This window comes from Temnothorax americanus, unplaced genomic scaffold, assembly GCF_048541705.1.
Source record: "Temnothorax americanus isolate GAGA-0224 unplaced genomic scaffold, ASM4854170v1 Scaffold83, whole genome shotgun sequence".
Lineage (NCBI taxonomy): Eukaryota > Metazoa > Arthropoda > Insecta > Hymenoptera > Formicidae > Temnothorax > Temnothorax americanus.
In genome coordinates this window covers 299,512-363,132 of record NW_027509806.1, presented here as the reverse complement: position 1 = coordinate 363,132, position 63,621 = coordinate 299,512, and the positions used below count along the sequence as shown (strand labels likewise).

The following is a 63,621-nucleotide window of genomic DNA, read 5'->3' as shown; positions in this document are numbered from 1 at the left end:
GAGGCAAAAGGAAGAGGGAGGATAGCGAGGAGAGTGGGGCGGGAAAGAAAAAATGATGGACAGGGGAGGGCGAAAGGAACGAGGACGAATAAGAAAAAAAACGTGATTATAAGGGTTGAGAAGGAGAAAGGGGGAGGTAAGGAGTCAAATTGGGAGAAAGTGAAGGAGCTTTTCACGGAAGGGTTGAAGGTGAAGGTGATGGTAAGAGAGGTGATAGTTGTGGGGCAGAGAAGAGGGTGGCTGACAATACTGATGAAGCTGGAAGATGAGAAGGAGAAGTGACGGGTGTTGGAGGCGAAAAGAAAGGCAGGGAGCAGTATAGGGGTAAAGCGGGGAGCACACATTTCTGCATAACGCATAATGCGTAAGCATAAGAAAATTGATTGGCCCATACACATGTGCATAAGGAAATAGACCAATCAATAAAATCATTATTCTATTTAATATAATTCTATTTAAAAGAAAAGTTTATAATTTAAATAATTACAAATAAAGATTACAATCAAGGTAATCAAATTTTTTTTCAAAAGCTACATAATATTTTTATAGAAAATTTTTAAAAATAAAAATTTAATAAAAAGCTAATTTTATAGCTAAATACATTTTTAACACACAAAGAAGTGGTGCAACATTTTAAGAAAAATGAAAATTGTGTACGTGATACTACCTTGTGTTATGGACCCCTATCGAACTAGCCCCCCGCCACTCTCAAAAATAAAAAAACAAATAGCATAAAATTACGAGCTATTTACGAGCTTTCCAAACAGCCCCAAAACTGATGCAGTTCAAAAAAGAAATGTTAAAAAAAATAAAAATACACTATATTACGAATATATTGTCAAAAATTCCTAAACTAAGTTCTTAAAATATGCCTATTCCAATTATTAAAGTGCAATCCCTTTCCAATAAAACCACCACGTATTTCCACGGTACAAGAGATAACTACACTTAAAATTAAAAAAAAAAAACTAATTTTTTGCAACAAAATATTTATCGATTTATGAGCTCGCAAAATACGCATCATTTTTAAATTATTGAGCTGCAACCCTTTTTCAATAAAACCACCCTAAGTTTCCCTGGTACAAAAGAGAACTACGCCTAAAATAAGGAAAAGTAATTAGTTTGCAACAAAATATTATTTAATGATTTATGAGCTCGTAAAATACGTTTTTTTTAATTATTGAGCTGCAACTCTTCTCAATAAAACCACCCCAAGTTTTCCTGGTACAAGAGAGAACTACGCTTAAAATAAAGAAATCTAATTATTTAGTAATAAAACATTATTTATCGATTTATGAGCTCACAAAATACCTATTTCTTAATTATTTTAATTTATTAAAATATAAAAAATTACTGTAAATATTTTCTTATTGTTAATTTTATATTTATAGATGTATATATAGGTAATTATAAAATTATTCTTTTATATTTTTTTCAATAAGAAAATTGTTAAATGTTGTATTTAGAATTACACACGCGCACACAAAAAAATATATATATATATGTAATTTTATAATTATCTATGTTTGATATAAAAGTAACCACCCGAATAGGGGGGGGGGGTAGATTAGATCAAACTGAAAAGAAAAGTCTCGTACCATTTTGCAAAATTCGCAATGGTTAACGAGTTATTAAATAAAACGTCTGAGCGAATGAGCGCACAAGCAAAGGAGCGATAGAGGCGGGCCTCGGCGGCTGGCTGGGCTGGCAGGGTGCCCGGCGCGCGGCGAGCGGTGGGGGTCGAGAGACGAGCAACGAGCGGGGCGCGGCACGGCGCGGCGAACGTCGAGCGACAGATGTTATACACTGCGGCGAAAAAGTATTAGAGCCAGCCCATACTAAACTTACGATAATTCCTTCGCGTAAACGGGATTTTGTAGTAACTTACAATAATTTACTCCGCGTAAACGAGTGAATTATCGTAAGTTACTACAGAAGAAACGCGCTCGCGTAAACGTAGTAACGCAGTAGGTAGTACACGTATTGCATAGGCATTGCCGTAGCGTCTTACGCCTTAGATAATATTAATTAGTTTAGCTTGAATTATGTGTAATAAAAACATTTAATTTTAGTAAATTTAATTATTTTGCATGTCAAAGTTTACGAGGTTTACCACAAGCTTTACTTTAACTTTTGTTTATGTTAGAATAACTTCAATCGTGCGTGTCCACCTGCGAGTAAAATTCTCGAGAGTAGCTCTCGAGATTGATTCTCGCAAATGGACATATTCCTAGAGTACCTATAACGGAGAATGAATCGCAGCTCTCGGCGAGCGAACTTTTCAAGATCTACTCGCAAATCGACACGACGTTATTTTACTCTCGGAGGTCAGCTCGCCAAGCTCGAACGCTGTTCGTATTTTGAGAGCTACATGATGACACAAAGGAACTTATTGAATAATGCGGAAATTATAAACCATTGTAGAATACTACTGTGACAAAAATAAAAATTTTTTTAATTTTTATGTTTTGCGAATAAAGTGCGAAAAATTCATAATTTAATAAATTAGATAAGAATATTTTTAATACATTCTCTTATTACTTGGTCAATAATTAGTTACACTTTAGTTTTACATACTTTGCACGTTTTAGTTACAGTGCTGAAATTAAATACATTTTTACATCGCGAATTAAGTACATTTAAAAAAAAAAATGAGACTTTTCTTTTCAGTTTGACCTAATCTACCCCCCCCCCTATTCGGGTGGTTACTTTTATATCGAACACCCTGTATATACATGCTTATCCCGCGCTAGGCCCTTTTTCACATATAAAATAAAAATATATTATATAATACTAACCTGTAAACTTCCTGATTACCAAAACACCATAAAGTAATTGCTATTTGCTTTTCAGGAGAAATTTTTTCAGTACCTTGCTCATGATACAAACGTTGTCTAAGATCTTGTATTAATGTTGCATATGTATGCTTTTCTACACGAAAATGTGATTTGAAATCTGTTCAAATATTAATGCTATTTTAATGCAACTATTACAATCCATCTGTGTGTAATCAAAAATTTAATACAGAAAAATTTTTTCCCTTTTTTCCCTCCTTTTTTCTTTAGTCTTACCTGTTAAACTATAAGTTAAAACGATATTTTCAAAAAAATATGGAATTCTCGTATGACGTTCCCTTTCCTGAGGTTGAAAGTTATCATACTCATCAATCTCATCATCCGATGGATTATTAAAAAATACTTCTAAAATGTCTTGCAAATCCATTTCTTATCTGAAAATGATTAAAATGCAGTAGAATAATAAGATATTAATGAGTAATATACATATCAATCTGTTAATTACATGACAATAATGCTCGTAAATTTGTAGATTAAAATTAAGTTCTTAATTTTTTAAATTTATATTATTATACATATTTCAAGCTGCCTAGTAATTTTGTACAATTATAACTTTCAGTAAATATAATATTAGTATGAATTAATAAAAGCATAATATGTGTCAAAATTTAGATTTTATTGTAAAATTTTATGAAATTATTTATATTGTATAACCTTCAATGTTATTGCTGTCAAGTAACCTAACTCAACTCAACTCAGTGGCACCTTGAGACAGCATTGAGTTGTCACGAATCATGATGGTAGTAGATGGTTGTGCCTATCGTATATTTCGGCCCTAGGGGAAATTACTCGTACTCGAATTATCGTAAACACCCTCCAGTCACGTTGGAAATTCTGTGCCTATTGCCTGTTGCCAACCAATCATAGCATTCAAACTTTTTAGGTTGTAATTAACGATTTTTTTAGTTATTTCCTGTTCCTATTGCCTGTTGTCTGGCATTGTGCAAGGGACTTAACCAATCTAAACATCCCATTACAAATAATCCCACACAGCACATAATATTGCAGAAATATTGCAGTAATATTGCAATATAGTGGAAATATTACGTTTTACAATAAAATATTTCAGAAATATTACTGATGTATTACACGTTTTTAAATAATATTGAAATATTACAGTAATATTGCTGCAATGTATTGTTGAAATATAATATTTTAAGTAGCAAAATAATATCAAATGACATTTTAATGACATCTTATTGACGTCATTAAGACGTTATTAAGGTATCACACAATCATACGTATTGCACAGATAATATATACCAGTTAAAGAATTTTGGACTAAAAGAAAGAAAAATCAATATTAAACTTTTCAAATTACGAGTTTGTCACACGGATAAACAGAACGTTTCTGAGTGCGTAAGTGGAGGGAAGAACGCTAGTGTGTGTGGCTATGCGCTTGGTCGCAGCACCGACCCCCACCATTCCCGGTCTTCTCTTGCTGTCTCTTGCATGGCTCCGTGGGACCACGCAATTACGTGTACGACACTGCACAGAAACAATCGTTTTTATGTGTAGTATTTTATGTGTAGTAGTCTTTAGTATTGTCTACAATGGCGGCAAGAGTAGTGGATTATGCTGCGTTTCCACTATACGCGTCGCGCGTCGCGTCATGAGTTATCCAATCAAAACGTTTTATTTTATGACGTCATTTCCGACAAGATCTCGCGTCGGAAATGACGTCATAAAATGAAACGTTTTGATTGAATAACTTATGACGCGGCGTCATGACGCGACGCGCGACGCGTATAGTGGAAACGCAGCATAATAGGGCGTAGAGTTAAGCCCCTCGCACAATGCCAGACAACAGGCAATAGGAACAGGAAATAACTAAAAAAATTGTTAATTACAACCTAAAAAGTTTGAATGCTATGATTGGTTGGCAACAGGCAATAGGCACAGAATTTCCAACGTGACTGAAACTCTGTGTCTATTGATTGTGTCACTGTTTATTCTGCATTTATACATGATTTCTGATTTTTATTCCCTGTTCCCATTGCCTGTTGCCTGGCATTGTGCAAGAGGCTTTAACGACAGATGACGCGACGCGTGGAAACTAAGCCTAACGTCAATAAGGGCTCATGCACAATGCTGACAGGTGGGCAATTAAGGAGCAATCGTTTTATGTTGGATATACTTGCAGAAAACTGTGAGAAATGTATTTTTTCAAGAAAATAAACAGTTCTCTGCTAAAATATCATACAAAATTAATTATACGAATGGAGCGATTAAAAATCCCAATAGAGCGAAGCGAGAAATAGTTAAGATGGAAGCACATAAAATTGCAGGAGCCATGAGCAGAAAGCAGAAGCCATACGCGCATGCGCTATGGTATCCGTAAAAGCTCTAACAGATACCATCGCGCATGCGCATAGTCATGGTAGCATGCGCATGCGCTGCCGAGCCATAGTTACAATAGGCGGCCAATACTAAAATGATTAATTTGTTATTTTTTCAATAAAAATGCAATAAATTATTAAAATTATGATAGAGCAATAAGGAGCAATGAAGGAGCAATCGTTCTATGCCCTATAAAGTTGCATAGAGTTATTATAAATATGTTTTTCAATAAAAATTAGAAATTTTTCGTTTTTATTAAATATCTCAAAAAATAATAATCTTAAAAGAGGAGCAATCGTCGATTCTGAGGGAGCAATTAGGGAGCAATCGTTTGAGCTATAGTAAATTAAAAAATATGAATTTGCAGCGCTAACTTATTTCCGGTTCTGGAGATCGCGATAGATTCGTGGCAAAAATCACTCCATTATCTGTAGCCTCAAGCACTGGTGGTTTTCGAATAAATGAATGTTCAGATGAAGATGAGAGTAATGAAAATAGCAAGCACTATCGTCATGTGATAATAATTCAAAGTCAAATAGGCTTTGTAATAAGTCTAGAAAGACTAGAAAGGCAAGTGAACCATATTGGGCAACGCAATTAAGATTACAACGAGAGAAACATCATAAAGAAAACTTGGAACAAAGAGAGAGATTCTTAGCTGTACTGGAGAAACGAAATGTTCTGACTAAATCGAAATCTTTCTAACTAAATATCCAAACATTTTCGTGTTTTAAAATGAAAAAGTAATTACTTATGCAAACTTATTGCGAATATTGCATTATTATTAAAATGTTTTGATTTAATTTCTTTCTTTAGTTACATTTATGCAATAAGTATATTATTAGTAAATGAGTGCATTATTACTGAGTAAGTACATGATAAGAGTAAATATTACAAATTTTACAATTGTGGAAATATGTTTTATTTCATATTCTAATTTGTGTTAGTACTGATTATTCTATACGTTTTATTCAAATTCGATTCGTTTATAATATCAAAAATTATATTATTGTTTAATAATGTTTAAGTAATGTTCCTGTACCTGAAAGTACAAAAATGTGTTTAACGTAGTCATTCTATAAATATTGTGTTTTTTTATAGCATTACAGTATTATATTTTTACCAATATGTTAACGAGGATATTAAGATGAATAAATATGTCAAAAACATGAATGTAAAAATAAACGCAAATCTGTTTTTTACATAATTTCTTATGTGTTTATTTGAAAACTGTTACATTTATTTAACCTGTTTTATAACAATATTATATTTCTTTTCATGGTTTACATATAATCTACAATATATGTACATATACAGGTATTTGAATACAGTTTCAACATTTTGTCTCAATGCAGTATAGAAGCCGCAATTTTATTAAGAGTACTTTGCTTTTAAGGATTAAGCAAAAACTATTGTTTTATAATGCATATGTTACGTTTCAAGCTGTATCGAGAAATATGTCCAGATCGTGTTGCAAAATGTACAACGTATTCAACTTTTAAATTATACATGGTGTGTAATTGTTAGTTAGATCACATATTTGTAAAATTGTTCATTCTGAACAAAAAAGCACCATTTTGCTAGCAAGTATGTATATTTACGATTTATTAATTTAAAAAGCTTCCAAACGTGGTTATTTTCAATTATTAATAACAATCTTTGCGTGCTTGTTTGTGAAATAGTAAAGGATTTTGTGTTGAGAATGACTCATATAAAGTCTATATATATTGCGAATGTATGTTTCTCACTACTTATCCTCAGACATTCCTGTATATTACATGTTATGTAACATGTGCGCAATAGTGTCTCGTTTTACATCCCCTTCTAAGTCTGCAAGGCCAATCTCATCGATGTTTACATGCACATTAGGTTCAATTAGTACTTCGTCCTCGTTATCGATGCAAATATTATGTAAAATACAACATGCAAGAATTATAAGAGGTATAAACTCTGTATTATATGCATATATATATTTTAATTTCCGAAATCTGCCTAATAACATACCAAACGCCCGTTCGATAACAACACGAGTTTTGGAATGTTTAGTATTATAATTTATTTGCCATTGTTGGAGATGGCCATTGTCGCGATATGGTGTGAGCATACGATTAGTTAATGGATATGCAGCATCAGCAACAAGGTAATAATAATCTTGGAAGTATCTATGATCATTTTCAACTATTACACGTCTAATATCGCTCATGTTCCAAACTCGGGAATCATGGACACTTCCACAGATCCCAGCAAAAACATCTATAAATTTTAATAAAGTATCACAAATTCCTTGTAGAAGTAGAGAATGATAGCCTTTCCTGTTTACATAACAATGTGGATTTATTGTGGGAGCACTAATCTGGATGTTACATCCATCAATGGCACCAATTACACCAGGTAAACCAGCTATATGTGCAAATTTTTGCTGAGAGTGGTCCATTTCAAACGGGTTGGGCCATTTAATATAATTGTGTACGTTAGCGGACAATGCTTCTGATACTTTTAATACAGACCTCCATACAGTGTCTTTAGACACACCAAATCGGTCTGCTATACATCTGAAATTCAGTAAAATAATAAAAGGAGTAATATAATTTTCAACAGTAATTTTTAATCCCAACTGATTAAAATAAACAAAATAAAATATTTTATTATTAATCAAATTTACTTTAAGATACATATATGTTTATTGAATGAAACTAATGGAACTGTTATCCCAGGTCCACAATAGGTGTAGTATGTTGTTATTTTGTTCTATTAAGCTCAAAACTTTGACGTCATTTCTGGCAAAATGCATTTTTCACGTTGTCAAAAGTAATAAAATATAATCTGATCACTAAGGTGTAAGCTGTATGACAAATTATCATAGCGTGAAAAACAGGTAGTACGCTTTATCTGAAAATTACAACAAAATTAGGTTTAAAGCTAAAAGCTAACGGCTTTACTACACCTATTGTAAACCGGGGTAATTGAATAAATTAAAATTTATTCTAATTGAATTAATATAACGTACGTTAATAATGAAAATAATAATGTACTTGTTTTTAATAACAGTTATAAGATTTAAATAACAATTATGTAATTGAACCCTTTTTGTAATTACATACATCATTTATTAAGGAACCTGACATGTATTATATGTCTTTAAATACTATGAAATTACTCACCTATACACTTCCTGATTTCCGAAAAACCATAATGACATTGCAATTTGCTTGTCAGGAGATATTTCTTTAGGACCTCGATCCGAATATAATAGTGGTCCAAAATCTTGAACTAGCAGTTCAAATGTAATTTTTTCGACACGAAAATGTGTCTTAAAATCTAGAAAAGAAGCAAATTAATATTCCATGAATTCTGTTTATATTTTTATCAGTTTTACGTGTATATTTCAAGAATATTATTATTTTTTACGTAACTAGGATTTTCTCAAAATATGTTATACCTCACAGATTATGATAATTATTACTATTTCGTCTTTGACATTTAATTTGTGATTCTTAATGTAGTGAAAATATTGATTATAATTTATTTACTTCCGATAAAATCGTTAATTTTCAACTTTAAATAAGAAATATAAACAGAATGCAGCAACAAAACAATGCCTTATTATCAAAGTTAATAATTATAAAATAATGTCATATAATTAACAATTTTTCCTACCCAGTTATTGTAATATTGTTCAAATAATATATAATAATTTCAGTTATTGTAATATATATATATTGTTCAAATAATATATAATAATTCAAAGAAATCTTGTTACCATTTAAGGAATATGCTCTGACAACATCCTCATAAAAATTTTGAATTTTTACATGCCGCTCTCGAATTAATGCTACATAATCTTCTTGGTCTTCATAGTATTCATCAAAAAATAACTGCCACATATCAACAAGATCCATTTTTGCTTCCTGTATATGTACAAACATTAATATTTTTGTAAATTATTTATTATTATAAAATATTTGTAAAGCAACGAACATAAAAAAATATAATATAATAAGAAATAAAGATAATTCTTTATAAATGCTGCATGTAAATATAAATAACATCTTATCAATAATACAAAATACAGCTGTACATGCAAACCGTTAATATAAATTTACATATACATAACAAAATAATACATATTCAGATGTAATAAATGCTAATTGTAGATATTGAAACGCATGTGTGTGTGTGTGTATTAAAATTTTAACATCTTCAATTAGCATTTAGTACGTATTTCAATATAATATTGTTCCATATACGTACATTAACATAAATTGTACGTTATGCTATTAGCCTTACTTTACATTACAATAATCGTAGATAGTTACCTTTTGAAGAACGGCACTTCTAAAGAAGGCTTGTCACTCGTGACAATGAGTCCAACATCCCGGTAAATAAATCTGAAGGAAAGAGTACATATATTATACGAGTACCTATATGTATTTATTATATATATATATATTGCATATATTATATTAAATATATACGTAACAGTTACCTCTTGAACAACAGTACATATTCCTAAAGTAGACTCGTGACTCGTGACGATGAGTCCAACATCCCGGTAAATAAATCTGAAGGAAAGAGTATATATATTACACAAGTACCTATATGTACTTATTATATATATTATGCATATATTATTAAATATACGTAACAGTTACCTCTTAAACAACAGTATATAAGAATCCAATATCCCGGTAAAGTAATCTAAAGAAAAAAATACATATATTTTATATGTATTTATTATATATATTGCATATATTATTAAATATATGTAATACTTACCTCTTGAAGAACGGTTTATACCTTTACAATAGGCTCGTGACTCGTGACGAAGTCCAATATCTTAATTAATTCTTATAACATCTTGGTTAGGTTGTACATATTTGTAACAGAGAGCCGTGTTTGAATGATCCGGTCGTCCCGGTCGCTATTTGAGACAGATTAGGGCAGAACATGAAATACTTAGATCATAGAGAGGCGTGCGTACCTCTGACCCAATTCTGACTCGGAGCGTTTCTTCGTAAGCACCCATGATATGTCTGGCCGACCGAAACCGAATCGGCTTTTATTGGTTCACGCGCGAATTTCTAACGAATAAATGTTACTTTGACTTGTTAATCGCTTGAGTTTGTGGCCTTATTTATGGCGTGTCACCCCGCCGAATGTCGCGCCGCCCTCCATCACCCCCGCCCCAGCCCTTAAGTCGAGCTAGCCGATTCCTTGCACACCCGCACGTCTCGCTTTGCGTCTCGTGTTGGTTTTCTTTCCCGATTTCGCAAACGCGCGTTGACGCGTCTGGCGCCCAACGGTAAATTCGTTTCCCGAAGTGTCGGAGGTGCGAGGGAATCGTCGGAGAGGCCCGTCATCCCGCTCTCCTTACTCCTTTTGATCCGGCACACGTCCCGGAGCGGTCCGGGAGTGAAAAAATCGTGACAATATATATAGGTATAGGTATAGGTATAGAACCTATAGATATCAATAGCTGATGAACTTTCAGAGCTCAATTATAAGGTACTATTAAAAACTAATATTAGAGATCCTCGGCCTCTATATTGTATATAATATACTGTGACGTGACAAGTCGCGTCTACTTCCCGGACGGGCTCGGCCGAGGGGAATTCGGGGGTGCTTCCTCGTTGGAGCGAGAGAGGAGCGGTTGCGTATACTTAATTGGTCTAATTAGCTGTTAAGTTTTTAAGGGATCGCCAGTGGTGGCTGGAGTCAACATGTAACGGCCGGGAGCCGCCACGAGGAAGGACAGAGGAATAAAGAGACGGCCAGGGGACGTGGCCGAAAGTCGGATTGCCCGGACCTCCCCGCAAGTGCATGAGTGTCGCCGGCCGGAATTTACTCCGTACTCGGTCGCAACAGCGGCAGGATAGCAGTCTAGAACACCCCGGGACACGCCCGAACGAAACGCCAGTCAGAGCAGGGTGCCGAGGAGCGGCCCAGGGAAAGGCGCAGCCCTGGGGCCGTCGCCTCGAGGGGATGCCGGCGGACGGGGCCGAGGCCCGGCCAGCCTGACCCCGAACGCCGACTCGATTATCGCGGCCCGGACAGCCGGGTGATTCGAAAAGCCCGCGTCGAATCGGAGGTAATTTGAGCGGCGCTGCCGGAAGGGGAGGCGCGCGAGAAGCTGAGACGCCGATGAGAGCGCCCCAGAATTGGAGTGGCGCCCCCGGAAAGATCGACGCACGTGCGGCCTAAGCGCCGGGAGCGCTAGGATTGGCAATCTGGTCGAGCGACACGCTACAGCGCAGGCGCGGGGAACCGGCGCGATTCCGGCAGATCATCGTTTCCGACACTGTCGTGCCGGCTAAAGAGCGAGAAGCATCATCCGGATCCCGAGCTCCCCGGACTACCGAAGGGACTACGACGCATTGTAAGGTCACCACTCTGGCGTCCCCGCGTTAAGGAAACGAGGGTTCGCTCGAGGCATTGGCCCATAGCACGCATCGGTTACCTGAGCGCCGCAGGATTACCTGTGGACTGCGAGATGAGCGCGTGCGGTACCTTGCGCTCGCATTAAGATAGAGTCGGGTGGAAATCGTGCCAGAGCCGACGAGAGTGAGCTCTCTAGTGCGTAGAAACCAATCGTGCCCTCCCCTCGAGCACCGCCACGGCCGACAGTCGCGTGGCGTGGGATATGAGAGTCGGATTAATCGGGTCGAATTGTGTAGCGTCTCGTTGCGTTAATGTAAGTAATCGTGTCGCGTTTCATGGTGTTCATATTTGTACTCGTGTCGCGTTTCATTGTGTTAGAGTCTACGTTCGTAATCGTGTCGCGTCTTGGCCATATGAGAGTGATGCCTTGCGTGGCGATAACGGGAGCGAGTTGTGCGGGTAACGGCGAGCCGCGAGTGGTCATGTAATTTGAAGGGCACTCGCCCTCGTATCTGAGTAACGTATCCGGGCCCTCGAGAACGGCGAATATTGTGTTTAGCGGGACGGAGGGATCGACGGGATCGGCGCGGGGCCGCGGAATCTCCGTGATTGCGAGAGAATTCGGGATTCGCGTGGCAAGCCGCGGGATCGTCCGCGATACGAGTCCTTATTTCGTGTTCGGGGGCTACTGCCGGCCAGCGTGGTCGACACGGCGAGATCGCCCATAAATTTTGCGTCGTGCGGAATCGAGGTGGCCCGGGTGCGCGTTGAAGGAGCAACCGAAGGTGCGGCGAGTCGGTTTGTCGCCCTCGTGGCGTAAGTTCGTTGTGAGTTCGAAGCCAGGTACCGCGATATCTGAATCGTAATTGTTTCTTATGTTAAGCTTTCGTGTGTTCGTCGGCGTTTATCTGTTGCGTTGATCTAACTTCGCGTGCGTTAATCTACAGTGTTTAATTCGACATTACCGCGTGCACTTATTGCGGTATTTATGTGGCATTCGTGCGTCAGCCGATCCGACATTTTTGCGGTAATACGAGAGACTCAGACCGATTGTACCTACACCTATTGACATTACCTGACTAAATATATTATATGTTATTATTATTTATTCTTTTGTGTGTGATTGATTGCGTGACGCCTCTCTCCGAATTCCCTGAACGAGCCCTACGCCCTGAGGTATTGCCGGGAATATCGCGTTAGATATAATAGAGTACGGTGGTGCGATTCGTCGCACCTAGCGCCCAATCATTTGGTGTCTGAATTAGTTGCGCGTGCTGCCAATCCACGATAGCCCTCCACCGGATTGCGAGACCGGGGGAAAAAGCGTCGCAAGGAATTTTGGCGCCCAACGTGGGACATCTCGCATGAAAATTGGAGATTTTGTTGGAGAAATCCGACCCTCGCTTCACAAGAAAAAAAAATTCAGAGAGAAGAACTTGGAGAGTGAGCGTCAGCAATTATTTAATTATGTAAAAGTATGTCCGTTTCTGTGTTATTTTCTGTGTGTGCATGTATTGGCCTCGATCACAGCGAGATATAATTTTGAATCGTTCGCGTGTAGAATTTCGGAAATTTCGGTGCCACATGAAGTGCGTGCCGTATTGAATTTTAGTTGGCTTGAATTCTCAAGTTGGCTTTGTTTTGGTTCGCCTGCCGGTATTGTTCGAGAGTTCGTGTTTGCATTTCTTATAGCGGATTCCTAGGTGTTTGTCGCGCGTGGAATGTTGTCGACTTCGGCACATCTGGCCGATTTAAAAGGGCTTTAAGAGTCTTTCAGTTTCGCGTGTGTTTCTTCGATCAAGCTCGGGTTTCGGTGTTGTTTTCCCTCTTGTATGACTGGCATATGCGAAGTTGGCGCAGATTAAGAATTTTTTTTCGGTGTGATCGCGCTTTCGCGGAAGGTTGTCGGGGATATAGGGTGTCGCGAGATTACCGTTACCGTGCTGAACCGCGTTTTGCGAGATGCCTGGATTCCTTAAGCTCGACCCGACGCGATAGTAATTAGAGAGAAATTTCGTAACATCGCACCGGTGCTGCGACATGCCGGTGAGCCGATCACCCCATCGCTGGGTTGATAAATTGTCGGTAATTCAGTTGCGTCAACATTTGGGGAATCGCGGCTAGAAGACGTGCGGTATCTTACCTACGTTGCGAGCGCGCCTGATACGTTTTGAGGAGGCGAAATTGAAGAGTAAAGCCGTCCCACCCTCGCCCCCGATGGAGGCTGGAAAGGCCACCGGGGCGAATGTCGCTGACGGGACACCGACGGAACAGAGGGAACTGCTCCTAGGGGTGAGCCCGATTCCCGCGTTAGGGGCATGGTCGTTGCCGCCGGGGCTCGCGGAGCAGCAAACGGTAAAAGGGGGGGAGGCACATTACCATTTAGCGCCACCACCGCCCGCGAGATGCGAGCCTCCTGCGACCGAACGGCGTTCTATGAGTGGGTCCGAGGCCTACAATTTGATGCGCAAGTGGGACCTGCATTTTTCGGGTACGCGCGGTAGTGACGCCGAAGCATTTTTGATGCGTATTCAGGAAGCCCGCGCAATAATCCCTATCAATGACGGGGATCTTTTTAAGTGTTTGCCATTGTTTTTGTCGGGAACCGCGTTTTATTGGGTGCGTCTGGAGAGTCCGAACTGGCGTAGTTGGCGCGATTTTGAGACTGCGTGGAGAACTAGGTTCGGGGATCCGGATTACCATTATACGCTCAGGGAGGAAGTTCTGCGCCGGACGCAGGGAAAACACGAGTCCGCCGCGGATTATATTACGTATCTGCGCGTTCTATTTGGTAGAATGAACCCCCCCTGGACCTTGGCGGAGCAACTCACCCTCGCGCACCGTAATCTATTGCCGCGGTTACAAATCGCGATTCGCCGGTTCGAGTTCGCGGACTTCCACACTCTCGGGGATCTGGCCACACGGCTGGAGCGTAGTTTTCTCGCGGATAAGAATTATCGACCTCCGTTGCCCCCGGAGCAGTCGATTTTCCCGGATCTCGCGTATCATGCGCCTAAAGAGAAACCTAAGACTCCGGGTACGGTCGCAGCGGGAGAGGCCGTCGGCCAACCGGGGTGAAGACGTGGGAGGGCTCAAAGGCCGCGTCAACGGCTGCCGCGACGGCTACCACCGCGACCGCGAACGCGTCTGCTTCTCAAGCCGCGGCCGGAACCGGGACCAGCGACTCCGGGATGAAGTGCTTGAACTGCGAAAAGCTCGGGCATCGGGCGCATGAGTGTACCGAGCCGCGTCAGCTGCATTGCTATCGTTGCGGGAAGCGCGGCTTTACGTCGAAAACTTGCCCTTTGTGTTCGGGAAACGCGGAGGAGTGTGCGTAGGACGGGTCCCTACGACTCCGAGTCACGAAAACGAGGCCCGAACCGCGGACGTCTTCGCGAAAACGTTACCGGAATCGAACGTTACCTTTGAGCCGACCGAGTGGCCCCCACTACAGTACCTTGAGATTCGCGTGGGTAGTTGTCCTCTATTGGTTCTCGTAGATTCCGGGTCAAGTCGTACCCTTATCGGTTGAGAAGGGATGGAGAAAATTGAAAAGTTAGGAATACAAACGGAACGCGGGGGAGGAGCGCGAATCCGTATGGCCAACGGGCAATTGGCCACTATTCAAAGCGAAATCTCCGCAACCATAATCCCACTGACATTTGAGCGCTTCGATCTTTCACTGATTTAGCGGTACCTTGTATAATTAGGATCTTGACCAAATTTGGAGTTGCGTTAGATTTTGCCCGAGCCGAGTGGTACTTTGCGAATAGGCCACGTACTCGTTATCGTTTTCACTCGGATGCGACCCCACGCGCGTGTTGTGGATTGGCCGAATTAACGTCGAATCAAAAACAGCGGTTGGAAATTTTTTTACGGACTATCGCGACGCCCCCGGAGAACCCGGGGCTAACGGACTTAACGGAGCACAAAATTGAGGTGGGGGATCACCCGCCCATTAAGCAACGGTGCTACATGGTTTCGCCAAAGGTCCAGGAGGTTATTCGCGCAGAAATCGATAAGATGTTACAGGCCGGGATTATTGAGCCCTCTGCTAGTCAATGGTCCAACCCGATAGTAATGGTTAAGAAATCGAATGGGAAATACCGGTTCTGTTTGGATTTTCGGGGGGTGAATAAAGTATCGAAAAAGGATGCGTATCTCATACCACCCATGGACAATATTCTAAACAAATTGCGGTCAGCAAAATACATTTCGACGATAGACTTAAGCCAGGCGTACTTTCAAATACCCCTAAGCCGGGACAGTCGCGAAATTACTGCGTTTAGCGTATCGGGGAAAAGACATTACCACTTCGTCCGAATGCTATATGGTCTAACGGGAGCACCCGCGACTTTCCAGCGATTACTGGATGGTCTAATCGGTCCGGAATTGGAACCAATCATATTCAATTACCTCGACGACATAATAATCGCGACTGAAACATTCGAAGAACATCTCGAGTGGTTGAAGCGCGTGTTGGATAAAATCACAAAAGCCGGACTAACAATCAATATGGAGAAATGCGAATTTTGCCGTTTGCAAGTTCGTTACCTAGGATTCGTCGTGGAAAAGGAGGGCTTATCGGTCGACCCCGAGAAAACAAAGCCCATTATGGAATATCCGGCTCCCCCAAAACCTCCGACAATTGCGCCGCTTTTTAGGAATGTCGTCTTGGTATCGCAGGTTTATACCCTAATTTGCCACCTTTAGCGAGCCGTTGAATCGCCTTTTGAAAAAAGGCAGGCGCTGGGAGTGGGGGGATGAGCAGAATCGCGCCGTCGAGAGTATCCGCGAAAGTTTAATGTCCGCTCCCGTTCTGACGTGCCCGAATTTTGAGGAACCGTTCGTCGTGCAAACAGATGCGAGTTCCGTAGGTTTAGGGGCCGTATTGACGCAGAGATTAGAGGGAGAAAAGCGCGTGATCGCATATGCCAGTCGCGTCTTATCCGACACCGAGACGAGGTATTCAGTAACGGAACAAGAATGCTTAGCCGTCGTTTGGGCCATCCGAAAATTTCGACCGTATTTGGAGGGATATATGTTTACGGTGGTCACCGACCATAGTAGTTTGAGATGGCTTCATAACCTTAAGAATCCGACAGGTCGGTTGACTCGATAGGCTCTAGAGCTTTTAGAATACGATTACGCGGTCGAATATAAGAAGGAGGTCCTCCATTACGTGCCCGACGCGTTGTCACGCATGTACGAGAAAGGGGAGGAGGGACTCGTTAGTGCCGTTGTGGAAGTACCGGAATGCGTAGATACCACTGACCTCTGGTATAAAAAACGGTTTCAGGAAGTAACTACCGCGCCTAAGAGATTTGCGCATTGGAGAATCGTGGACGGTCAGTTGTATTTTTTGCGGCCGAGACTGGTCATTTCCGACATCGTAGAAGACCTCTAGTCCAGTCACTATGTACATTTAAAAAAGACATAATTCTGACCCAGGATTTTTCTTTTGGGGGGTGTTGGGGGGCTCAAGAAAAGCTTAATCTCAAGTTTTCGACCTCTGTTTCCCGCTTGCTTTTTTTACGGGAGTAAAAAATGTGAAAAAATGGTTTTTTCGCGATAACTCGGTTTCTAATAAAGTTACAAGGTCGAATCGGATCTCATTTTAAAGCTTTTTTTACGCTCTACAAATTATGTCGTATGACATTTTTACGTACGATCGATTGTTTTTGAGGCATCGAACAAGAAAGGGAAATAAAAAAGTATGATATTTAGTTTTTTTCTTTTTACTCATTATTGTCGTCCGAAATTGCAAAAATGCTTCAAATAAAACTTGTAGAGCGTAAAAAAACCTACAATATTCATTTGTTATTCATTTCATTTAGTTGAAAATTACGCCTTGTAGAGCGCCTCAAAGTGGAGAGTCGTCGCCATCGCGTCAGCGGCGCGTTGGTTACGTCGATACGCGGCACCGAACGCTTTCGCTAAGATTTCCGATTTCATTGACGCAAAAAAGTTTTTTTTCTATTTTATCATTTTTCGCACACGAATCTGTATAAACGCTTCAAATAAAACTTGCACAGCAATAAAAATCGTAAGATGTTCTTATTTATTACTTTAATTTCGTTGAAAATTCCATATCGCACTACGCCTGCAAATAAATCTTGCAAAGCCTGAAATTATTATATTTTGAAACCGTTAAGTTTTCTTAAGGGAATCAAACACGTATTTGCCATTGCAGATAGTTGTTTTAAAACAAAAATTACACTTACCGTTTCATTGAAGAATACATGAAAGCGTGCAGTTTTATATCTAAGTGACAATATTCTTGTTCATTAATAAATAACAAGTTATTCATGTCTTGAACGAAAGCAATTTTTCTTGAAATGGAAATCTGGATGACACTGTTCTTCTCTTGATGTTGATGGTGATTCGCCATTGCCACTTCGCCGAGAAGCCAACGAAGCTAATCTTTTATTCGAATACGTTTTGTAACACGCCCCGTGTACAGCAACTTCGGTCAATGTCTGCAACTTTCGATGATATTCCGCATCTCCTCTTTGCTCGCTCGCCAATAAAAGAGATTTAATACCTCTCGATTTCACCACTTGAACGTCTGTTATCAAAGGTTTTTCACATATAAAACAATCCGAGTCACTCATTGTTGTTCACTAAAAACTGCACTGACAAAATGTCCAAAAACTGCATTAACAAAATGTCCACAAAATTCTCGTTTCGAAAAGCATCCGCTCGCTGCGATATACAGAAAACGACTGGCAAATGCAATAAAAAGGACCGGCGCCGCGGCGAGCAGATGTTTACTATATATAGTAAACATTTGCTAGTATGTTTACTTTATATAAAACCATGAAGAAAACAATGAAGTCTGAAAGCGTTCGGTGCCGCGTATCGACGTAACCAACGCGCCGCTGACGCGATGGCGACGACTCTCCACTTTGAGGCGCTCTACAAGGCGTAATTTTCAACTAAATGAAATGAATAACAAATGAATATTGTAGGTTTTTTTACGCTCTACAAGTTTTATTTGAAGCATTTTTGCAATTTCGGACGACAATAATGAGTAAAAAGAAAAAAACTAAATATCATACTTTTTTATTTCCCTTTCTTGTTCGATGCCTCAAAAACAATCGATCGTACGTAAAAATGTCATACGACATAATTTGTAGAGCGTAAAAAAAGCTTTAAAATGAGATCCGATTCGACCTTGTAACTTTATTAGAAACCGAGTTATCGCGAAAAAACCATTTTTTCACATTTTTTACTCCCGTAAAAAAAGCAAGCGGGAAACAGAGGTCGAAAACTTGAGATTAAGCTTTTCTTGAGCCCCCCAACACCCCCCAAAAGAAAAATCCTGGGTCAGAATTATGTCTTTTATAATCCGTTTTTTTGTACATAGTGACTGGACTACTCGATCAATGGAAATTAGTGTTGCCGCGAGAACAGCGTGGACAGGCTTTAAAAGAATCGCATGACGCCCCTCAGGCTGGACATTTAGGTATTGAAAAGACGTATCAGCGCCTTGCTGTCGCGTATTACTGGCCAAACATGGTTAGAGAGGTAACAAGATACCTTCGGACGTGTGATATCTGCCAAAAAATCAAAGTAGAGCAGGCGGGTCCGGCGGGTTGGATGGGACGTCGTGTGATAGAGGGACCGTAGACTGCGATCGCCGCAGATATCGTGGGGCCGCTGCCGCGTAGCAAGGCCGGTCATCAGTATTTGCTCGTAATTCAAGATCTTTTTACGAAGTGGGTGGAGATAAAAGCGTTGCGAGCGGCCACGGGTCCAAAAATTCGGGAGGCTTTTGAGGATTTAATCGTGTCTCGGTGGAGTACACCCAAGATTCTGCTGACGAATAACGGTACGGAATTTATTAATCGGGTCATTAAGAATTTTGCGGAAGAAAATAGTATAACGCACACGACAGTGCCCCCGTATCATCCCCAGGCGAATCCGGTAGAAAGGGTCAATCGGGTATTAAAGACTATGATAGTGGCCTTTATAGAAAAAGATCATAGGGAGTGGGACCTCCATTTGCCGCATTTTCGATTCGCGTACAACACCGCATTCCACTCGTCGCTGGGTACCTCCCCCGCCTTTTTGAATCTTAGGCGTGAGTTGACGCCATCCCATTCTTTGCGCGATCGGGGAAACGAAGCTCCCGAGGTGGAAGCGCCGGACCCCGAGGAATGGTTGCAACGGATGAAGAAGTTGCATGCCATCCAGGAGTGGGTGGCTGAGAATCTCGATCAGGCGAACCAAAAACAAGCTGCGCACTATAATTTGCGCAGGAGACCGCGTAGGTTTTGTGTTGGTGATCTCGTGTTGCGACGACAACATGTGTTGTCTTCCGCCGCGCAGGGGGTGGCCGGAAAGTTGGCACCAAAGTTTCAGGGTCCGCTCCGAATCAAACGAGTGATTTCACCGGCAGTATACGAAGTGGCGCAACCGGACAGAACACCCGCGGGTAAAGTGCACGTACAAGATCTTAAGCCCTACCTCCAAATGATTAGAGATACCGGTTGCCTAGGCCGGGATGGCCTACCCGCGTGGCGACATACGACGTGAACTGTCTCCTTGTGATCGACGGCCCGAAATAAATGTTTAATTATATGTTTCTGTGTGTTTCCTGAATTTTCCCGTGCGTATGTGTGGTTGAGATTCGTACTTGAGCGTGAGAGTGGGTCGTTGCGCGTTGAGTTCATGAGTGGGCGACAAGATTGGTCACCGCGTGCTCGCGTACAGGGTGTGCCCGTCGGTGGGAACGTGCCCCGCCATTTTTCCGAAAATAAGTAGGGGAGAAGGTTGGTTTGTGGCGGATTTTTCGGGACGACTCAAATGTGAGGTGTTGCGTACGGTGGCGTGGTACAGTACAGGGTTGCGATATTGTTGGTCTCTCTCTTGCGAAAGATTTACCCGAATTACTCTGACGCCGGAGCGGTGATCCGAGGTCCGGGTCGAGGCTCTCCCCTCGGCGCTCGTCTGGGGAGGGGGAGTTGTGACGTGACAAGTCGCGTCTACTTCCCGGACGGGCTCGGCCGAGGGGAATTCGGGGATGCTTCCTCGTTGGAGCGAGGGAGGGGCGGTTGCGTATTCTAAATTGGTCTAATTAGCTGTTAAGTTTTTAAGGGATCGCCAGTGGTGGCTGGAATCAACATGTAACGGCCGAGAGCCGCCACGAGGAAGGGCAAAGGATTAAGGAGACGACCAGGGGACGTGGCCGAAAGTCGGATTGCCTGGACCTCCCCGCAAGTGCATGAGTGTCGCCGGCCGGAACTTACTCCGTACTCGGTCGCAACAGCGGCAAGATAGCAGTCTAGAACACCCCGGGACACGCCCAAACGAAACGCTAGTCAGAGCAGGGTGCTGAGGAGCGGCCCAGGGAAAGGTGCAGCCCTGGGGCCGTCGCCTCGAGGGGATGCCGGCGGACGGGGCCGAGGCCCGGCCAGCCTGACCCCGAACGCCGACTCGATCATCGCGGCCCGGACAGCCGGGTGATTCGAAAAGCCCGCGCCGAATCGGAGGCAATTAGAGCGGCGCCGCCGGAAGGGGAGGCGCCCGAGAAGCTCAGACGCCGATGAGAGCGCCCCAGACTTGGAGTGGCGCCCCCGAAAGAAGCGACGCACGTGCGGCCTAGGCGCCGGGAGCGCTAGGATCGGCAATCCGGTTGAGCGACACGCTACAGCGCAGGCGCGGGGAACCGGCGCGATTCCGGCAGATCATCGTTTCCGACACTGTCGTGCCGGCTAAAGAGCGGAGAAGCATCATCCGGATCCCGAGCTGCCCGGACTACCGAAGGGACTACGACTAGAGTCCCTTTATAAGAGTCTGGACAGACTTTGGGAGTGCAACAACATGGCGTGAACGTCACGTATATAAGAGACTCTATGTCTAGACGACCTAGACGGAAGAAAAACCATGGCGGCGATGGATGACTACACGTGAATCGTATATCCTGGAATCCGTTGTATCGTCGACGTTGTATATAAAGATTTATATCATCTCCAAATTAGTCTACATAGAAAGTGAGTTTGCTTATATTTTAGTTTAGTTTAATAGAGAGATAATACTAAACTTGAAAATATCGAGATGTACATACGATACATACATAGATAAATGTTACGTGTTTCACTTTTAAAAGGGTTTTCTCTGGCATAATGGCTGGTTGTTGTATACCTGGATGTACTAACAACATAAAAAAGGATTTCTATGAGAAGATTTCCAAAAGATGTAAAAAAAAAATTAAATTGGATAAAAAATATCAACAATCTGTGGCCTAATTGGAAAACCTCCTGAGCATGGACTTATTTGTCATGTAAGTTGAAATGTATTTTTATAATAATAACTATGAAGGAACTATGATATTAATCTAAATGATTTTATTTATAGTCACATTTTTCTGATGCAATGTGGGGAAAAACCTCGTGTAGGATGGTAAACAAAAATTAAAAGATGATGCTGAGACAACTATTTTTATAATCATATGTTAATGTAAGTTTTATTTTATTATGTTTTATGTCATATATGTGTATTATATACATATATATATATATATGTCAATTGGCTATTTTGACGACACCGACGAATACCCGATATTACTGCATACATTAGAGTACATTAACCCTCTGACGTATGCATAACCAAAAATTTTTCATTTAAACGCATCAATAAGTATGTATAAGCAATTCACTATAGGTAGACTATTTTGACGACAGTACAAAATTATGTACTGTCGTCAAAGTAATATGAGAAGGTTAGTCGGAAAATTTACAATTCAAGAGGGTAAAAGCGTAAAGCTAGAAAATCTGTTATAGTATTATATATAATTATTAACTAGTGTTTGATCTGTTAATAATTAATATAGTTACATAATATAATGACAGATTTCTAATCTAGGAAATAGGTTACTTTAATTGTATTAAAAAACATTATATTGCAATATAACCTCTAGTATAAAATCAATTGATATAACATATTTCCTAATCTCACGCTGTCATCTCACTTCAAAGCCTTATTATTGCTTTTACGCCAAATGTTTTTTAGATAAAGATTATTATAATACTCTGACAAATGGTATATCACTGAGTCTATGCAATACACATCAATACAGTAAAAAACATGAAATTATACAGTAAGACTCTAAATTTTAAATTTAACGTTATTGTTGTTTACTAAACTTTAATGAAGCATGCTTATTAGTGGTACGTAGTGCTGATAACATTTCTACTATAATTTTCCTGTGTGAAATTCTAAATTATAATGCTTTTAATTTAGATTATTAAATGTCACTTTTACTTTTACACAGGAGCTGAGAGCGAAATATCCTATTTATCCATGATAGCAAAGATATTTCTTTAGCTGTTATCATATATCAAGAAAAAATCCATTTACAAAACATGAGATTCTGTTGAGCGAGAGTTCAATATTAGTGTCTCCGCTTTCAGAATCTTGTGAAATGTTATGGAATCATCATCATTGCTGTAATTAGTTTAGTTACATTGTGTATTAGAAAATTAATGTGCTTCTATAGCCTTAACATATATTTACAGAATACATTAAACATTTATATTCCTACCCTGCTAGTGTGTGTGCGTGTGTGTATATATATATCTGTTTATTTTAAAATAATTTTTGTAAAGCAACCACGGAACGTATTGTAATATATTATTTACATCGCGTTACTTAAATATGTGTAACTTAAACCAAAACCCATAGTCTGCTTTACATACAAATGTATAAATAAAGATAATACAGCAGATACGAATTTAATTATACATTATTAGACTTTTTAAGTAAATAATTTGCCATTGTAGGTAATACAGTATTTTGAGTATTAATGTAAAAATATTATTTACGTTAACTGAATAGCAACATAAAGATTTAATCAATCTACAATAAATGAACATTGATGATTTTGTCACAGCATAGATTTTACTATTAAAACGGACACAATAACGTTGAAGATTATGTGATGGAATCATCAACGCCCATTTATTGAATTTGTCTATTAAGGAAACAATAATACTGTACTATTAACATGCATGTTAGAAGATTTAATATGCGTTGCTATTTAGTTAATGTATGTAGAAGGAAATAATATTTTAACATTAACAAGGCAAAAAGAAAAAATGGGAAAAGGAAAAGATTTCATAAGGTAAAAAATGACACGGTTTGTATTTAAAGTTACATATGTATTCTAAAACTTGGTAAAAAAAGAAACGAAAGAGATAAAACAAGAAAACAGAAAAAGCGCAACTATATAGAACACTCATAAGAACACTCATTCACGTAGTTATCATTCATATTATAAAGATGTATTGTACAGACGGCGTCAATAATGCCTTCCACCTGAAGCATAGTACATGTAACGTGCACTATAGAAATCCCCAGAACACAGCTAGGAAGGCATTAATGACGCCGTCTGTACGCTATGGCCCAGTTTCACAAACGTCGATTAACTGTAACCTTTGATTAAACTTGCTTTTTGTCTCTTTCTAATTGTCCCCCTTAGAAAGAGACAAAGAGTTTAATCGAAGGTTACAGTTAATCGACGTTGGTGAAATTGTGCCTCAGAGGAAAAGCGGGTTGAAACTTTTAATGCACTACAACAACCTTTTTCGTATTACGCTGTGCTTTCTTTGGCAGGAGCACTGATCTCTGTACAACTATTTAACAGACGACGGGCAGGAGATATTGAACGCATTCTTAGCGAAGATTTTAAAAACCATGAAAGAGTTAATAAAAACATGTACAGCGATCTTTACAAGTCATTATCAAAAGAACACAAAAAGATTGCTAACAAATATATCAAATTCTGTATAAGAGGTAAATTAGGACGTACGGTGCCCGTTTTGTTATCAAACGATTTATTTGAATGCATTAATTTGATTTTAAAATATCGAAAGGAATCTAACGTACCCGAAGAAAATCCTTACGTTTTCGGATTGCCTGGGTATAACAAACAAAGGTACAAATATTTCAGAGCTTGCATTTTAATGCGTAAATTCTCAAGCGAATGTAATGCAATTCAGTCTAATACTTTACGTGGTTAATTGTTGCGAAAGCATGTTGCAACATACTGTATACAACTAAATCTTAATAATATGGAAGTATCGGATCTTGCCACATTTATGGGGCATTCCGAAAAGATTCACATGGATCATTATGTGTACAATATGTTGCAACATGCTAATAATCGAAGGGTTCATTGGCTAACAGCCGTTAGCAACCAGAGATAATATTGCAAATTTCCCAATACCTGGTAGCTGTTCAAGGAAATTACCAACATGCAAGTAGCGAATCTTCAACGGAAAGTAATATAGACGACGAATTATATGACTACCAAGCACAAAAAGATTGCTGACAAATATATTAGATTCTCGAATATAAAATAAACGGCCTAATTAAGAGCCAAGCGCGATAAATGCTTTGCAAATGTTAATTCTAACTTTTTACATATTTCCTACCTTAGTAAATTGCGCGCCGACTAAATTATCTGACTTGCAACACAGCTCTAGTTGGAGTAGTAAAATCCCCTCCCTCCTTACTACTCCAACCGGAGTTGTTGCAAGTCTGAGAATTTATTCGGAGCGCAGTTTACTAAGGTTGAAAATGTGTAATAATTTAAAAATAACATTTACCGCGCCTGACAACGAGAACGACACAAAATTCGTGATACAAACCAAAGACTGTAATAATGAGAAGACGACTAACGACATTAAATACATCTTGTGGTAAGTTTAGCTAACGTTATAAATTATATCGGAAATAGCAACGACATATATAAATAGATCAAGTATTCTTCATGTTTTTGCCATGGAGGGAGTGAAGTTGGCAGTTTATAACTCCGCTAGTCATCAATATATCGCATAGTGCTTGCAATAATCCGTACGCTCTCATAGTTCGTTGACAAGCTGCGACTACCTTCACACAAAACAATTGTTATTAATTAAAGGTAACAATAGACAAATAATGTAAATTCCATACAGCGCTAATATTTTTGAGCTACCTGAGCAGGAGGACTCACTGCTACTAGCGCTCGTACAACTCGCACCATGCAGTGAACATTGGACACCTTCTGTGGGCTCCATCCACCAAGATTGTTATCCTCCGTTTCATTGAGAATTTGAAATATTGGCGTCAATTTCTGAATATAACTACCTGTACCGTTGGTATATAAAAATTATTACAGAACGGCGAAAATTATATAAGTTGGTAGAGAAATCCAATGACAAGTATATTACCTTCCTTAAAGAAGTTTTAGTCACTGACGTTTCCCCTGAGAAAATTTAATATCAGCACACAGGAGGCAATCTTCCACAACAATACCACCATCTGCGTGGCCCTCTTGCTCAATAACATCAAATATGCGATCAAACGCACTTTCAAACACCACTATCTTTTGTATGTTAGCATTGCCTTTTGTCAATTAAATGAGCAGCAACAAGACCTATATAGCCAAATATAAATAACATGTTACAAGCAAAGCTCTTACTATTCCAGAAGCGTTTGTTCAAAAATAATAGATTTAACATACATCATTGCGTATAACTTCTCTGTTGTCACTCAGCAAATCCATCAGTTTAGAGACACTCATAGGGCTGACCAGAATTATTTCCTGAATATCTTTAAATCTATTCGCCAGCAAATGCGTCAGTAGCTTCAGCGCTGGCCACCTGACACGGAAGTCAAACTCCTTGAGAAATGTCAGCAACAAACCAACACTGTTCGAGTGCTTAATGAATATTTCTGTAAACTGTTCCCCTATTTGGATCTTGGAGCCGTGTTTATCGACTGAAATCACGCGAGGCGATCAGACATAAAATTGATTGTACCAAAGAAATAACGCAGTCCTATACCTCCTTCGCTGAATGTCTCAGGATTCGTTATATTGCACAGGGTATCCAAACCCAGGCCGATTATCTCGCAATCTGTCCTGTTTATCTCCAGCACCTGCCTGAGCGCGTCCATTTCCTGAGCACCCAACTCCACGCGACTTGAGCTACCTGTAATTAAGTCCGTCGGCCAGGAAGCTTTATCGGATAATTAGCAGCGAAGACACTCACGACGTTCGTCCAAAACATAGGGAAGTAACCTTCTTCTGGCGCGTGAAAACATGAAATATTCATCGGTTCCCAGTTCTCACTCACCGTATCGGCAATCGGCACTCGTCGGCTGCGTACCGGCGGGAGCGGTTCCCAAGACGGATTTCAGGCTACTTATAAAATACTCCATTTCTTTCTCGGCGAGATTTCTTTCCACCGCCTGTCGGTGTAAACTAACGTCACACGTCACACGTCACACGTCGACACTCGACACTTTAAGGTTATTGTACATAGAAGTCGTAGTCGTGAGTTGTAAGTAATTGACCAATCACATAAAAAGTTGACGAGAATATTCAATCTGTGATTGGTCAATTTCTTACAACTCACGACTACGACTTCTATGTAAAATAACCTTTAAGCTGGCCACACACACTTTTCGTAGAACGTAACAGTAAGATTTTGACCAATCGCGTTACTCGATTCGAAAACGTACGGCCGTACGTTCCCGAATCGAGTAACACGATTGGTCGAAATCTTACTGTTACGAAAAAGTGTGTGCCGGGGCCTTAAGCTGGCCACACACACTTTCCGTAAAACGTAACAGTAGGATTTCGACCAATCGCGTTGCTCGATTCGAAACGTACGTTTTCGAATCGAGTAACACGATTGGTCGAAATCCTACTGTTACTGTTACGAAAAAGTGTGTGTCCGGGGCCTTATGCCCGATCTACAATAGCTGTAGTAAGCTGTAGTAAGCTTCAAGATGTAAGAAGATGACCAATCACAGTCGATTATTCTCCTCACATTCGCCTGTAATTGGTCAATTTTTTACGGCTTGAGGCTTAAGCGGAGACACTTGTGCATAAGGAAATAGACCAATTACACTCGATTATTCTTTGAGCGCGAGGAGAATAATCGACTGTGATTGGTTTATTTTCTTACGGCTTTACAATTATGGTTAAATCTTTTTTACGTGTATGGCCTTAATAGCGCGCTCCCACTGACAATGGCCGCGTTCAGCAGACACAACTGTTGAGTTCGTTTTGTCAACATTCTGCGTTTATTGGTTGGTTCTAAAAGTAAGAGTTCAATCACATTCGATTGCTACTCAGCGGCTTGGTCTGCTGAACGCGCTCAATGAGTGCGCACTAAGGCTTGTTCTTAATCAATAGTTATATTTATATAATTGGATGGAAAAAGAAGCGAGATACGAAATGCAAAAGATTTCGACTGTGAAAGAACAAACTTATGGCTTCTGCACACAGGCCGCGGAACCGCTTGCCGCGCGGCAAGAAGCGACGCCGCAGCCAATCAACGTGTTGTTTTTCCGTAAGAACCATAAGTAGATTAGCTACCGCGTCGTTTTTTATGCTACAATGCGAATCATAAATTCGCGAGTCGTAAGAATTGACCAATCACAATAGAATTTGAGGAGAATAATCGACTGTGATTGGTCAATTCTTACGACTCACGATTTTACGACTCGCATTGTAGACCTAGCATTGGGAGCTTTCCAGCAAGTGACACAAGCCGACACAAACGTCGTTCTATCTTTCTTTTTTGGCAATGAGTAACAAAGACAAAACGATACCTGTGACGACTTGTGTCGCTTGCTGGAAAGCTCCCATTATCGCGCGGCAAGCGTTTCCGCGTCCTGTGTGCAGAAGCCATTATCAACGGCCAATCACACACACTTCGTTCGAGACGTCGAGTCAACATGGCGAACCCAATCAGGTTCATCGCTTCGTTCTTTCCGCTTCAGCTACATCCGCTACAATCGTGCCTTCTTCCTCGTCACCCCGCAACCGGGTGCAACGTGTCCGAAGTGTTTGGGAGGAAGCTGGAGGAAGCGCGGAAGCGACATCGAGAGTCGAGACCACCGACAGGCGGTGGAAAGAAATCTCGCCGAGAAAAAAATGGAGTATTAAAAACAGCCTGAAATCCGTCTTGGAAACCGCTCCCGCCGGTACGCAGCCGACGGGTGCCGATTGCCGATACGGTGAGTGAGAACTGGGAACCGATGAATATTTCATGTTTTCACGCGCCGGAAGAAAGTTACTTCCCTATGTTTTGGACGAACGTCATGAGTGTCTTCGCTGCTAATTATCCGATAAAGCTTCCTGGCCGACGGACTTAATTACAGGTAGCTCAAGATGCTATTTATCTTACAATATTTCTGTAATACAGGTGGAGAGACTAGTGGACAGACTGCAGTCTTCTACTGTGCGTACGACGGAAGAGATGCCTGCCGTGCGCTCAAGGCGTTATCAGGCATGTATTGCGTGGAGTTGGGTGCTCAGGAAATGGACGCGCTCAGGCAGGTGCTGGAGATAAACAGGACAGATTGCGAGATAATCGGCCTGGCTTTGGATACTCTGTGCAATATAACGAATCCTGAAACATTCGACGAAGAAGGTATAAAACTGCGTTATTTTTTTGGCACAATCAATTTTATGTCTGATCGCCTCGCGTGATTTCAGTCGATAAACACGGCTCCAAGATCCAAATAGGAGAACAGTTTACAGAAATATTCATTAAGCATTCGGACAGTGTTGGTTTGTTGCTGACATTTCTCAAGGAGTTTGACTTCCGTGTCAGGTGGCCAGCGCTGAAGCTACTGACGCATTTGCTGGCGAATAGATCTAAAGATATACAGGAAATAATTTTGGTCAGCCCTATGGGTGTCTCTAAACTGATGGATTTGCTGAGTGACAACAGAAAAGTTACACGCAATGATGTATGTTAAATTTATTATTTTTGAACAAACGCTCCTGGAATAGTAAGAGCTTTGCTCGTAATATGTTATTTATACTTGCTATATAGGTCTTGTTGCTGCTCATTCAATTGACGAAAGGCAATGCTAACATACAAAAGATAGTGGCGTTTGAAAGTGCGTTTGGTCGCATATTTGATGTTATTGAGCAAGAGAGCAACGCGGATGGTGGTATTGTTTTGGAAGATTGCCCCATGCTGATATTAAATCTCAGGGAAAACGTCAGTGACCAACACTTTAAGGAAGGTAATATACTTGTCATTGGATTTCTCTACCAACTTATATAATTTTCGCCGTTCTGTAATAATTTTTATATACCAACGGTACAGGTAGTTATATTCAGAAATTGACGTCGGTATTCCAAATTCTCAATGATACGGAAGATAACAATCTTGGTGAATGGAGCCCACAGAAGGTGACTAATGTTCACTGCATGGTGCGAGTTGTACGAACACTAGTAGCACCGAGTCCTCCTGTTCAGGTAGCTCAAAAATATTAGCATTGTATGGAATTTACATTATTTGTCTGTTGTTACCTTTAGTTAATAACAATTGTTTCGTGTGAAGGTAGTCGCAGCTTGTCAACGAACTATGAGAGCGTGCGGATTATTGCAAGCACTGTGCGATATATTGATGGCTAGCAGAGTTGTAAACTGCCAACTCCCGACTTTACCCCCTCCATGGCAAAAACATGAAGAATACTTGGTCTATTTATATATGTCGTTGCTATTTCCGATATAATTTATAACGTTAGCTAAACTTACCACAAGATGTATTTAATGTCGTTAGTCGTCTTCTCATTATTACAGTCTTTGGTTAGAATCACAGATTCCTTATCATAACATGTATTTAATGCATCAACAGTCGTCTCCTCATTATTAGAGTCTTTGGTTAGCATCACAGATTCACTGTTCTCATTGTTTTTATCTATATAGCTTATCGTATTAATACCTAACATAAATAAAAAGTATATTATTATTTCATACATACGATAAAATATGTATTACATATATGGTTCATAATATTAGCTAAACTTACCATAACATGTATTTAATGCATCATCAGTTGTCTCCTCATTATTAGAGTCTTTGGTTAGCATCACAGATTCCTTATCATAACATGTATTTAATGCGTCAACAGTCGTCTCCTCATTATTAGAGTCTTTGATTAGCATCACAGATTCACTGTTGTTCTCATTGTTCTTATCTATATAGCTTATCGTATTAATACCTGACATAAATAAAAAATATATTATTATTTCAAATATACGATAAATTAACTATTGCAGATCTGGTTCATAATATTAGCTAAACTTACCACAAATCTTGGGAAAATCACTTTTTTTACATGGTGTATATGTGGTTTATTTTTTAAGATATTTTATCGTATGTATGAAATAATAATATACTTTTTACTTATGTCAGATATTAATACGGATATTAATACAAAATGAATTTGAATCATCTAATCTAAATTGTATTGTTGATTTTGCAAAGTGAACTTTGCATTTTGCACAAGCAGTATAATCTGTAGCGAACCTGTTATATTTTTCATTAAGATGTCTGCACACAATAAGTTGTCCGTTATTTACTTTAGAGTTCGTATTAAATTTGAAATTGCTATTTTTCTGCAAAATATCGATATTTTTCTTTCTTTCTTGATTCTTCTTGGGTAAGATAGCAAATTGTTTTACATCTGATTCTTTTTTATGTACTATTTCCAAATGTCGTACTAATTGAATTTGCAATTTGCTACAGAAAATGCAATAGTTTCGTTTCACACTTTTTAGATTAGATGATTCAATATACATAACTTCGTCGTTGCATATTGGTATATTGTTGTTAATTTGCGAGGCATCTAAACTTGATACTGACGATGCAGTTATATTTAACGCTGATTTGTGTTTTATTCGCAATTTATTATTCAATACATTTTGTTCATTTTTTGATCCACTTTCTTCATGTGGCAATTCATTATCTGATATACTCTGTTCATCTTCTGAAGGAAGATATTCTGAATCGCTACTGTCTTTAGCGTTGTCAACGTCTAAAAAGACAGTAGAATAGAAAATTACAGGAATTAGGACGTCTGCATACAATAGTCGGTATTTATTTGATTGTATAGAGATTAGTGTGACTTCTTAAGTTTTGAAAATCTATCGTACTTGCCGTATATCTGTGTACTCTTTCTAACTGCACCTTCTTTACTATTTGCTATGTTTCTTATTAAATTTTTTCTCAATTTTTTTTGTGTCAAGTGTTAAAATACATATATACTTTAAATACAAACAATGTTACTTTTTTTATCTTAATGTAAATTTTTTCTTTACCCACTTTTTCTCTTTTTCTTATTAATGTTAAAGTATTATTTTTTATACATACATTAACTGAATAGCAACGTAAATATTTATTCAATTTTATAACATACACTTTGACAGTATAGTATTGTTGTTTCCTCATGAAACAAAAATTTAATAAATGAGCGTTGATAGATACATCATATAATGTTCTCCGTTATTGAAATCTATGATGTGATATAATTATCAACGTTTATTTAATAAATTTTCGTTTTTATTGAAAAAACAATTATTGTGTACTGTCAACGTGTATGTTAGAAGATTAATTAAATCTTTATGTTGCTATTCAGTTTAATAATATATGTATAAAATTCCTATCATATGTATCATTTTTACAAATATATTAATTTGTATATTAAGCAGACTATGGATGTGGAGATGTAGGCTTATAACTTTATTTATTATTTAGGAATTTTTTTTATAAATCCATTTTTATTTTTTAGGTTGCGTTCACTTTAGACGCTTTCGTGCTGAAAATATTAATTTATCTTTATTGCTCATTATATGTTGAAGAAAAATAGAATAATATTTTTAATACGAAAGCGTTCAAAGTGAACGCAGCCTTAATATATTTTAAAATATGAGTTCGAATTGATTGGTAATATAGAAACTGTTAATTATCTATCCTGAAATTAAATTCCTGCTTCTATCAAAGTAAATGATTAATTTCATAGCAAATAAACACCGTTGACCTTTATTAAAATGTTTTCTTCCAAGCAAATGCTTGCCGCGCAGCAAGAAGCGACGCGGTAGCCAATAAACTCCTCGATCTTACGAAAAGTCTCATACTGATTGGCTACCACATCGCTTCTTGCTGCGCGGCGTGCATTTCGCGCAAGTGTCATTGGCTCTTGAGCCAATAGTGAAACCGCTTCCCTTTCTTCTTCTGTTTCTTCACGCGATCTTCACGTAACGTTCACGCAGCTCGTGCCTGACCATTAGCACCAGTCCTCCAGTCCTTGTCCGCCATGAGCAGGAGGTAGTGAGGTGTTCGTGAGTGCGCGTTAGTTTTAGCTTCGTTTTAGAAATATATTTATATAAGTATATATATATATATAGAGAGAGAGAGAGCGAGTATTATATAAATTATATAAATTTATTATAAATATGTTTGCGTTAATAAAGTTTTATGATAATTTTTATTACGTGTGCAAATCTAATCGAATTAAAAGAACGAAAAATGGTACAAAAGCTAAGTATAGCGATGGACGAAACTACGCAGCAATTATAATTGCAAAAAATGGTAAGTGGAATATTTTAATATTAGTTTCATAATATTGCTATTATTTTATATTATTAGAGTCATTTCGTCACCATCGGATAACTGTGGCTACGGTCAACGCAACAAATGCTTTGGAGCGTTCTTCTTCTCTTTCTTTCTTCATTGAAAGAAAAAAGAAGAGGAATGCTTCGAAACATTTGCAGCGTCACGATGACCGTAGCCTGTATCCTTCAGTTAACATCACTCTTTATCTTTTTCTAACTGTCCCTTCAGAAAGAGATAAAGAGTGAGGTTAACCGAAAAATCGGTTACGGTGTTAGAGCCTCCGCACAAAAATTTCGTATGGTAAGGGCCCGGACACATATTTTTTCTTAATAGTTACAGTAAAGTTTCGACCAATCGCGTTGCTCGATTCGGGAACGTACGGCCGTATGGCGGGAACGTACGCGATTAGTCTAAACTTTACTGTTACGAAAAAGTGCGTGTCCGGGCCCTAAAGTAACGTACCGTAGATCAACGCACAAGAAACGTATTGACGTATAATGCCGTAACCGATAACGTTGTTTTTTTGTGTTGACCCACGTTTCGTTACACTACGTTATCATACGAAAGTCTTGTGCGGAGGCTCTTATAGAGGATTCACATTGCGTCCGATCACGTCCGATGTTCGACGTACGACGATCCGACATCCAATAACAGAATTTATTATTAGAGACAAAAATTTCCTATTCGATGTCGGATCGTCGTACGTCGAACATCGGACGCAGTGTAAATCCTCCATTATACATTTCTTGTGCGTTGATCTACGTTACATTACGTTACCATACAAGAGTTTTTTGCGGAGGCTCTAACATGGCCGTTATTTTTTTTTTTTTTTTTTGGTAATGAATTACGAAAGTAACAGCATTTAAATTAGGGTTTGTGCACAATAAAATGAATAAAAAATACAGAACAGAAAATTGAGGGTTGACCATTTCTGAAAATAAGGTAAAAATTACAAAAATAAACAGATTTACATCTATTCATTTTTTAGCTTGTTTTAAGATACATGATGATCGACCTTCAATTATATGTTATGTATTCCAATTTCTTATTCCTTTTTTTGTACACAGCTCCTTTGCTATAAGTATTTATACATTTACATCATATTTATTTTATAACCTCATGAATTATTATTAAGACAAAATTACAAAGAAGTAACAGTTTATTAGTTTTTGAATAAAGTTTAATAACGGTAACAATGTGATTGTCCACGATACATTGAACTAGGAAACTAAATACAATTAATCACACATTTTTTTGACATTACAGATGACAAAGATATATTGGATGAAATAAAGAAGAATATATTAATAAATAAACCACGTATACTATGTGAAAGAAGCGATTTTCCAAAGATTTGTGGTAAGTTTAGCTAATATTATGAACCATATCTGCAATAGTTATTTTATCGTATATTTGAAATAATAATATACTTTTTATTTATGTCAGGTATTAATACGATAAGCTATATAGATAAGAACAACGAAAACAACAGTGAATCTGTGATGCTAACCAAATACTCTAATAATGAGGAAACAACTGTTGACACATTAAATACATGTTATGGTAAGGAATCTGTGATGCTAACCAAAGACTATAATAATGAGGAGACGACTGTTGATGCATTAAATACATGTTATGATAAGGAATCTGTGATTCTAACCAAAGGCTGTAATAATGAGGAGACGACTATTGACGCATTAAATACATGTTATGATAAGAAATTTGTGATGCTAACCAATGATTCTAACAATGAGCAGACGACTGATGACGCATTAAATACATGTTATGGTAAGTTTAGCTAATATTATGAACCATATATGTAATAGTTATTTTATCGTATGTATGAAATAATAATATACTTTTTATTTATGTCAGGTATTAATACGATAAGCTATATAGATAAGAACAACGAAAACAACAGTGAATCTGTGATGCTAACCAAATACTCTAATAATGAGGAAACAACTGTTGACACATTAAATACATGTTATGGTAAGGAATCTGTGATGCTAACCAAAGACTATAATAATGAGGAGACGACTGATGATGCATTAAATACATGTTATGGTAAGTTTAGCTAATATTATAAACCATATATGTAATACTTATTTTATCGTATGCATAAAATAATAATATATTTTTTATTTATGTTAGGTATTAATACGATATGCTACATAGATAAGAACAATGAGAACAGTAAATCTGTGATGCTAACCAAAGACTCTAACAATGAGCAGACGACTGATGACGCATTAAATACATGTTATGGTAAGTTTAGCTAATATTATGAACCATATATGTAATAGTTATTTTATCGTATGTATGAAATAATAATATACTTTTTATGTCAGGTATTAATACGATAAGCTATACAGATAAGAACAACGAGAACAGTGAATCTGTAATGCTAACCAAAGACTCTAATAATGAGGAGACGACTGTTGATGCATTAAATACATGTTATGATAAGGAATCTGTGATTCTAACCAAGGCTGTAATAATGAGGAGACGACTATTGACGCATTAAATACATGTTATGATAAGAAATTTGTGATGCTAACCAATGATTCTAACAATGAGCAGACGACTGATGACGCATTAAATACATGTTATGGTAAGTTTAGCTAATATTATGAACCATATATGTAATAGTTATTTTATCGTATGTATGAAATAATAATATACTTTTTATGTCAGGTATTAATACGATAAGCTATACAGATAAGAACAACGAGAACAGTGAATCTGTAATGCTAACCAAAGACTCTAATAATGAGGAGACGACTGTTGATGCATTAAATACATGTTATGATAAGGAATCTGTGATTCTAACCAAAGGCTGTAATAATGAAAAGACGACTATTGACGCATTAAATACATGTTATGATAAGAAATTTGTGATGCTAACCAATGATTCTAACAATGAGCAGACGACTGATGACGCATTAAATACATGTTATGGTAAGTTTAGCTAATATTATGAACCATATATGTAATAGTTATTTTATCGTATGTATGAAATAATAATATACTTTTTATGTCAGGTATTAATACGATAAGCTATACAGATAAGAACAACGAGAACAGTGAATCTGTAATGCTAACCAAAGACTCTAATAATGAGGAGACGACTGTTGATGCATTAAATACATGTTATGATAAGGAATCTGTGATTCTAACCAAAGGCTGTAATAATGAAAAGACGACTATTGACGCATTAAATACATGTTATGATAAGAAATTTGTGATGCTAACCAATGATTCTAACAATGAGCAGACGACTGATGACGCATTAAATACATGTTATGGTAAGTTTAGCTAATATTATGAACCATATATGTAATAGTTATTTTATCGTATGTATGAAATAATAATATACTTTTTATGTCAGGTATTAATACGATAAGCTATACAGATAAGAACAACGAGAACAGTGAATCTGTAATGCTAACCAAAGACTCTAATAATGAGGAGACGACTGTTGATGCATTAAATACATGTTATGATAAGGAATCTGTGATTCTAACCAAAGGCTGTAATAATGAGGAGACGACTATTGACGCATTAAATACATGTTATGATAAGAAATTTGTGATGCTAACCAATGATTCTAACAATGAGCAGACGACTGATGACGCATTAAATACATGTTATGGTAAGTTTAGCTAATATTATGAATCATATATGTAATAGTTATTTTATCGTATGTATGAAATAATAATATACTTTTTATTTATGTCAGGTATTAATACAAAAAGCTATATAGATAAGAACAACGAGAACAACAGTGAATCTGTGATGCTAAACAAAGACTCTAATAATGAGGAGACGACTGTTGATGCATTAAATACATGTTATGATAAGGAATCTGTGATGCTAACCAATGACTCTAATAATGAGGAGACGACTGATGACGTATTAAATACATGTTATGGTTATGGTAAGTTTAACTAATATTATGAACCATATCTGTAATAGTTATTTTATTGGATGTATGAAATAATAATATACTTTTTACTTATGTCAGATATTAGCACATTAGATGTTATCTTTGTAGATAAATATGGAAAGACAATGAATATTATGAATAAGGACTGCGATATTGAAGGAAAGTCTGATGCTACAGATACGTGTAATATAGTTGAAAATGATGATATCGCAGGCAAAGATGTAAATGTTTCTCTCTCTGGTATGTAACATTAATTATATTATAATTCACATGTCGCCGAGTAGAATATTATCAACTCAAATTTCAATTTTGAGTTAAGCTTATAAAAAATCTATATGAACCTAACATTTTCACCACTAAAAAGAAGTTTGGGATTGTGGCATAATTAAGTATGGCATAATTATTAATTTGGTGCTCATTTATTGCTCTAATCCCGAATTTTGTGCTCCTACCAATTCGCAGGAAATAAGTAGCAAAAGTGGAGGTGTTGGTTTTACATTAAGCTAGCACCCCCACTCCTCGAAAACAAGTTTAGAGTACTGTAAACAAAGAAATTGATATGCCAGAATTTTATGTTAATTTCGTGCTTTCAAAATATCCAAACCCGGAGAATTTGGTTCTCGTTGGTTAATATGAGAAAATTCATAAAGAATATGGTCACGACAGAAGTAAAGTGTATGAAAAAAATTAGTTGCCGGGTCGAATTTGGTCTTAAAATAACACTAAAGTTATGTGCTTTTAAAATATGCAATTCCGAAATTTGGTGATTGTTGTTTAAACTAAATGACGCTAGCACGGTCACAATCTTTATGGATTTGTTTAAATGAAACAATCAGCACCAATTTTTAGATTTATATATTTTAAAAGCACATCATTTTAGTGTTATTTTAAGACCAAATTTGACCCGGCAACTAATTTGTTTAATATGCTTTATTTCTGTCGTGGTTATATTCTTTATAGATTTTCTTGATAAACAACAAGCACTAAAATTCCGGGTTGGGATATTTCGAAAGCACAAAATTAACATAAATTCTGGCATATCAATTTCTTTGTTTACAGTACTCTAAACTTGTTTTCGAGGAGTGGGGGTGCTAGCTTAATTAGGCAAAATTAAGTTTATCCCGGCATTATTCAATTTGAAAGTTTGTCTTTGCGTGTCACTTTTCTTTTCCTGGCGGCAAAACAAAGCGACGTATAGCAAACTTTTTGAATCAATTTTGTACCTGAAGGAACACTTTAATTATATATAATTGAAAATTTGCTTACAAATTTTAATTAAATATTAAAAATTGCTTTTGAAAAAATAGTGTCGAGTTAGCTCTTCCGTCTCCCCTACACTATATATAAGTGTACTTTATTGTTTGTTTTAATTTTATTTTAATTTTATCCGCAGATTTACTTAGTGGATCTATTTTTTTTTCGGATGTAGAGGATTGTGTTAGGAGATTAAGTTTTAACGGTATGTAAAGATTGAATTATATATATATATATATATTTTTTTTAATGATATTTTAATAATATTTGAGGGATATTTAAAGTAAAGTTGCTTATTTGTAAAGATAGAATAAAATGTTGCAAGAGTGATTTATTGTCAGAATATATAATTATAATTTAAATTTTATTGTGTGCTTTAAATTACTTTAAATCAAATGGATACTTGTTATAATATGTATCAACTTTTGTATACTTTTGTAAAATAAGATGCTATTGTTGGCTGATTATTTAATCATTTTCATGTTGTTTTCATACTTAAATTGCTGAGATAATAAAGTTCAGGTGTAAAAACATATAAATGCTATTAGGAGCATGATGCAAAATATAAACTGAATAATGAGAACCATTTTAAATTTTTTAATTAGTTGCAATGGATGTGAATATTGGACGTTTTAGAAAATACAAAAGTTTGTTTGTTATAGCAAATATCTTATTTTTGATGATAATAAATTATATTGGCAACCTGGAAGTTGATTTGAGTGTATCTCAAAACTTAGTGAAAATCACAAAAATTAGCGAATGCACTAGGTGTTGACCAATGAAATTATAAATATTCTAGTTAATTCGCACATTTTTATCATTTTCATCAAGTTATGTGATACATAATCGACCCCCTGAAATTGATTGACTTGAATTATATTATAATATTTTGATGATAATAAAATGTTACAGTATAATTTTTTATGATAAAATATTTTTGTAATAGTTTATAAAGTTAGCTTATAAAGTTTTGGTTTTGATGTCATAATTATATCTATGTTTAGAAGAATCAACGATTTCAACTGACGTTTCCTTCTCTAATGAAAGTACCCAAGTGTTCAACAAAGAAGAATTTGATGATCCAGTACCATCTGAAATACCAATACCATCAGTACATGGTTTGTAGATAAAAACAATTTTCTATTTTGTAAATGTTTGTATCATAATTTCGATCCCATGTTTCACAGATTTTATGTTTTTGACTTGATGACCAAAATAAAAAGATATCTTTATAAAATAACAATTGCGATTGAGCAGCTTTGTAAAATATGTCAAAAACTTTTATTTAGCTTGAATAAGTAATCAATAATTATAACATTAAGTTAATATGTTTTTTTTTTTGAAAGTTTTTTCAAGTTTACATTAAATGTTACACGGCTAGTCATTATATTTATTAAAGTAAACAGGAAGTTTTTAAAGCATTTGCTAAATTAATTGTAGGTGTTATTTTATAAAGATATCTTTTTATTGTAATATATACTTTACAGAAATGCTTAGCATGTTTTCTCAATTAGGATGTCATAAACCTAAGATCTGCAGGGAAAAGTCAGAAGCCTTAATAAAGTTTTATTGTGTAATATATATAGTAAATACAATAACATACACAGATCCTATGATATTAATTTAATATTAATCTTATTGATGCATACTGTAGAAATAACAATTTTTATTTAATATTTGCTTATATTTTAATTTAAGTAGTTTATTGTTTTATGACATATACTAATATATACCGCGCATATCTTAATTTCTTGAACGGTCAATTATCTCAAAAAGTATTAGTTTGTTGAAAAAATGTTTCAGATAAAAGTTAAAGAATTCAAAAAGGTCAATAGACGATCTTATTAGATTTTGGATTAAGAGTCTGTATTAGGCCCAGTAAGGTCCAAGTTAAATTTTTCAAATGAAAACTTCTATTTTTGTTGTATCATTCTTTTCCCTTAATTAATTTGAACAACTTTGGCTGACATTTTTTTATTTGCCTAATAATTTGCCTAATACTTTTTGAGATATTCAAGGAAAACTTGGTAACTTTTTCAATTGTGTAGACAGCTTCTTAAAGCTTTTATATGTATACATAAGTATTTAAAAAGTTAGGGTACTATATTGCAACAAAATATTCTTGAGACCATATTAATTGAAAAGTCCTGTATTACTTTTTTCTCCGACAAATAGTTATTGAGACATTGTAAGCTAAATATTGAAAAAGTTATCAAGTTTTCCGTGAATATCTCAAAAAGTATTGGCAAAAAAAATTTTTTCAGACAAAAGTTGTTCAATTAGAAAAAAAAGGATGATACAGAAAAATAGTTTTCATTTCATAAATTTTACTTGGGCCTTACTGGGGCCCCTGATCCAAAATCTAATAAAATTGTTTATTGGCCCTTTTTGGACTTTCCAACTTTTATTCATGTTTTATCTAAAACATTTTCCAATAAATCAACCTTTCTGAGATAATTGACCGTTCCAAAACTTTTGGTACGTACGGTATATAATACATTCTACAAGTACACGTAAAGGATTGTAGACCAAATAATAGTACAGATATATAATTCTCAATATTACACAATATCTTAAAAATCATGCAAGGCAGCTGACGAAACATAAATATATTAGTATTTTTATATTTATAACACGTTTTAAGGCAAACCTTTCTGGACTCATCCTGTTTTCTATGTAGACTCATCCATGGTCTGTAAGACTGATTTTTATAGATAAAAATAGAATATTAAAAATTTAATTTTGATGAACATGAACTTTGGATTTTTATTAAAATTGGGGATATTTTTTAATAAAAGAAAAAAAAATTAAGATTAGAAAACTACCCCAAACGCTTGGGCGCTATAACGTGTATAAAAAGGAAAAAAACATCACACACAATTTTGTGTTTTGTCAGTCTGAGAGACTATAGGATGAGTCCAGAAAAATTAAGTCTATTGGTGTTGTATTCCTGTAATTTTCTATTCTACCGTCTTTTTAGACGTTGACAACGCTAAAGACAGTAGCGATTCAGAATATCTTCCTTCAGAAGATGAACAGAGTATATCAGATAATGAATTGCCACATGAAGAAAATGGATCAAAAGATGAACAAAATGTATTGAATAATAAATTGCGAATAAAACACAAATCAGCGTTAAATATAACTGCATCGTCAGCATCAAGTTTAGATGCCTCGCAAATTAACAATAATGTACCAGTATGCAACGACGAAGTTATGTATGTTGAATCATCTAATCTAAAAAGTGTGAAACGAAACTATTGCATTTTCTGTAGCAAATTGCAAACTCAATTAGTACGACATTTTGAAATGGTACATAAAAATGAACCGGATGTAAAAAAATTTGCTATCTTACCTAAGAAGAATCAAGAAAGAAGGAAAATTATCGATATTTTGCGGAAAAATGGCAATTTCAAATTTAATACAAACTCTGAAGTAAATAACGGACAACTTATTGTGTGTAGACGTCCTAATGACAAATATAACAAGATGGCGACAGATTATACTGCTTGTGCAAAATGTAAAGCTCACTTTGCAAAATCAACTATACGTCACCACTCTAGACGTTGTTTTGAAAAAAAATTTACAAAAAATCGGTGCGTTATGATTATGGGTAGACGAGTTACATGTCGATTACACCCATCGGCAAGTGATGTACTAAGAACAGTAGTATTTCCTGTTATGAGGGAAGACGATGTTACACGTGCTATCAGATTTGACGAACTACTCATTTTGTATGCAAATAAACTGTGCCTGAAATACAAATCTCAACACCAACACGACATGATTCGTGCCAAATTACGTATCCTTGGTCGCTTTCTCTTGGCATTAAGAGAAATAAACAAAAATGTGGAAAACTTTACATCAGTCTATCATCCAAGAGTGTATGACGATTGTATCACAGCAATCAATAAAGTCGCAAGATATAACAATGAAGAAAAAATATATGAAGCTCCTGCAGTTGCGGCAAATTTATCAACTTTAATTAAATATATCGGGAATCTACTTATAACTGAGTGTATAAAGAAGGAAGATATGGAAAAAAAGAAACAAGTTAAAGATTTCTTGAAATTATTAACTGTTGATATAACAACAAGTGTTAATAGAACCGTCATTGAAACGCAATCGATTCAAAGGAGACACAAAAAAGTCAATTTGCCATCAGTGGAAGACATCAAAAAATTATATAGTTATTTAGAGGAAAAACGGGTTGAAGCTTTTAATGCATTACAAAAATCTTTTTCGTATTACACTTGGCTTTCTTTGGCAGAAGTAACACTGATCTCTATACAAGTGTTTAACAGACGACGGGCAGGAGAAATTGAACGCATTCTTAGCGAAGATTTTAAAAACTATGAAAGAGTTAATAAAAACATGTACAGCGATCTTTACAAGTCATTATCAAAAGAACACAAAAAGATTGCTAACAAATATATCAGATTCTGTATAAGAGGTAAATTAGGCCGTACGGTGCCCGTTTTGTTATCAAACGATTTATTTGAATCTATTAATTTGATTTTAAAATATCGAAAGGAATCTAACGTACCCGAAAAAAACCCATATGTTTTTGGATTACCTGGTTATAACAAAAATAGATACAGATATCTAAGAGCCTGCATTTTAATGCGTAAATTTTCAAGCGAATGTAATGCAATGCAGTCTAATACTTTACGTGGTACAGTGTTGCGAAAGCATGTTGCAACATACTGTATACAACTAAATCTTAATGATATGGAAGTATCGGATCTTGCCACATTTATGGGGCATTCTGAAAAGATTCACAAGGATCATTATCGACAGCCGTTAGCAACCAGAGATATATTGCAAATTTCCCAATACCTGGAAGCTGTTCAAGGAAATGACCAACATGCAGGTAGCGAATCTTCAACGGAAAGTAATATAGACGACGAATTATATGACGACCAAGCAAAAGACAGTGATAAAGATGAAGAAAAGGAAAATGCATGTTTAGGTAATGATATCTATATTTTTATGTATATATAAATACATAGTTTACTTGATGTTTTGTATTTTAAAACTATAATATAGCTCTGACATTATATGTTTGGATTTTTATCTCTATTAAAGCTTAGGACCTTTTATTTTAATAAAAGCTGCGAAAACTGCATATACTAGAAAATTTATAGCATATAGCTCGTGTGCATATAAAATGGTTCAAACTAAACAAGGAATTTGTATACCATTTTTTGCAAACAAAAATTATGTCTTGAATTATTAAATGCTCTGTATTTTAATAGTGTAATTTTAATATAGTACGTGCAATTTTTGCAGTTTTTATTGAAATAAAAGGTTCTTAAGTTTTAATAGAGATAAAAATCCAAACATACAATGTCAGAGCTATATTATAGAGCTATATATATATAATATTTTAATACTTAATATTATTGAGTAATATATATATTATTGAAATATTTTTTAATTTTAAATTTTAATTTTATATTCTCTTTTCCTCTTACATTTTATATTCTGTATGTATACAATTTATATTTGTTATATACAGGGTGTACTAGACTTACCGTATCACCCGTTAATGGCAGATTTTGAGACTATTCTGTATATATTTACACTTACTTTTTTTAAATATTAATATAAATTATTCATTTCAGGTATAAATAGACAATATACATTAGATGAGACACAAGATATATTACATCATACGGTTGAACATACAGATTCCAATAAAAAACGGAAACGATCCAGTAAATATTTTACTTTAATTTATTAGATATGTGAAAACTTATGTATGCCAGCCAGAAATAATTAGTCAAATCGACATTAACTGTTGATGCGTTGATAAATGGTTGATGTCGAATATTGATTGATATTTTTGTCACTTTTAATTTCATTATTTTTTTATACTAATCAAGCATAATTAATATTTCTGTAAGATTTTTATGTCTTCTTTGGTCAATTTTATATTGAATACATATATATGTATACATAGAATATTTTATGCTTTTTCACTTTGTATTGATTCGATATATAGTTAATCAAAAAAATAAAAAAATTAAAATTTTATAGAAATATATGTAATTGTTTAATTAACATTATATATAATTGTATAAAAACAATTATGATGAGAAACAAAGAGATTTAACAACAAATATTCGACTATTTATCGACGTATCGACGTCGAATTGATGTCGACTTGACTAATCATTTCTGATTGGGATACTTTAAACCTCCATATTAATAACACATTGCTTTCTTTGTAGCATCTCCTTACGGAAAAACAAAGAGAATCCGCTGGTCTGAGGAAGAGCAAGAAGCAGCACTTGAGGGATTTGCCAAATATATGGAAGAAAAAACATTACCATCGCTGAAAGATATACAAGAAATAAGAAAAAAATATAAATGTTTAAGTAAACGTACATCGCCACAAATTAAGACATGGATCTATAACAAACAAAACCCAAAACCCAAAAAACGAAAAGCTGCAGAACAAAAAGCTGCAAAACAAAAAGCTGCAAAACGAATATTATGCAGGTATTTATTTCTGTTAATATTACAAATATAATTTAGATATACATATATGTTAATAGTTACAAAACTTTTAAAATTAACTTTTTCTTTAATATATTTGCTTTGGATGATTATCACTCAAAAATACTAAAATTTGGACATTTTTCAATTAAAATAAAAAGTCTGACAGAACTTATATACAAATATATACAAATACAAATAAGAAGATATAGACAAATATATCTCGTCTCCTAAAACAAATGTGTTAAAATTACAATATTTAAAGAATACATAAAATGTTGTCTTTTGATAGTTTGTGTTTTTAAATCTTTTAATTTTTTTCAGCATTACACAATTCTAATTAATCCAGTAACTGAGGTGAGGAAAACGCCGCGGACGGTGTAAGTTTGGTTTATCACGAGCCGCGCAAAGTCATTCCCGCGGTGCTGCTCGAGTCGCTGAAGAAGTACGATCTGGTCGATCGATTCAAACAGACGGTCAAGGAATTCGCGAACGGATTCAACTTTGCATTGGCAAAGTGATACTACAGCTAGAATTATATCGCATAGAATTATTTTTTTTTTATGGATTACGTTATTGGAAGTACAAAAATATACAGTACAAGTTAATTTTTCAAATTATACAATAAGGAATTATTAGATTTACCATTATTTAATAATAATGCATATGAAATAAGGTTTTATGAGGTTAAAAACTTTTTAAATTATATTATATTTATATAATAAAATGTTAGCACACATGCGCGCACACACAGAGCCAGTTGTCCAACTTGTTGGTAAACTAACTAATAGTTAAATCATATATATGTCTTTATTTATTTTTTACATTAGACAAAGATATACATATGATTTAACTATTAGTTAGCTTATCAATAGGTTGGACAAGTGGCCCACACGCGCGCGCGCACACACACACGCACACGCACACACAAATGGAATATTTTTTGTATTAGATTATTTTGAATAAGTTTTTGACTATATATATCTTTAATACTTTGTATGAGAAAAAATGTTTAAGAAGTGTGATTTCTTTAATTTAAATAATCCATCATACCTATCTGCGGTATATGTCTATATTTGCGGTCTGTACTATTTTTATAGTTACTCTTTCTCATTTAATCGTTTTCTTTGTTTATCTCTTACAAGAAGTGTTAAAACACATGTACTTTAAATACAAACAGTATTTGTACTTTTTTTATTTCTAAATTTTACCTTTTCCTGCTTTTTCTTTTTCATCTTTCAAATATATAAAAATGTTTAAGTACTTTAAGTGTAACATAGTGAATTCAATAGTAAATTGACAAATTCTAATATAAAATATCAGAATAATATCAATATTATATTTATATAATATTAAAATTTTATAGAGTATTGATGTTAAGGATTAGAGGTACATAATAATCAGTACATATAATTGGTGTAAAACTACACAACTTCTAAAATTAATTTTAATATTTCATATTTCATATCGTACAATGCATCTTATTGAAAAAATGTAAAAAGACTAGAAGTATATTAAAATATTTATGAAGCTTGATGTACGTGCGTGCGTATGTGTGAGATTGATTAATTACTTAAGATTCTCACAAGGTAAAGAAAAAGATTGTTAAAATATTATGAAAATGGATAAAGTAAAGCAGCACTAAAGGAAAGAAGTGTATGTACAAATTATATGACTTTAAATCACTATTACACACACGATTGTATCTTTAATTAATAATTATTTAATATTTTGCAAATATAAATGGTACAAATTTCGGTGTTTTATTGTTATTTAAAGATCGTCTCTCAATTTGGTAGGTATGCTATGTATGTAAATGCATTTATTGCTTCCACAGATATTTGTGTCATTTATATATTTTATTTTTTCCATTTATTTACAAAACTATAATTTTTTTCTAAAAAGATAGAACAAATCAATTTTTTATTAAAAAAAAAAACATTTTATATGGATTGTTATAACGAACTTAAAGCTTGTAATTCCCAACACGTGTGTGCACACGTGTATATACAATCCTCTATTTTTAGGATCTAACTTAAGAAATTCGATATTCCAAATCTGATAATTTTCATCACGATAACGCGACCGCTGCATGCAGTTTTTACATAAGACATTCAGAAAAACAGTATACACTCATTGAATATCGCGCGTCGCATTATTGCATATGTTATGCTGCGTTCCCACTATACGCGTTGCGCGTCGCGTCACGACGCCGCGTCATGAGTTATCCAATCAAAACGTTTCATTTTATGACGTCATTTCCGACAAAATCTTGCTATAGAATGATGCTTACAGCGCTGAAAGCATCAAGACGAACCCAGCCTAAAGTATCAATACATGTTTGCAGAATGCATAAAACATTTATATTTCTAGCTAGCTAATTTGTGTGTATTTTAAAATAATCTTTGTAAATTTACTACAGAATGCATCGTAATATATTATTTACATCGCGTTATTTAAATAATGTATGTGTAATTGAAACAAAAAATCCATAGTCTGTTTTATATACAAATTAATATATTTGTAAAGATGATACAGATGATAGGAATTTTATACATATATTAATAAACTGAATAGCAACATAAAGATTTAATCAATCTTCTAACATACAGGTTGACAGTACACAATCCGTTTTTTCAATAAAAACAAAAATTTATTAAGTAAACGTTGATAATTATATCACATCATAGATTTCAATAACGGAGAACATTATAGATTTCAATAACGTTGAACATTATGTGATGGATCTATCAACGCTCATTTATTAAATATTTGTTTAATGAGGAAACAACAATACTATACTGTCAACGTATATGTTAGAAAATTGAATAAATATTTACATTGCTATTCAGTTAATGTATGTATAGAAAATAATACTTTAACATTAACAAGACAAAAAGAAAAGTGGGTAAAAGAAAAATTTACATTGAGATAAAGATTTAAAGTAACATTGTTAAAATTTAATAAGAAACATAGCAAATAATAAAGAAGGTGCAGTTAGAAAGAATACAGATATACGGCAAGTACAATAGATTTTCAAAACTTAAGAAGTCACACTAATCTCTATACAATCAAATAAACACCGACTATCGTATGCAGACGTCCTAATAAAAATACATATAAGTTATGTATGTTGAATCATCTAATCTAAGAAGTGTGAATCGAAACTATTGTATTTTCTGTAGCAAATTGCAAACTTAATTAGTACAACATTTGAAAATGGTACATAAAAATGAACCGGAGATAAAAAAATTTGCTATCTTATTCAAGAAGAATCAAGAAAGAAGGAAAATTATCGATATTTTGCGGAAAAATGGCAATTTCAAATTTAATACAAACTTTGAAGTAAAAAACGGACAACTTATTGTGTGCGAACGTCTTAATGAAAAATATAACAGGTTTGCTACAGATTATACTGCTTGTGCAAAATGCAAAGCTCACTTTGCAAAATCAACAATACAATTTAGATTAGATGATTCAAATTCATTTTGTATTAATATCCGTATTAATATCTGACATAAGTAAAAAGTATATTATTATTTCATACATACGATAAAATATCTTTAAAAATAAACCACATATACACCATGTGAAAAAAATGATTTTCCCAAGATTTGTGGTAAGTTTAGCTAATATTATGAACCATATCTGCAATAGTTAATTTATCGTATATTTGAAATAATAATATATTTTTTATTTATGTCAGGTATATTAATACGATAAGCTATATAGATAAGAACAATGAGAACAACAGTGAATCTGTGATGCTAATCAAAGACTCTAATAATGAGACGACTGTTGACGCATTAAATACATGTTATGATAAGGAATCTGTGATGCTAACCAAAGACTCTAATAACGAGGAGACAACTGATGATGCATTAAATACATGTTATGGTAAGTTTAGCTAATATTATGAACCATATATGTAATACTTATTTTATCTTATGTATGAAATAATAATATACTTTTTATTTATGTTAGGTATTAATACGATAAGCTATATAGATAAAAACAATGAGAACATTGAATCTGTGATGCTAACCAAAGACTCTAATAATGAGGAGACGACTGTTGATGCATTAAATACATGTTATGATAAGGAATCTGTGATTCTAACCAAAGACTGTAATAATGAGAAGACGACTAACGACATTAAATACATCTTGTGGTAAGTTTAGCTAACGTTATAAATTATTATATCGGAAATAGCAACGACATATATAAATAGACCAAGTATTCTTCATGTTTTTGCCATGGAGGAGGTAAAGTCGGGAGTTGGCAGTTTACAACTCTGCTAGCCATCAATATATCGCACAGTGCTTGCAATAATCCGCACGCTCTCATAGTTCGTTGACAAGCTGCGACTACCTTCACACCAAACAATTGTTATTAACTAAAGGTAACAACAGACAAATAATGTAAATTCCATACAGTGCTAATATTTTTGAGCTACCTGAGCAGGAGGACTCGATGCTAGTAGTGCTCGTACAACTCGCACCATGCAGTGAACATTGGACACCTTCTGTGGGCTCCATTCACCAAGATTGTTATCCTCCGTTTCATTGAGAATTTGGAATATCGACGTCAATTTCTGAATATAGCTACCTGTACCGTTGGAATATAAAAATTATTACAGAACGGCAAAAATTATACAAGTATTATACCCGTCGGCTGCGTACCGGCGGGAGCGGTTTTCAAAACGGATTTCAGGCTGTTTTTAATACTCCATTTTTTTCTCGGTGAGATTTCTTTCCACCGCCTGTCGGTGGTCTCGACTCTCGATGTCGCTTCCGCGCTTCCTCCAGCTTCCTCCCAAACACCTCGGACACGTTGCACCCGGTTGCGGGGTGACGAGGAAGAAGGCACGATGTAGCGGATGTAGCTGAAGCGGAAAGAACGAAGCGATGAACCTGATTGGGTTCGCCATGTTGACTCGACGTCTCGAACGAAGTGTGTGTGATTGGCCGTTGATAATGGCTTCTGCACACAGGACGCGGAAACGCTTGCCGCGCGATAATGCTAGGTCTACAATGCGAGTCGTAAAGTCGTGAGTCGTAAGAATTGACCAATCACAGTCGATTATTCTCCTCAAATTCTATTGTGATTGGTCAATTCTTACGACACGCGATTTTATGATTTGCATTGTAGACTTAGGCTGCGGTCCACTTTACGCTACAAATGCTTTGAAGCATTCCTCTTCTCTTTTCTTTCAATAAAGAAAGAAAGAGAAGAAGGACGCTCCAAAGAATTTGTAGCGTCAAGTGGACCGCAGCCTTAGCATATGAAGCGACGCGGTAGCTAATCAACTTATGGTTCTTACGGAAAAGCAGCACGTTGATTGGCTACCGCGTCGCTTCTTGCCGCGCGGCAAGCGTTTCCGCGTCCTGTCTGCAGAAGCCATAAGTTTGTTCTTTCACAGTCGAAATCTTTTGCATTTCGTATCTCGCTTCTTTTTCCATCCAATTATATAAATATAACGATTGATTAAGAACAAGCCTTAGTGCGCACTCAATGAGCGCGTTCAGCAGACCAAGCCGCTGAGTAGCAATCGAATGTGATTGACTCTTAGGGTTGGTTTATAATAGCCGTAACCGTTGATTTAAGCCGTAATCTTTAAGAAATTGACCAATCACAGTCGATTATTCTTTCCACATTCGATTGTGATTAGTCAATTTTTTAAAGATTACGGCTTAAATCAACGGTTACAGCTATTATAAATCAACCCTTACTTTTAGAACCAACCAATTAACGCAGAATGTTGATAAGACGAACTCAACAGTTGTGTCTGCTGAACGCGGCCATTGTCAGTGGGAGCGCGCTATTAAAGCCATTACACGTAAGAAAGATTTAACCATAATTGTAAGGCCGTAAGAAAATAAACCAATCACAGTCGATTATTCTCCTCGCGCTCGAAGAATAATCGAGTGTGATTGGTCTATTTCCTTATGCACAAGTGTCTCCGCTTAAGCCTCAAGCCGTAAAAAATTAACCAATTACAGGCGAATGTGAGAAGAATAATCGACTGTGATTGGTCAACTTCTTACATCTTGAGGCTTAAGGTCTATCCAGACAAACTTGCATAAATGCATAACCATATGCATAAAGAAACGGATTGGTCTATTTCCTTATCCACATGCATATGGACCAATCAATTCTCTTATGCTTATGTTTATGGGCTTATGCAAGTTTGTGTGAATATAGCTTTACTACTGCTTACTACAGCTATTGGGTGCGTTCAGCCGATACTCTGCTAGCCTAGCAATCGTGAGCCTTCGCTCGTTTTCGCTCGTTTCCTCTCCTTTGACCCAATGGATTAAAAGGAGAGGAAACGAGCGAAAACGAGCAAAGGCTCACGATTGCTAGGCTAGCAGAGTATCGGCTGAACGCACCCATTGTAGATCGGGCATAAAGGTTATTTTACATAGAAGTCGTAGTCGTGAGTTGTAAGAAATTGACCAATCACAGATTGAATATTCTCGTCAACTTCGAATGTGATTGGTCAATTTCTTACAACTCACGACTACGACTTCTATGTACAATAACCTTAAAGTGTCGAGTGTCGACGTGTGACGTGTGACGTGTAGTTTACACCGACAGGCGGTGGAAAGAAATCTCGCCGAGAAAGAAATGGAGTATTTTAAAAGTAGCCTGAAATCCGTCTTGGGAACCGCTCCCGCCGGTACGCAGCCGACGGGTGCCGATACGGTGAGTGGGAACCGATGAATATTTCATGTTTTCACGCGCCGGAGGTAGGTTACTTCCCTATGTATTGAACAAACGTCGTGAGCGCTTTCGCTGCTAATTATCCGATAAAGCTTTTTGCTGACGGACTTAATTAGAGCCTTGGCACATAGAAAAACTTATGCAGTTAAACTTAAGCAGTAAGAAATCAACGGTATGGATTCGCTACCGCTTAGGGCCGTGCCTTAATTTCTTGACTGTGACTGGCTGATTGCTTACTTCTTGAGTTTTACTGCTTAAGTTTTTCTATGTGTCCGGGCCTTTACAGATAGCTCACGATGCCGTTTCTCTTATGCCCGGTGTCCACGATGCAAAGAACTTGGTGCAAGTTTTGGTTTAAGCCAATCAACTGGCAGCTCTTACAGAAAAGCAGCAGTTTCATTGGCTTAAACCAAAACTTGGACCAAGTTCTTGCTGTACGACGGAAGAGATGCCTGCCGTGCGCACAAGGCGTTATCACGCACGTATCGTGTGGAGGTGGGTGCTTAGGAAATGGACGCGCTCAGGCAGGTGCTGGAGATGGACAGGACAGATTACAAGATAATCGGACTGGCTTTGGATACTCTGTGCAATATAACGAATCCTGAAACATTTAACGAAGAAGGTATAAGACTGTGTTATTTCTTTGGCATGATCAATTTTACGTCTGATCGCCTCGCGTTATTTCAGTCGATAAACACGGCTCCAAGTACCAAATAGGAGAATCGTTTACAGAAATATTCATTAAGCACTCGGACAGTGTTTGTTTGTTGCTGACATTTCTTAAGGAGTTTGACTTCCGTGTCAGGTGGCCAGCGCTGAAGCTACTGATGCATTTGCTGGCAAATAGATCTAAAGATATACAGGAAATAATTTTGGTCAGCCCTATGGGTGTCTCTAAACTGATGGATTTGCTGAGTGACAGCCGAAAAGTTACACGCAATGATGTATGTTAAATTTATTATTTTTGAACAAACGCTCCTGGAATAGTAAGAGCTTTGCTCGTAATATGTTATTTATACTTGCTATATAGGTCTTGTTGCTGCTCATTTAATTGACGAAAGGCAATGCTAACATACAAAAGATAGTGGCGTCTGAAAGTGCGTTTGATCGCATATTTGATGTTATTGAGCAAGAGGGCAACGCGGATGGTGGTATTGTTGTGGAAAATTGCCCCTTGCTGATATTAAATCTCAGGGGAAACGTCAGTGACCAACACTTCTTTAAGGAAGGTAATATACTTGTTATTGGATTTCTCTACCAATTTGTAAAATTTTCGACGTTCTGTAATAATTTTTATATTCCAACGGTACAGGTAGCTATATTCAGAAATTGACGTCGATATTCCAAATTCTCAATGAAACGGAAGATAACAATCTTGGTGAATGGAGCCCACAGAAGGTGTCCAATGTTCACTGCATGGTGCGAGTTGTACGAGCATTAGTAGCACCGAGTCCTCCTGCTCAAGTAGCTCAAAAATATTAGCGCTGTATGGAATTTACATTATTTGTCTGTTGTTACCTTTAATTAATAACAATTGTTTTGTGTGAAGGTAGTCGCAGCTTGTCAACGAACTATGAGAGCGTGCGGATTATTGCAAGCACTGTGCGATATATTGATGGCTAGCGGAGTTATAAACTGCCAACTTCACCCCCTCCATGGCAAAAACATGAAGAATTCTTGATCTATTTGTATATGTCGTTGCTGTTTCCGATATAATTTATAACGTTAGCTAAACTTACCACAAGATGTATTTAATGTCGTTAGTCGTCTTCTCATTATTACAGTCTTTGGTTTGAATCACGTATTTTGTGTCGTTCTCGTTGTCAGGCGCGGTAAATGTTATTTTCAAATTATTACACAATTTCAACCTTAGTAAACTGCGCTCCGACTAAATTGTCAGACTTGCAACAACTCCGGTTGGAGTAGTAAGGAGGGAGGGGATTTTACTACTCCAACTAGAGCTGTGTTGCAAGTCAGATAATTTAGTCGGCGCGCAATTTACTAAGGTAGGAAATATGTAAAAAGTTAGAATTAACATTTGCAAAGCATTTATCGCGCTTGGCTCTTAATTAGGCCGTTTATTTTATATTCGAGAATCTAATATATTTGTTAGCAATCTTTTTGTGCTTGGTAGTCATATAATTCGTCGTCTATATTACTTTTCGTTGAAGATTCGCTACTTGCATGTTGGTAATTTCCTTGAACAGCTACCAGGTATTGGGAAATTTGCAATATTATCTCTGGTTGCTAACGGCTGTTAGCCAATGAAGCCTTTACTTCGATTATTAAGCATGTTGCAACTTATTGTACACATAATGATCCTTGTGAATCTTTTCGGAATGCCCAATAAATGTGGCAAAATCTGATACTTCCATATTATTAAGATTTAGTTGTATACAGTATGTTGCAACATGCTTTCGCAACAATTAACCACGTATAGTATTAGACTGAATTGCATTACATTTGCTTGAGAATTTACGCATTAAAATGCAAGCTCTGAAATATTTGTACCTTTGTTTGTTATACCCAGGCAATCCGAAAACGTAAGGATTTTCTTCGGGTACGTTAGATTCCTTTCGATATTTTAAAATCAAATTAATGCATTCAAATAAATCGTTTGATAACAAAACGGGCACCGTACGTCCTAATTTACCTCTTATACAGAATTTGATATATTTGTTAGCAATCTTTTTGTGTTCTTTTGATAATGACTTGTAAAGATCGCTGTACATGTTTTTATTAACTCTTTCATGGTTTTTAAAATCTTCGCTAAGAATGCGTTCAATATCTCCTGCCCGTCGTCTGTTAAATAGTTGTACAGAGATCAGTGCTCCTGCCAAAGAAAGCACAGCGTAATACGAAAAAGGTTGTTGTAGTGCATTAAAAGTTTCAACCCGCTTTTCCTCTGAGGCACAATTTCACCAGTGGGGACAATTTCTAAGGGGGACAATTAGAAAGAGACGAAAAGTAAGTTTAATCAAAGGTTACAGTTAATCGACGTTTGTGAAACTGGGTCATAGCGTACAGACGGCGTCATTAATGCTTTCCTAGCTGTGTTCTGGGGATTTCTATAGTGCACGTTACATGTACTATGCTTCAGGTGGAAGACATTAATTACGCCGTCTGTACATACATCTTTATAATATAAATGATAACTACGTGAATGATTGTTCTTATGAGTGTTCTATATAGTTGCGCTTTTTCTGTTTTCTTGTTTTATCTCTTTCGTTTCTTTTTTTTTACCAAGTTTTAGAATACATATGTAACTTTAAATACAAACAGTGTCATTTTTTACCTCATGAAATCTTTTCCTTTTCCCATTTTTTCTTTTTACTTTGTTAATGTTAAAATATTATTTCCTTCTACATACATTAACTAAATAGCAACGCATATTAAATCTTCTAACGTGCATGTTAATAGTACAGTATTGTTGTTTCCTTAATATACAAATTCAATAAATGGGCGTTGATGATTCCATCACATAGTCTTCAATGGTATTGTCTCTGCTATTGAAATCTATGCTGTGATAAGACCATCAATGTTCAATGCTCATTCAATACCACGTTATTTAAAAGCAATAATAAGGCATTAAAATGTTGTGACAGTGTGAGGTTAGAAAATATGTCACATCGAGGTGCGTTCCGTTTCACGCATGATATGCATAATGATTCACTTATCTTTATTTAACATTCCTTACCCTTGATGTATAATCACTATATTAATGATTACACAAATATGTACCTATTATATTCCAATAACATTTAGTATGAAATCGATTGATGTGATTGATCGATGATCGATAGATATTTTCTAACCTCACGCTTATTCCATTTCAATGCTTTAATATTGCTTTTACATTGTCTTTAAGAAAATTTGTCATCGTATTATGTATTTAATTGTAAATAATACGATGACAAATTTTCTAACCTCACGTAATGTCAAAAATTTTTTATGCTATATGTCAATGATCTACACTATGTCGTCAATCTATACAGTGTCGTTGAATTATCCGATTGATCATTACGGTCTGTTTGACGACAGTCGTCAAAATATACAATAGAACTGTAAAAACTTTGACGACCGTCGTCAAAATAGCCAGATGTCGTCAAAAAAGCCAATGCTTGCTAAAAACTGTCGTCAAAATAGCTGATTGACACATATATATGTATACATATATATACACATATATAAGAAACAAGGAAATAATGATAATTTTACTAAAAATGTGCATTTTTCAACATTTTTGTATTCTCCTTGCCAGATAAAACCTGCAGCTTCTTCAGTTTCTCCACCGTTAAATGATCAATCATCAACAGATTGTAATACCAATAGTTCATCGCATGACGAAATTGTGGAAGTAAATATGGAACCAAATCAACAAATGAATTCAATAGAAGTTTTTACTAGTAAATTACCGAGTACTGAAGTTAATAATATTTGTGAAAAAACCAATTCCACGGATTATGAAACTCCAACAGATTGTACAACTACATCAACGTTAGATGAAGCATTGAAAATTGCTGTTCTAAAAGCTGAAAATCTGGAAAAACAATTAAAAGTGGCAAATGCTAAGCTTCAAGCTGCAGATGTATCCGTTCGAAAAGTACTAAGATCAAATAACTTTTTATTAAGACGTATCAGACGGCTGAGAAGTAACAACAGAATACGTGTTGAGAAAAGTTTATTAAAATCTACAGAAATTTTACACAAAGTATTCAATGATGACCAAATCAAATGGCTCCAACGTGATTCTAGTTGTAAAACTGTACATAAATGGTCTGAAGAAACCATAAAAAAAGCACTTCGGTTAAAAGTATCATGTTCCAATAGTGGTTACCAAGAACTTATGAAACAAAATATTCCTTTGCCATCTACTAGAACACTTCGTAGAAGATTAGAAACGATTACATTTGAACCTGGAATTTGTGATGATATATTTGAGGCTCTAAAAGAAAAAGTTGAACAATTTGAAGATGACAGACAAAGAGATTGCATGCTTGCATTGGACGAAATGAGTATTATGAGTGGGAATCAAGTTGATTTATCAACAAATTCACGTTTTGGTGATACTACTATTCCTAACACTTTTGGTAATTTGCATGCTTCTTTTCTGTAACAAGTTTTATTCATTTGTTAACATTTTTCCTATATTATATATTTTTCAATTTCTTACATTTTATGGCGCATGAAACACCTACCTATAAATATGTATACTTTCATATTTCACATTTCATTCTTTGCATTATTTCATTCTTTGTATTATTTTCACATTTAAATTGTATAGGAAAAAAAACAGAAGCAACGCATGGTTTGGTCATAATGCTTGCTGGCATTTTTACTAGATGGAAACAAGTCGTAGGGTATTATTTTACTCCAAACGGATTTGATGGTGTTAAACTGAAACCTATCATTGAAGAAATTATTAGAAAAGCAGAATTAATTGGTCTTTATGTGCACAGTATTACATCCGATATGGGTGGAGTAAACCAAGCAATGTGGAGAGCTTTTGGAAACGTATCTGCTAGTAGGTATGGTGAAATTGTAAATTCAATATCTCATCCAGTTGATGAATCACGTAGATTATTTTTCTTTGCTGACGCTCCACATCTATTTAAGAATCTCCGAGTCTGTCTGATTAATAATAAAGTTATATTATTGCCTGAAAAATTTGTAAAAACTTTAAAGTTATCTTCTGATATTGTACAATTTGAACATTTTAAAGAATTAGTAGCCGAACAAAAAGATTATCATTTAAAACTTGCACCAAAGTTAAATGAAAATGTTATTAAAACGACAACGTTTAATAAAATGAAAGTTGGTCACGCAGTGAATATGTTAAATAGATATGTGAGTGGTGCATTTAATTATATGGACCATGAAAATGGTAATAAAAAATATGAAACAACAGCAAAATTTACTGAAATAATGTCTAAATGGTTTGGATTAATAACTGCACGAAGTCCTATGATGGCTTTAGGTAAAAAAGAAAACAATGAAAGAACACAAAATAAATTTAATGAAAGCATACAGTTCCTAAATTCGGTAATTGAGTTATTCCGTGATGTAAAAATTGGTTCAGATCAGCGATTTAAACCAGTCCAAAGAGGCATTTTAATAACTACAAAATCTGTAATTGAACTTACTAATTATTTAATTAATAAACGAGGATATTCGTACGTTCTTGCTGGTCGATTTTTCTCAAGACTGCGTGGAAAATCTTTTCTCAAATATTAGAAAAAATTTCCAATTCCGAACGCTTTACAGTTTAAACACAGTTTAAAAGTTCTGATGGTTTCTCAGTACTTACAAACGTTACAAAATACAAATTATGACCAAGATGAAGGTTCTTTCATTGCTGATTTTTTAAGACGGCCAGCTAAAACTAATTATAATCAATTTGAAGAAATTTCTCCTGTCCTTCCTCCTGGAATAGAAAATAAAGTTATAGGTATATCAAAAAAGAATTAAATTCATTGTATGGCATATGTGGATACATTTTAACTAGAGTTCGAAATTAACTAAAGTTTGTAAACAATGTATAAATTCTGCTGGATCCACAACATATAATGGTAGTTCACAATATTCTGCATTACTTCGCCTTAGATGTTATAAACCAAATACATTGTTTTTCGTGAATGATGAAACTTTTAGATTTTTTTATCATATGGAAATTGAAATACGACGTTATTTACCTCATTGAAATACGCAAAAGTTGATTTCGTTAAATTTTATATAGTTAAACTGAAACACATTCAATGTGATACATTGTTAAATTGCCACAATATTTTCGAAAAAATAATGAAACGTTTTATTTTATATAGAGTTAAAATTGAATGCAAAAAAGGAATTTTAAATGCTTACAATAGTAAAACTATGAGTATGCATTCAATAATTAAGTAGTTAGATTAGTATATTGTATAAGGTATAGTAGAGATATTTATATATTATAAAGTATATTATAAGATATATTCACTGTATTATACATATAAAATGTAAAATATATTTAAATATTTTCTTTTTCAAACTTTAATAAAAATATTTTGACATTAATGTCATTTTTTGTTAATTTCGTAATTCTTTATTTTTAATTATAAGACACCTATTCAGTATAAATGTTAACAACATAATTTCGTGCTTTGCACAGATATACATATAACACTGTAGCAAAGCACGTAACGATATTGTTAAGCGGGGAGCACACATTTCTGCATAACGCATAATGCGTAAGTATAAGAAAATTGATTGGTCCATACACATGTGCATAAAAAAATAGACCAATCAATTTTCTTATGCTTACGCATTATGCGTTATGCAGAAGTGTGTACTCCCCGCTTTAGTGTGTACTGGCATGTATTATGGAACTTTCGGAATGGATTCTGATCGAAATTATGCTGTTTTCCCTGAAAACATAATAGAAATGTAGGAAATAACAATTCCGATCAGAATCCATTTCGGAAAGTTCCATAATACGCGCCCTGAGAGGGCCTCCATTTATCGCTCGTGATTGGTTCCGCCATGGTGTTGCACGTCCAATGAAAATAAGGACCAGTCTGTCCAGACTCTTATAAAGGGACTCTAATTACGACGCATTGTAAGGTCACCACTCTGGCGTCCCCGCGTTAAAGGAAACGAGGGTTCGCTCAAGGCACTGGCCCATGGCACGCATCGGTTACCTGAGCGCCGCAGGATTACCTGTGGACTGTGAGATGAGCGCGTGCGGTACTTTGCGCTCGCATTAAGATAGAGTCGGGTGGAAATCGTGCCAGGGCCTTGCCGAGAGTGAGCTCTCTAGTGCGTAGAGACCAATCGTGCCCTCCCCGCGAGCACCGCCACGGCCGACAGTCGCGTGGCGTAGGATATGTGAGTCGGATTAATCGGGTCAAATTGTGTAGCGTCTCGTTGCGTTAATGTAAGTAATCGTGTCGCGTTTCATGGTGTTCATATTCGTACTCGTGTCGCGTTTCATTGTGTTAGAGTCTACGTTCGTAATCGTGTCGCGTCTTGGCCATATGAGAGTGATGTCTTGCGTGGCGATAACGGGAGCGAGTTGTGCGGGTAACGGCGAGCTGCGAGTGGTCATGTAATTTGAAGGGCACTCGCCCTCGTATCTAAGTAACGTATCCGGGCCCTCGAGGACGGCGAATATTGTGTTTGGCGGGACGGAGGGATCGACGGGATCGGCGCGGGGCCGCGGAATCTCCGTGATTGCGAGAGAATTCGGGATTCGCGTGGCAAGCCGCGGGATCGTCCGCGATACGAGTCCTTATTTCGTGTTCGGGGGCAACCGCCGACCAGCGTGGTCGACACGGCGAGGTCGCCCATAAATTTTGCGTCGTGCGGAATCGAGGTGGCCCGGGTGCGTGTTGAAGGAGCAACCGAAGGTGCGGCGAGTCGGTTCGTCGCCCTCGTGGCGTAAGTTCGTTGTGAGTTCGAAGCCAGGTACCGCGATACCTGAATCGTAATTGTTTCTTATGTTAAGCTTTCGTGTGTTCGTCGGCGTTTATCTGTTGCGTTGTTCTAACTTCGCGTGCGTTAATCTACAGTGTTTAATTCGACATTACCGCGTGCACTTATTGCGGTATTTATGCGGCATTCATGTTTCAGCCGATCCGACATTTTTGCGGTAATACGAAAGGCTCAGACCGATTGTACCTACACCTATTGACATTACCTGACTAAATATATTATATGTTATTATTATTTATTCTTTTGTGTGTGATTGATTGCGTGACGCCTCTCTCCGAATTCCCTGAACGAGCCCTATGCCCTGAGGTATTGCCGGGAATATTGCGTTAGATATAATAGAGTACGGTGGTGCAATCCGTCGCACCTGGCGCCCAATCATTTGGTGTCTGAATTAGTTGCGCGTGCTGCCAATCCACGATAGCCCTTCACCAAATTGCGAGACCGGGGGAAAAAGCGTCGCAATACATTGCTGCAAAAATGTCTTTTCAGTCGTCTTCACATGAATGTGATGGCTTTGGGCATTTAATTTGTATGAAAATGTAATATTATAAATTTTACCTTATGCACCTCTAAGCATTGATTTTGTCACTTGCCAAGGGTAAATTGCTTTAAATTACACATATTTTTCGATATCTGTTTTATTTATTTCATGCCTCACATTTAAAAGTGCATGCTTAAGCTCTGTCTAGACCAGAAGATGATCCTACTCGTGGCTTAGTCTAGTGAGTAGTGTACACTACTCACTAGGAGTACATTTCGTTTCATGCACGATGTGCATAATGCATAATTTTATCCTTGTTATTCGCCGAATATTAAACATGGATAAATGATGCATTATGCGTGAAACGGAATGCATCCTAAGATGAGCCACAAGTAGGATCATTCTCTGGTCTAGACAGGGCAATGTATATTATACACCGAGATATGAAATAGAAAACAGATATGCATGTGCAATGAAAGATGTACCCTGGGCAAATGACAGGATATCTTAAATACATACGTATCTTTGTTTATTTTATATTTTGAAATTGTAGTTTTCCGGAGAACAAGTGAGATGGAAATTTAATACGCTTACACGAAAATATAAAAACTGTATTGATAACAGTAAAAGAACTGGTACTGGTGCCATGACATTTAAATTTTTTGACCATATGGAAAATATTCTTGGTGATCGGAGGACAGTACAAGGTCAAAGTACGATATCATCAACCTTCGCTAAGAAGAATCCGAAATCGAAATCAACATTCGTGGCGCAAGATGATACATCAATTTCTTTATCACCGAACACATCAAGCACTGGAAATACCAACAATGCTAAGAAACGAATTTATGGAGATCCATCAAAATCACGTGGATTGAATAAAAATAAGCAAGCTCTCGAAAAAGTAGCATCGTCAAACACAGAAACAACTATATGTCCCACATCAAGCACTGGAAATATCAACAGTGCTGAGAAACGAATTTATGAAGATCCTGCAAATTCACGTGGATTGAATAAAAATAAGCAAGCTCTCAACAAAGTAGCATCGTCAAATACAGAAACAACTGTATGTCCCACGTCCGTAAGCAACACACAAAAGAGCAAACGCCCTCAACATGGCTCAGGGAACAGAACAGCGGCAAGTAAAATGGAACTGGAAAAACAGTGGTTACAGCATTTAAACAATGTAGCAGATAGAGATAAAATGAAAAAAGAAAAACAGGAAGCTTACGAGAAAAAAAAACAGAAGAAGTACAGATGAAAAAGAAATTGATAGCATTAAAAGAAAGACAGTTAGATATAAAACAAAACAGTGCTGAACGTAAGCAGGAGGAAGCAGCAGAATGGCACCGAGACAAATTAAAGATTGAAAAAGAGAAATGTCGGTTGCTTAAAAAGCTATTGGAAACTCGTAATAAGAGATTGAAGACTGACACAAATGAAGACTGAATTCATATGAAGACTGAAGAGTGATAGTCGCGTGTATTTTTTATTTTCTTTTATTGTATTTTATTGTACCTTATATAAGTGATACAATCCAAATATATTCTAATATAGAGATTAACATTATATAATTTGATTAATATAAATATTGAAAGTTTACCATATATTATTTTTATTACAATAAATGTAATAAATTAATGTTGCAGAAGTGTAAGTCATTAGACATAATCTAAAAAGTTCTTTTAGATACCAAAATATTTAATTTTATGTAGAAATGTTTGTAAAGGCTGTGGTAGGAATAAATAATAATACCATGTTTATCAAAGTATACAAATTTGTATTTTTTCTTAGTCTTATTTCAAGTTAAGTAAACAGAAAAATTATAATATATGCAAAACTTTTAACTATTCTGGAAACAGCTCGCGAAATATCTGCATTCTTCGATCTAGCATTTCGTTCCTATTTCTATTAACATGTAAATTATTAATTTCGTAATTGTCATCCGCGGCATTATCTACAAGAAAGTCATTAATGTCATCAGCAAAGAATTCGTTCTCATCATATTCTTTTATAGCAATGTTATGCATAATACAAACGGCTGTTATTAATTTTGGGATGAATTGAATATCAAGTAATTCTAAAAATCTTAAACGACGGAAACGTCCTTTCAAGTAGCCAAACGCTCTCTCTACTGCCATCCGTGTCGAAGAATGCAAGAAATTGAATTCAGACTGTTGTGCTGTTAAATGACCGTTATCTCTGAATGGTGGTACGAGCCACGGTAGCAATGGGTAGGCTGAATCTCCTATTATACACGTTTTATTAGGGAAAATAGTTTCCATGTTATTTTGAGCAGTATCATAAAGTAATGACCTTCTTAAAACACGGGCATCATGCAGCGAACCCGGCTCTCCACAGTAAATGTTCGTGAACTTCATATCTGCATCTACAACACCTTGTAATACTATAGAGAAGAACCTTCTCCGGTTGCAATAGTCTCTAGGGTGATCAACAGGCTGTCGAATGGCGATATGTGTACCGTCTATTGCTCCGATACATTTTCTTATACCTCGTTTTGTCTCGAATTTTTGCGATGTTACAAGGATGTCGTCATTTCCATCTGGCCACTTTATCTCTTCGTCCAGTCTTGACAATAGCCATTCCACAACACGACGTATTACACAAAAAATTGAAAATATAGATACATCAAATCTATCTCCCAAAGTTCGCAATGGCTCAGTATTTTATACCAAAGAAATATAAGGAAACTCGACTCAGCAGAGATTTTACGTATACCAAAAAAATGAGATGGGATAAAATCGCTCTGCTGCAACATGTCTGCAAATATAAAAATAAATATAGCACACATATTATTAAAAAATATAAATAATACGTATTTTTAAGAAATATAAATAATACACAATATTTGATATACCTATTTGAAGATATGCTGTACGTCGCTGTAATCTAAAGTATTCCTTAAATACAGTATCACTATATAAGTGGACAGTATCGAGGAAGCCTTGAACTTTGCTACGTCTCCTTCCCTGTATAAGAAGTTGATATAATGGAAACAGTATTTCATCTTCAGCTTCTTCGTTTGAAGAAGATGCACCAGATTCGTTAGTGGAGTTCATTATCTCACTAATGCTGTCGTCGAAAATATTTGAACTTGAATTGGTATTAGTAGAGCTGGACGACAGATCTGCAGCAATCGCTATTATTTTGTTTTCTATTTCTATCTGTTGTGACATATTGTATGTGTTATTTTTAATATTATACCTGTGAAACAAATAATTAAATAATAATAGGT

The 63,621-nt window shown here is 36.2% G+C and overlaps 3 protein-coding genes, 2 long non-coding RNA genes and 1 pseudogene across 11 annotated transcripts; 4 read left to right on the top strand and 2 right to left on the bottom strand.

Moving 5' to 3' along the window:
- The first annotated feature begins 21,472 nt into the window (after window positions 1-21,472).
- On the top strand, window positions 21,473-21,965 carry LOC143907518 (uncharacterized). Its single transcript, XR_013259874.1, has 3 exons — window positions 21,473-21,571; window positions 21,688-21,861; window positions 21,936-21,965. It is a non-coding gene; the product is annotated as an uncharacterized LOC143907518 (long non-coding RNA).
- A 1,751-nt stretch (window positions 21,966-23,716) lies between these two features.
- Window positions 23,717-26,780, bottom strand: LOC143907548 (general vesicular transport factor p115-like; annotated as a pseudogene). Its single transcript, XR_013259884.1, has 6 exons — window positions 26,696-26,780; window positions 26,405-26,551; window positions 26,083-26,345; window positions 25,790-25,995; window positions 25,555-25,706; window positions 23,717-25,469 (listed from the first exon to the last, which is right to left on the bottom strand). The product of XR_013259884.1 is annotated as a general vesicular transport factor p115-like (transcript).
- Window positions 26,781-28,141: 1,361 nt separating this feature from the next.
- On the top strand, window positions 28,142-54,263 carry LOC143907509 (general vesicular transport factor p115-like). Of its 5 annotated transcripts, none has more exons than XM_077424348.1 (6): window positions 28,142-28,589; window positions 28,778-29,005; window positions 29,071-29,327; window positions 29,414-29,609; window positions 52,731-52,837; window positions 52,968-54,263. In XM_077424348.1, the coding sequence occupies exons 1-6, from the start codon at window positions 28,157-28,159 to the stop codon at window positions 53,097-53,099; spliced, it is 1,353 nt and encodes a 450-aa protein (XP_077280474.1). In that variant the 5' UTR covers window positions 28,142-28,156; the 3' UTR covers window positions 53,100-54,263. The 5 variants fall into 5 exon arrangements, with proteins under 5 accessions (XP_077280474.1, XP_077280473.1, XP_077280476.1 ...); XM_077424347.1 differs by having other exon boundaries at window positions 52,731-52,882; XM_077424350.1 differs by having other exon boundaries at window positions 52,731-52,904; window positions 52,968-53,067.
- Window positions 30,500-34,818, top strand: LOC143907511 (uncharacterized). Its single transcript, XM_077424351.1, has 3 exons — window positions 30,500-32,961; window positions 34,252-34,344; window positions 34,432-34,818. Exons 1-3 carry the CDS (start codon window positions 32,826-32,828, stop codon window positions 34,785-34,787), a joined length of 585 nt encoding a protein of 194 aa, XP_077280477.1. The 5' UTR covers window positions 30,500-32,825; the 3' UTR covers window positions 34,788-34,818.
- Window positions 34,678-45,919, top strand: LOC143907508 (uncharacterized). Of its 2 annotated transcripts, none has more exons than XM_077424345.1 (13): window positions 34,678-34,773; window positions 35,337-35,599; window positions 35,683-35,946; window positions 36,030-36,293; window positions 36,377-36,640; window positions 36,728-36,925; window positions 37,043-37,174; window positions 38,328-38,393; window positions 39,193-39,306; window positions 41,169-43,160; window positions 43,816-43,908; window positions 44,425-44,695; window positions 45,017-45,919. In XM_077424345.1, exons 2-13 carry the CDS (start codon window positions 35,539-35,541, stop codon window positions 45,030-45,032), a joined length of 3,735 nt encoding a protein of 1,244 aa, XP_077280471.1. In that variant the 5' UTR covers window positions 34,678-34,773; window positions 35,337-35,538; the 3' UTR covers window positions 45,033-45,919. The 2 variants fall into 2 exon arrangements, with proteins under 2 accessions (XP_077280471.1, XP_077280470.1); XM_077424344.1 differs by having other exon boundaries at window positions 37,013-37,174.
- On the bottom strand, window positions 47,627-49,594 carry LOC143907512 (uncharacterized). Its single transcript, XR_013259866.1, has 3 exons — window positions 49,375-49,594; window positions 49,149-49,300; window positions 47,627-49,063 (listed from the first exon to the last, which is right to left on the bottom strand). It is a non-coding gene; the product is annotated as an uncharacterized LOC143907512 (long non-coding RNA).
- Window positions 54,264-63,621: the final 9,358 nt, after the last annotated feature.

What these genes read in the sequence shown, in the direction of transcription:
- LOC143907509 (XM_077424346.1), top strand. Translation starts at nt 28,157, where the DNA reads ATGAGTAACAAAGACAAAACGATACCTGTGACGACTTGTGTCGCTTGC. An exon ending in GGGTGCCGATTGCCGATACG is followed by an intron (nt 28,590 to 28,777) that starts GTGAGTGAGAAC and finishes TCTGTAATACAG; the next exon opens with GTGGAGAGACTAGTGGACAG. An exon ending in GAAAAGTTACACGCAATGAT is followed by an intron (nt 29,328 to 29,413) that starts GTATGTTAAATT and finishes CTTGCTATATAG; the next exon opens with GTCTTGTTGCTGCTCATTCA.
- LOC143907511 (XM_077424351.1), top strand. Translation starts at nt 32,826, where the DNA reads ATGTTTGCGTTAATAAAGTTTTATGATAATTTTTATTACGTGTGCAAA. An exon ending in AATTATAATTGCAAAAAATG is followed by an intron (nt 32,962 to 34,251) that starts GTAAGTGGAATA and finishes TTGACATTACAG; the next exon opens with ATGACAAAGATATATTGGAT. An exon ending in CGATTTTCCAAAGATTTGTG is followed by an intron (nt 34,345 to 34,431) that starts GTAAGTTTAGCT and finishes TATTTATGTCAG; the next exon opens with GTATTAATACGATAAGCTAT.
- LOC143907508 (XM_077424344.1), top strand. Translation starts at nt 35,539, where the DNA reads ATGCTAACCAATGATTCTAACAATGAGCAGACGACTGATGACGCATTA. An exon ending in ACCAATACCATCAGTACATG is followed by an intron (nt 39,307 to 41,168) that starts GTTTGTAGATAA and finishes CCGTCTTTTTAG; the next exon opens with ACGTTGACAACGCTAAAGAC. An exon ending in AAAGGAAAATGCATGTTTAG is followed by an intron (nt 43,161 to 43,815) that starts GTAATGATATCT and finishes TATTCATTTCAG; the next exon opens with GTATAAATAGACAATATACA.